The 72,089-nt window shown below is 33.1% G+C and overlaps 3 protein-coding genes across 3 annotated transcripts; 2 read left to right on the top strand and 1 right to left on the bottom strand.

The window, feature by feature from the left end:
- Positions 1-30,515: 30,515 nt before the first annotated feature.
- On the top strand, positions 30,516-32,683 carry LOC110037677 (gibberellin 2-beta-dioxygenase 2-like). The gene is made up of 3 exons (XM_020742376.1): positions 30,516-30,898; positions 31,704-32,085; positions 32,438-32,683. Exons 1-3 carry the CDS (start codon positions 30,516-30,518, stop codon positions 32,681-32,683), a joined length of 1,011 nt encoding a protein of 336 aa, XP_020598035.1.
- An 11,653-nt stretch (positions 32,684-44,336) lies between these two features.
- Positions 44,337-50,248, bottom strand: LOC110037681 (neutral/alkaline invertase 1, mitochondrial-like). The gene is made up of 6 exons (XM_020742384.1): positions 49,450-50,248; positions 48,178-48,343; positions 47,849-48,060; positions 47,200-47,693; positions 45,143-45,191; positions 44,337-45,032 (listed from the first exon to the last, which is right to left on the bottom strand). Exons 1-6 carry the CDS (start codon positions 50,056-50,058, stop codon positions 44,706-44,708), a joined length of 1,857 nt encoding a protein of 618 aa, XP_020598043.1. The 5' UTR covers positions 50,059-50,248; the 3' UTR covers positions 44,337-44,705.
- Positions 50,249-68,661: 18,413 nt separating this feature from the next.
- LOC110037676 (nuclear transcription factor Y subunit B-1-like) lies at positions 68,662-69,264 on the top strand. Its single transcript, XM_020742375.1, has one exon. The coding sequence runs from the start codon at positions 68,701-68,703 to the stop codon at positions 69,262-69,264; it is 564 nt and encodes a 187-aa protein (XP_020598034.1). The 5' UTR covers positions 68,662-68,700.
- Positions 69,265-72,089: the final 2,825 nt, after the last annotated feature.

Below are 72,089 nucleotides of genomic sequence, written 5' to 3'. Positions count from 1 at the left end.
TTTATTTAAATCAAATTAAAAGCATTAAATATTTGTCTTTTCCTCTGGAATAGCAATAAGAAAATTATGGTAAAAAAATAAATAAGATATATCTAAAAGATCTCTTTTAAAATAAGCAAGATGAAAATCCAAAGCATTAAATAGATTTTGAAAATAACTTATCGCACTATAAATGAAGTGGTCTTGCTCATAAAGCCAATCCCCACTACTCCTCTTAATTTATATAATAGTGTTGTTCTACCTTCTTTTATGAATACAAGCATGAAACAATTTAGAGTACGATCAACCTCCCGAAATTAACATTAGTTTTCTGCCTCAAAAAGTCAATTTCAGTTTAAATGACAACATTAAGCTTATTATTTTATTCAATTACATTAAATTCATTAATAGATCACCACTAAATCATTTTTTTCTTATGGCAAAGATGTTTTTAATCCTCGAGAACATTGATGGTAACGTTTTCAAAGACTTTCAATGTGGCTAGCAATATTCTTATGCATTTTTCAAAAAAGTAACCCAATGGAAAGTGGTAAAATTAATAAACCAGTTATTTGTGATAACCTCTTTAAGAGACTTGTGCTTAAACCAGACATTAAGAAAATAGAAAGGAAGCTTAGCTTGTTTTTTACAGAAACCAATTTTTGTCAAATGAAAAGTGTGATCAGAACCCAAGAAACATAAATCAGCAATTTCAGTGAAATTAAAAGTCTACATTCATTTATGATCAATTAACACTTGATCTAATCATTCAAAAGTCTTGCCTCTTTTCCAAATAAACAGTTACATGGTGGATTTTGTTTCAAATAGACCATTATCAATGTTGTTGTCTCTAAATTTTAGCATATTAGAAAAGGAGGGATGTCTCCCTTCTTTCTTCTCAAGAAGAGATAAAATAGCATTAATGTCTCCCTCAACCAACCACAAACTTCCACCATGTCATGAATCAATTTTAGGTTACGTGAAAGTTCCTCTCTAGAAGTAGCAGTAAAACCAGCATAGATAATAATAGTCTGCACCAAACAATTATGAAGTATATTTTCCAAATGCAAAAATTGAGGATTATCATAAAGCAACCTCACCTCCATACCCTTTTTTCATAGGGGTTTTTATGGTGACTGATAGAAACACTAACCAATTTGAACCAAACTACTTAATGCTCTTAATAGAGGGTAAAGAAGAAGATTGCTTCTATTTGTCACTCACTACAATTTCTATTCTAAGTGTTCCATCCCTACACACTACTTATGTTATTCCAAGGGAAGGGTAGTTCTTATATCATGATTTTCCCACTCTATTTAGCTTGGTAGAATTACCTTAACAGTAAATAAATAAGAATATCAATAATTTATTAAGACTAGTAAACACAACTTAAACTAAATTTAATTTCAGGCTAAAAATCATTATAGTAAGCTAGACCGATTCATAAGCTAAATTACTACATTCTATGTGTGATCGATAATCCAAACTCAATAATCTGATAAAACTGGTATGACACTTATATCTACGTGAAACCCTTAGTGGGTAAATTTAACCTGAACTGGGAAACGTATCATGATTTTGGCACCATTGTTAGGGATAAAGCTATAGTGCCACATTGCTGCACAAATCAAGTTCCAGAATTCATTGTGCCCGTTTAAGATTACTAGCAAGCACATCTATAGGCATACCTGGAGAGTATCAAAGATAAGTCTTACTAAAGTGGAGGCAGCCCACGATGGTTTGCAAAAAAGAAGGATGAGGACGCTCAAACTTTTCTTTCTACATGTTCGTCTCTATATCAAAGGCCGATGTCAGTCCACGAATCAATGTCAAAAGGTTCAATTTATAGGTTGTAAAGCTTGCAGCGGAGGCCTCTGTGATTGTTGGTTAAAGTGTTGCATCGACAATCGAGATTCCTCTAGCGGTTGGAGCTCCCACAGATGACCAGTGTAAACTGTCACGTCCATTCACTAGTAGAACTGGATTATTGGCATGGCTCGGGGGCGTTGTCACTCCAGCATTGGGTGTGAACATGTTAAGAAGTTTTTGGCCATGACTATGCTTGAATCGGGCATGACTACGCCAAGGAACTCCTAGGTGCGGCTCACCCGAACTTAACGTGACTACACCAAGGAACTTATGAATGTGATTATGCCCTGATTGGGCATGACCATGTTGATCTAATTGGTAGCGTTTAGTGTTTAATTTTGAGTTTTAATGAAGGGTTAAACAAAAGTGAGGTCAATAAGGTGATCAAACCCATCTTTTCAAAAATGGATTTGAAGATAATATTCACCAAGCACCTAGAATCGATAAGTGTGGTTCTAATCAAGAAATAAGTGATTAATTAGAGCGATGATGATGATAGTGTTGTAAGGATTGACATTCAGTTGTAGGTCTGCTTTGGTAAATGAGATGGGAGAATGTGAATACTTTTGTGGCACCATGTCGCCACACATATTTTACACACCCGTTTGAGACCCCTATAAGCTGGCTCGATGGGATCCCCTCCAAAGGTATCAAGAGCTATGTGTGTTATATGCCTTAAATGAGCTTTAAGCGGCTTCTTGGATAATTCTTGAACGAGAGACATCCTTATTGTTAGGTGGTTTCTTTGTGTGAAAAAAAAAAACATGGGTTCTATGTTATGAACCTCTAACATTTCATTCTTGAAATAAGTAGCAAAGGCACGCAAGATTATGTTCTATCCCTAACAAAACTACAGGAGAGCATATAGGTTTTTCTTGGATTTATGTGCACTAGAGAACTGTGTAATGAACATTCACTTGAAGTTTGTAAATGATGTGATCACTCTTTCTTATATTCCATTGGACCCCTTGAGAATTGAGTTTCTTAGTGTGGTGAAGAAGATTTGGCACTTTAGTGCATTGTTGATCTTGAACATACATACAACCTACTCAAAGGATACGAAGTGATCAGTTGGGTTCATCCAACCCTTGTAAGGTTGAAGTTTCAAAAACTTGAATCTTTCCAGTGGTTTGACATCAAAGATCTACCAAGTGACAATATTTTCTAGCTAGTGATGTTCATCAGTACACCTAACACGGCGTCTTTCGAATATTGCTAACCCAATCATGGTGCTAGGTTTTATCCTTATTTTTCCAGATAGAGGAGACTCTTCTGTCATTATGCGCTAGAAAATCTTGTCGAGGTTATTGATCTTACTCCTGGTTCACTGCACCTCTGATCATTTTTAGCATCTGATCCTCCATATACTAGATCTGATGGACCATATATTCCCCGATGCACTCCACTTTGTCATTAGTCTCTCTGTTACGAGGTCCTTCTCCTTGCAAGACCTATTTTTGGTGGCATGATTCATGCTCACCACACTTTTTAAGATGTTGAATCTAAGATTATTCATGAGTCACACCCAAGAAATAAAGTATAAAATAAGGGGAGTGAGAGAGAGTGAGAGAGAGTAATGAATGATGTTAAGTAGTGTCATCTTCCTAAAATGTTTCCCCTATTTATATAGATGATAGTATAATGATCATATTACATTTTTGCCTCTGTTTGAAAGGGCTTGTACTAGGGTATTTCTGATATTTTACAAGTGTGGGCATATTTTCTATTTGCCTTCTGACTCGGTTGGCCAATCTTAGTTGACTTCGAGTAGACGAGGTTATCGACCTCATTTTTTATGAGAGGACTTTCCTGTTGACTATCCTAGCAGACTTAGTAAATGGAGCCCTCTCACATAGAAATTTTAAACACTTCCTTACTCCTCTTGTGAAGTCCCACTTAGGTGGCCACAAGCCTCCGAATATCATTTAGGATGGTTAAGACCAACATGTGAAGACCTAAGAGCGAGTTCTAATAGGATCAGTGAAATCTTAAGGCAACCCTGGGTCACTTGGTCTTGGTCATAGCCTCACACACACACACAAACTTGAGTCCATCAAAACTAACACACAATCCTAAACCCCTAAAATCATTCATGCTTGGCCATTTTCCTGAACCCTTTTGGAAACTCATGTGGGTGGTCCCCAAACCCTTAAACTTTGGCTAAGGGTGGCTAGGACTAACATGTGAAGGATCCAAAATGGGCTTTGTCATTGGTCTCATGGCACCAAGAAGGGAACTTCATGACCAACATACCTAATAAGTTTCAATTCCACCAAAACATCCAACCTTGGCCTTCTATCCCAAAATTTTCAAAAAATTTCCAAAATGTCCCTAGAACCTTAAAATTTTTTAATATGCCCAATTTCTCAAATTATCACAAAAAATCATATTGAACCACTCCAAACCACTCCAAATTGGACAAAGTACCACAATTTCCCTAAAATTCCCAAATTACCCTTATACCACCCAAAATTACCAAAATGCCACTCTTGATCAAAAAAATTCTCAAAACCTCCAATTTCACTCCAAACATCCCAAAATCATTCTCAACCACCTAAAAAACCTAATTGCACCTGAATCCACAAAAATTGACCAAAATCCCTGAATTACCCTTAAATGCCCAAGGTCCCCAAATCACTCCCAATTCCCATCAAATTCACTTCAAACTCCCCCGATTTCAAATCCAGGTCAAAATTAGTCATGTCCAAGCCCAATTGAAAACAAATTCTAAGACAATTAGACCCAATTGCAAGTCCAAATCAAATACCATAAATTGAACACACCTCCAAATTCCATTAAATTAAGCTATGTAACCACTCCAAATTCAAAACATTTGATTCCCAAACACTTCATGACATTTCCATGGGCCAAATTGAACCATCAATTGGTCTAGATCCAAGCCCAAAGTTCATGGTCAAGCCTAAAACCAATTTTAAGCCCAAAACAAAGTTTTTCCATAACCTTTTGATTTAATTAAACTCTAATTACCCAAGCACAACCTATGCTTGTGATCTGCCACCTCAATCCTAGCCTAAACCCACCTTCGGGCCATGGACCAAGGGTCCCTTGAATCATGGAAAGCCCTCACCTAAAAATGGCTAAATCTCTTACTCATGCCATCAGCCATCAAACCCCAGGTCCAAACACAATTAAACCTTCCCCTGATCTCCTAGAGCCAGCTAGTTGCCTTCTCTGGCCTGGTCGGCCGCCCTAGTGACCAGAAAACCCAAAACCGAGAGCTTGCACTTTGTCTTAGACCCAAAATTGAGCTTATCCCTTGTGGCTCTCTCCTATTGGACAAATACGCCACTCAGCCCCCCACCTCAGCTTATTGGCACCGGCCAATGGTAACTTGTGGCCTTCCCCTGGGCCTCAATTATAAATATCCCCATCTATGGCCAAATTTTGAGATCATCCAAAACCTAGAGAAAAGTCTGCACAATTGCTTCCAGACCTTCTCAATGTCTTCCTAAGTGCAATTCCACCATCCTTAACCACCCATTCCCACTGAGAAAACTTATTCTCATCACTAAAATTCAGGATCTTTTTTACCATTTCAACAAACCCTTCCAAACTCCAAATTGATCAATCCATAAGCTTGTCCACAATTCAAAACGACTTCCTCAATCAAAACCCCCTTCCCTGAGCACCCTAACAAAGTCCTAGACTAAGCCTGGGAAACCCTCCAATTGAAATCATACTTAGACTGCTTATCAGCTCAAGGAAACACCTCAAGGAGTTTCATGGACTCATAGCAATCATCTCCAACCAACCCAATCAAGGCCTCACCTCTTAGGAAAATGTGTAACTCAAAATCTTTAAATTTTGTCACGGTTTCATCGATTGTGAAGTGAACTTGTATTTCATATGTATTTGATAGTATAGATGGTTTGTCTCACTTAGATGAAGGTGTAGGAACAAACCCCGAGTCATTTGACTGAGAATCAAGTGAGATATTTGGTCTAGAACATTGACGGTTCTCAGTTTAGGATGATCGGTGATGATGAACGAATGTAGTCAATTCCCACGTGTATCGAATGGACATATCAGATTGTGTCGGATGGATGAACTGCGGGCTGACGCGGTGGGCTGTGTGGAAAGCACAACGAATCAGCAGACGATGCATGGGACTTCGAGACACCGAGGTTGCGCTGGTGGCTGACTCGAATAAGTAGATAAATATGGTATTTTAGAATTAAATAAATGCAAAAACATTAAAAACACATATCTTGGTGTAAAAATTCATAAAAATGAAATAAAAATACTTCTGTGCTCAATAAACAGAGGAGAAAAATGTGGATTAAAACTTAAAAATATATTTTTAAAATTTTTAAATAAATGAAATACTCCATAGAGTAAATAAATAAAAAAAAAATTAAATAATTATTTAAATTAAATGAAAATTTGAGGGTTTGTTTTGGATGATCTTAACGATATTACCTAATTTTTCGAATGTCAGAGGACATCTCTATGGTCAAAAGCCATAATTTTTTTTGTTACGTTAGTTAGCTGCTTTAGTATTATTTTAATTTAAAAAATTATAAAAAAAATAAAAACCAGAAAAATGTAAAATCTTGTTTGGAAAGTTCACTATAGCCAGATGATCTTAAGAAAATTAAAAGTAATATTTGTAAAATTTTCAAGTCATTTTTCTTATTTAAAATTATTAAAATTCACTAAAAAATAGAAAAATATAAAGTAATTCAAAAAATTACTAAAATGGGTCAAGTTGTAGGTAATCTTCCTAGGAGGCCTCAGGCCTCTGTAAAAATTTGGAAGCCACAAAAGTTATTTCTAATGTAAATATATATTTTCTAAATAAATGTTTAATTTAGTTTAAAAAAACTATAAAAAATAAAAGAAAAACTAGAAAAATATAAAAATTAGGTTGGAGTGTTCCTCATGACCAGATGGACCTAAGAAAAATAAAATTGAGATTAAAATAAAAACTTCATTTTAAAGCTATTTTGTAAATTTAAAATGATTAAAAAATACCAAAAAAATGCCAAAAATGTGAAAATACTCCAAATTGCCCTAAATGTCTCCCCAACCATAGAAAATAATATAAAGGGATGTTTGTAAATTTCCAATGGTGTAAAAAGGTGCTTTAAATAATTAAATATATTTTTCTTTATTTGTGAATAAAAATAATTACAATGAATAATATAAAAATCACAAAAATACAATATTTACTTCTCTAAGTTCCTTGGAATCAGTAAGACTTATGAAAAATATAAAAAAAAAAGATTTTTCTAAAATAAAATATGTTTTCTATTTATTTATTCATTAAAATCAATCAAAAAATTGTAAAAATTAAAATATAATTCAAAATTTCACAAAAAAAAATAATTCCTAGTGGTTCTCTGATCTAAGTGAATCTCCAATAGTTTCCTACTTAAGGACAAAAAATTTATTTTACTTGGTTAAATTAATTATCTTTAAAAATCTCTAATTTTAGACTAAAATAATTATTTAAAAAATTAAATAAAAATTAAAAAAAATATAATTCTCTTCTATCAATCTAATAGACCCATGAGTGGGGTAACAACAAAGTTGCAAAGACATTTGAGTTAGACTTAAAGAATTATGAAGCTGAGACCCTTAAGGGCAAAGTGGTAATTAAGGGATCTTTAACCTTAATCAAAATTTAGGGTAAACCGAAAGGTAAAAAGGGTAATATTGAACATAAATAGTTTTCTAAAATGATGGTTAAAGGATAGAAACCAACTCATTCTATTTTCTACAGAAGAGTATAAATGTACTTTCTCAAATTGCTGTGTTTTGGAAGTTAATTATATTGGATGATCCTAAGGTGAAGGGCTTATGTTAACAAGATAATAACTCACTAATTGGAAGCCCTAAATCATTTTTCACAAGATGATACAATCTTTTAACAATAATTAAGTTCATTTCACTCAACCTTCTTCTAAAATTACAAGTCTACCCATGAAAACTTGAGAGCTTGATAGTGAACTGGACTCGATCTAACATCACTTAATGAGGTTTAGAAGAATACACAATCAATCATAAATATTTTTTTAACACTTCATGCTCAATTTTAATTGAAAGAGTGGAGATTTTTTAACAACTTAACCTGCCCTTAAGGGTGTTCACCCACATAGTTTCTAAGTGAAACATCAAATGATAAGTCTGTACACAAATTAAAATATTAAAAGTTCACTGAGCACAATTTCAAATAGTATAACTATAACTGGGAGAGATCAATTCAACAAAATAATAAGTCTGTACGAACTTGAGGTAACACAAAAGATTTTAAAAGATGTCATGGTCATTCCTCGAGCACTTTTACAGTCTTCTGATAAACCCTGGGACCCATTAATACACTAATTCCAATTAAATACCCTACGTTGTTTATCCTATATTAATAATGTAATGCTCAAGTTCTTAAGTCTTGGATAAGGTACTTAAATCCTTGTGAGCAACTGGGGATATTTTTGCCACATATGGGTCATCGGGCTTGTATAATTTAGAGGTCTAGGTGACAAGGTTGATGATGACATTTCTTATCTGTGCAAAAAGAGTGATACGAAGTGAGATTTGGAATAGTATCTCCTACCTCAAGGATCCTCAATAAGGAGAGACGGTAGAACTGATGATACTATTCACTAGCTTTTGGTGGAAGTTGCCCCCAACACTCTTATGTTTCCAATAAACCTAGAATGATTAGAGTAATTAGTCTATGGACTATATTGCTTTACAAAATATTTAACAAAGACTCTTTTTCTAACATCATTACTTTTTCTTGTTGATACACAAAAATAATATATTGTTTTAAGTACCCTTTTTATATCTATTTTTTGTGATATTGCACTTTAAAGAAAGGTATTTTTTATATGTTTGTTGCAGGTATACCTTTCTTAGGCATTTGGAGCAAAAATGGCAAAAGGAGCAAGATTTGGAGCAAAAATAGCCAATTTTTGGGTTTGGCGCATGATGCGCCAAAATCCAGAGCGTCGGCGCATGGTGCGCCAGATCGGCGCATGATGCGTCAAATGTCACTTTTTCAAATTAAGGAGGTTCAAGACAAATTTTTTGCAAATTTTCAAAGGGACACTTGTTCTAAACACCCCATGGAGTGATTCAAAGCATCTAGACACTTTGGAAGGTTCTAATTTGAATGGATTTGCCTCTTGGATCAAAGAGGCACATCTTTTGAATTCAAAAACCTGAATTTTGATTTTTGGAGGGAAATTGAAATTCTTTTCAGAGGAGGCAGCCCAAAATAAATTCAAGTTGGAGAAAAACTTCAAGAGGGGGGCAAAAAAAGATAGGTGGCGTGAGAACTAAGAGGGAGATATGGAGAAAGAAAGTCAAGGGCTTCGAGATTGTCTTCTAGGGTTGTAAGAGGTGAGGGAAGGTGAAAGATTTCTTCTTCATTACACTTCTAAGAGAGAATTAAGAGTGCTTGTATAGAGAGAAAAGCTTGGAGAGAACTTCTAGGGATTTTCTTGGGATGGATTGTGAGATAAGTTGTATTTTTCATTTCTTTTGTTAGTAAACTTGTTTCTATATATGAAGTCCGTGTTTTATCATATCCTTCTCATGAATTCTGAGTAGTCTTCTTTATCCTTCTCCCTACTTTGAAGAAATAATTTTTTGAAGAATTGATTTTGTTTTCTACGGTTTTAAATATCAGAAATTTGTGATGATTTGAACTTCGATCTTCATTTACTTTTTGATCTGGCTAATTGAATTGTTAAAATGTGCTGAGAAACATATGTTCTAAAAAGGGATATGACTTCTACAACAAAGGCAGAATCACATTTGATTTCATGGGAGAGTATGTCATCTATGGGATTGGTGCAAACAAATAGGAAAATATACTTTGTTGGATATATAATTGGAAAATTTTAAGGTGACAGATTAGAATCTTTAATTTGGTTCAGTTGATTGGAAACTAATGCGAGCATGTTAGCCCTCAGATGAGGGAGTAGTGGGAGCTCTGGAGTGACAGCCGGTATCCTCCTAGCCTAACCACGGAATTAAGGATCAAAATCTTGATTAGTCAATGTTCTTTATAGCGCTTGGAAGAGGGTAGAGAATATGATTGCTCCTGTTTGGCACAAACCAGTTTTTAAATATATTTTTCAAATATCAATTTCTTCACAAGTAATATTTTCATTATAAAGGGGAAGGGTGTTTTCTCATACTTGAAATTTTCGTCAACAAAAACTTTTGTTTTATTTCAGTAATTTTACTTTTGAAAGTTTAGTATTTAGTTTAACTTAACTTTTGTTTTCGTACATCTGCATATTTAGTAGCATTTCACTTGAGTAGTTTAAATTCAAACTTCATATTTTACTTTATTTTTATTTTTATTTTAATTAAAGAATAGAATATTAATTGCTAGCTTATATATATTTCCAGTTTCCCTGTAGGATCCATATCTAGGACTCCATTAAAGCCCTGTATTACTTGAACAATATGTATATTTGTGTTATATGTATAAGGGAATTGGGAGTTTAAAAGAGGTTTTAAAGATAAATTATTTTCAATAAAGTTACATTATGTTTGGGTTACATTTCATATTTATTAATAATTTAATCCCAAGTTTTCGCGCATCAAGTTTTTGGCCCTTTGCCGGGGAAGTGACGGAAAGTATTAGTTATTTTATTTTCTTTTAAAATAAAAAAAAGAGTATTTGTAGTTTAGTTTGAACATTTTCTTGTTTAAGTGTGTTGTTTATTTTTAATTACTTATTTTATTTTTTTTATGCATAGTATAAGATCCAAAAATTTAGTACCTTATGATTCTAAATTAGAAAGAACTGTTAGAAAAATTCAAAAATAACAAAAAGAGAAAAATCATTCCAGCAAAATGGCTTGCAACTTAAGTAATGCTGAAAATGAGAATGGACATCATCCGAGACCTTTAAGGGATTATTCTAATTCTACAGAAGATGAAATTCATTTAAGTATACAAAACCCTGTTGTAGCTGCCAATTCATTTGAGCTTAAACCTACTATTATCTAAATGGTACAAGACAATCAGTTTGGGGGAACACCAACTGAAGATTCCAATTTACACTTTGCTAGTTTTCTAGAATTGTGTGCTACATTTAAATATGATGGAGTGTCGAATGATGCTATCAGACTTAGACTTTTCCTTTTTCACTGAGGGATAAAACTAAGATGTGGTTAAACTCATTAGCACCTGGATCTATCAGAAATTGAGGAGATTTATCACAAAAAATTTTATCTGAATATTTGCCACCTTAAAAAATTGTTAAGCCTAGAAATGATGTTACATATTTTTTTTCAGTTTGAAGGGGAATCAATTTATGAAGCCTGGGAAAGATTTAAAGATCTCCTTAAGAAGTGTCCACACCATGCGTTGCCACTTCAAAGTTTTTATAATAGATTGGTTGGATCTCTTAGCTCGATAATTGAAGTTGTTACTGGTGGATCAATAATGTAAAAACCATTTGATGAAGCATATTCATTAATTAAAGAGATGACTACTAATAATTTTTAATGGCCCTCAAAAAGGGTAAATCCAAAAAGAGTAGCCAGTATTAATGATTCTGATACAATATCTATATTAGTTGCTCAAATAACCACTATATCAAAGAAGATAGATCATTATGGAATGAATTATTCTCAAACAATACTTGTGCTTAAGGAGAACTCATTTGAACAAATGATAGAATCTTAATCTTCTTATGAGACTTTAAATGCAATAAACAATCGTTCTAATAATCCTTATGCCAATTACTATAATCATGGTTGGAAGAATCATCCAAACTTTAGTTGGAGTAACAATAACTTGAATGCTGCAAATCTACAATGGGGAAACAATGTTATGAACCCAGTGGAAAGTGCGAACCAAGTGGGAAGCTCCAACAATCAAGGAAATCAAGCTTATAAACCTTATTACCCCCCAGGATTTAATAATTTGCAAAGTAAGGATAAAAAGTTATCAATGGAAGAATTGATATTACAAATGGGAAGTCAATTACAGAGTTAAGGAGCTGCAATAAAAAACATGGAAAATCAATTGGGATGCATTTCTATTGCACTTAGCAATAGACCTCTAGGAACATTGCCTGGTAATCTTGAAGTAAATCCTAAAGATCAGAACAAGGAGAAAATTAAAGCTATTCAACTGAGAACTGGAAAAGAATTAGAAGAAAGAGTTCAATGAGAAGTTGAAATAGAAAAAGATGAGGTGAAAAATGAAAATTCTGGTGAAGATTTTTATTGCAAATCAGAAAGTCCTATTAAACCAATGAAATCATTATAGAAAGACCTGTAGAAAGACCACCGCCTCCATTTCCTCAAAGATTGAAGTAGAAGTATAGAGATAATCAATTTTCAAAATTTTTGAAAAATTTGAAGAAATTGACGATAAACATTCCATTTGTTGAAGCTTTGGAACAAATGCCAAGCTATGTGAAGTTCATGGAAGATATACTTAACAAGAAAAGGAAGTTTGTAGATAATGAGACTGTTGCACTCAGTGAAGAGTGTAGCGCTATAATTCAGAAGAAGCTTCCTGAAAAACTTAAAGATCCTGGAAGTTTTACAATTCCTTGTGCTATTAGTGAATGATTTTATAGGAAAGCTTTATGTGATTTAGGAGCCAGTATTAATCTTATGCCGTTATCAATTTTCATAAGGTTGGGCTTAGGAAATATTTCACCTACAACTGTAACTCTTCAGTTAATTGATCGTTCGATTACCTATCCTAAAGGAGTTATAGAAGATGTTTTAGTAAAGGTTGATAAATTTATCTTTCATGTGGACTTTATTGTATTAGATATGGAGGAAGATAAAGAAATTCCTATTATTTTTAGAAGGTTAGGCTTAGAAGATATTTCACCTACAAGTGTAACTCTTCAATTAGCTGATCGTTCGATTACTCATCCTAAATGAATTATAGAAGATGTTTTATTAAAGGTTGATAAATTTATCTTTCATGTGGACTTTATTGTATTAGATATGGAGGAAGATAAAGAAATTCCTATTATTTTTAGAAGGTTAGGCTTAGAAGATATTTCACCTACAAGTGTAACTCTTCAATTAGCTGATCGTTCGATTACTCATCCTAAATGAATTATAGAAGATGTTTTATTAAAGGTTGATAAATTTATCTTTCATGTGAACTTTATTGTATTAGATATGGAGGAAGATAAAGAAATTCATATTATTTTAGGAAGACCATTCCAAGCCACTAAAAGAACTTTAATAGATGTGCAGAAAGGAGAATAACTATGAGAGTTAGTGATCAAGAGGTTACATTTAATATTGCAAAATTAATGAGATACACTGCAAAAGAACAAAAGATCAAATGCTTCAGAATGGATATTCATGAGTATTTAAGACATGAATATTTCAAAAAGACGTTTGAAAGTGAATTTGAAAAAGAATATATAGAATATTAAGATGAGGATAAAATCTAGGATGAGTCTATGGAAGTGAGTACGGAAGAACTGAAATATGTTCAAGAAAAATTTGAAATGTTATATCCTGCAGAAAATGACAACAATTTGATTTTATCTATTAAGAAACCCTCTGAACTAGAATTGAAAACACTTCCTACACATTTGAAGTATGCATTCTTTGGAGATTCATCTACACTACCAGTCATAGTATCCTCAGAACTAACTGATGCGTAAGAACAACAGTTGTTAGAAACTTTGAAAAGATATAAGAAAGCATTTGGATGGACATTAGCTGATATTAAAGGAATCAGTCCTTCAATCTGTATGCATAGAATTTTATTGGAAGATCAACATAAACCAAGAACTGATCCTCAAAGGAGATTGAATCCTATGATGAAAGAAGTGTTTAAGAAATATATTATAAAATGGTTAGATGTGGGAATAATATATCCTATTTTAGACAGTGCTTGGGAGAGTCTAATTCACTGTGTTTCGAAAAAAGGAGGTGTAACTGAGGTGTAACTGCAGTGACAAATGAGCATAATGAATTAATATCAACAAGACAAGTCACTGAATGGCGAATCTACATAGATTATAGAAAATTAAATTCTGCCACCCAGAAGGATCATTTTCCTTTACCCTTTTTGGACCAGATGTTGGATAGATTGGCTGGGCACAAATATTTTTATTTTATAGATGGATATACCAGTTATCACCAAATACCTATTGCCCCTAAGGATCAAGAGAAAACAATATTTACTAGTCCTTATGGAACTTTTTCTTTTCAGTGAATGTCATTTGAATTATGTAACACACCTGCAACATTTCAAAGATGTATGATGTCAATTTTCAGATATTTGAAGATGTCTATTTTTAGTGATTTGATTGGAAAAAGGGATTGAAATTTTATGGATGATTTTTTTTGTATTCGAAACTTCCTTTGAAATATGTTTAAATCAATCAGAGAAAGTATTGGAACGTTGCGAAAAGACTAATATCGATTTGAACTGAGAGTAATGTCAGTTTATGGTTGCAGGAGGAATTCTTCTTGGACATAAAATTTTAGAAAATGGCATGAAAGTAGATCCTGCAAAAATTCGGCTTATATTGAACTTACGTCCATCTACTACTGTAAGAAGAGTTAGGAGCTTTTTAGGATATGTTGGATTCTACATAAGATATATCAAAGATTTTTCAAAATTATTATGCCTTTATGCCAACTTCTAGAAAAAGATGCAAAGTTTGACTTTAACCAAGATTGCCTTAAAGCCTTTAAAACTTTAAAGGAAAAATTGATCACTGCTCCTATAATTGTTTCACCATATTAGAAGAAACCATTTGAATTAATTTGTGATGCTAGTGGTTATGCAATTGGAGCTGTTTTAGGGTAAAAATATGATAAGATTTTCAAGGTCATATATTATGCTAGTTAGACTCTTAATGATGCTCATATTAAATATACCACCACTAAAAGAGAGTTATTAGCCATTGTGTATGCTTTTAATAAGGTTAGATCATATTTTATTGGAATTGATTGTGTTGTGCATACTGAACATTCTGCTATTAATATTTGATGCAAAAAAAGGATGCAAAACCAAGATTACTTAGATGAATACTTCTGATGCAAGATTTTGATTTATAGTAGTCGATAGGAAAGGGACTGATAATCAAATAGTTGATCATCTATCGAGGTTAGAGCAGGAAGAATTACTTGATATGGAGAGAGAGATTAAAGATACTTTTCCTGATGAACAACTTTATGCTGTAAAAGTAAGGGAAATACCTTGGTATGTTGATATTGTGGATTATATTGTTAGTGGTATTTTACTATATGGACTAACAAAACAACAAGAAAAGAAATTCATTTATGATGCAAAATCTTATTTTTTGGGATGATCATCATTTGTACAAATAATGTAAAGATTTAGTTATAAGACGATGTGTGTCTTATAAAGAAATTCAGGAGATTATGCAAAAATGTCATTATTTTGAATTTAGAGGACATTTTAGGAATGATAGAAATACTCGAAAAATTATGCAAAAATGTCATTATTTTGAATTTAGAGGACATTTTAGGAATGATAGAAATACTCGAAAAATTTTACAATCTGGATTTTATTGGCTTAGATTACTGATGGAGCACCTCATTTTAGAAATGCAACAGTTGCAAGATTGGTGGAAAAATATAATACAATACATAAAATTGCAACTGCTTATCATCCCAGACTAGCGGTTTATAGAAAGTATCTAATCATGAAATTAAAAAATTTTGGAGAAGATTATTAAAAAATTTGGGTTAGATTTTGACTCTGATTATCTAATCACAAAATGGATTGGTCTATTAGATTAGAAACTACATTATGGGCATACAAGATAGCTTATAAGACACTTATAGGAATGTCCCCATATAGATTAATTTTTGGGAAGACTTGTCACTTGCCAGTTGAATTAGAACATAAAGCTTATTGGGCGATAAAAGAATTTAATTTCAATTTAAAAGAAACTGGTGAGAAAAGATTATTACAATTGAATGAGATTGAAGAAATTACAAGAAGATTATGAAGCCTTACGTAGGAGATTAGAAATGAAGCATATGATAATGCAAAAATCTACAAAGAGAAAATAAAAATATGACATGATCGAAAGATTATTAAAAAGAAGTTTGAACCTCGCCAAGAAGTTTTATTATATAATACAAGATTGAAATTCTTTCTTGGAAAATTGAATTATAGGTGGAAAGGGTCATTCAGAGTTATAAAAGTTTATCCCTATGAAGCAGTCAATATTGAAGATCCAAAAATTGGAAGAATATTTAAGTGAATGGGCACAGATTGAAACCTTATTTTGATGGTCGAAGACCAAATGCTAAAGAGACTATCATGTTAGATCATCCAGAATGAGACTGAAAATGTTGAGCTGACGACATTAAACCAAGTGTTTTGTGTGAGGCAACTCATATGTATCGTTGTTTACTTTAATTTTTTAGTTTTTGTTTAAAATCTAATCTGTATGTTTATGTTTATGTCGTTATGTAATCTGTGTATTTGAGAAAAATGTTTAGAAACATTTTTGTTTGTTTAATGTTGTGAAAATACTGAGAATTTATTTGATTAAAATCAAAAGGGCCAAAATTTTGGAACCGGCGCATGATGCGTTGTGGAGATCAAAATGGCAGTTATTTGTGGTTTTTGGCAGAGACACCTTCAAATAACTCCTAAAAACTGACTCTAAGACATGTTTTATGGGGAAAAAAAAGCGAAGAGTCACCACTTTTCAATTCTTATGGTTTCCCACTCTAGAAACTCCGCTAGATTTTGGAATTTTCAATCGAAGATATTTCATCAGTTTCAACGCACAGAAGTTGCATGATCGAGTTATAATGAAGAAGAGGCTTATCAAATAGAGGGGATTTGTGAATTGAGGACTGAACACATATAATACTCAATTCAAAGAATTTATTGCGCAGAAGCGTTAGGAAGTGCTTTGCTACACTATTGTCGTTGTAGTTGTCCTTGTGGTGAAAGAATTTTATGCAAATCTTCATGGGATCAACCAAGGAATGATCTACGTGTGAGGCAGGTTTGTGTAGTTCACTACTTCAAGAATCAACGAAATGTTTATGATCGAGAACGTTCCTGTCTGTCACTATACAAATTTTACCCCTACAAGAGACAACATGGACAAACTCTACCATTACCTTACGGATGAAGATGCTAATTGGGAAGCCCGAAATGATGGGAATGTGAGTTTTTCTGCATCATTGTTAAATCATACTTCAAAGGCATGACATTTCTTTATTTTCTTGAAGTTAGTGCCTGCTATGAAAATTAGTAAGGTCACTAAGGAGTGTTATCCTGAACTACTATATTCAAACTGGAAACCATGTTGATATTAGAACCATAATTGTAAAATCATTTTTGGGCTTGATTGTGAATAGATTTGCAACTGGATTGAGACATCCATCTACTATTTTCTAACTCTGAGGTCAATCGCAAGCACCTTATGAAAGTTGGGAGAAAGTACTACTGCCTTGGAAGTCGATGGATCCTGAAGTCTACTGCAGTTGCATTGGAATGGGAGATGAAAATTATATGAATTTACTAATGGAACAAGGTTCCCAAAATTCATCACCTATTAAGCCCTATTACAACTCGAGTTCACTTTCAAAGAGAATCAAGAAGATAGAGAAAGAGGTGGATAATCTTATGCATGCAATTGGGAATATTTTTGAAATGTTGGATCACCTAGATTGGAAACTCAAGGAACTATTTGAACATACAGGGCGTATTGAAGATGGTTTGGTATGTATGTTCAAGAAGCATGCATGGATTGTGGAGGAAAATTCAACTGATGAATTTCCATTTAGGCCCTTCTACAATTTGTATGTGCACTTTCAGCCTATGGGAAATATCTAGGAGGACGAGAGTGAAGAAGATGTTTAAAGTTGAGTTTAAGTATAGAATGTTTTGTCTAGTATTATTTTTTTTAGTTTGTTATGTTAGATTACCTTTACTTTCTATTGTTACACTGTCTATGTTTATTTCTTTGAAGTTTGATGTTTAGATTTCAGTGCTAGGATGTTGGTTTGCTTTAGAACACTGAATTTGTCATGTGCTGGCTTGAAAACTTGAAAAATGTTAGTTTGAAAATGTTAGTTTGTAATAACGCGGATTTCGTATATAAATATGAGTTTTGTGTTGTTTGTAAAAATTTGGTGTTAGTTTGATTTTTAATTATACTTAGAAAAAGGTTTATTTGAGTCACATAAAGGTTGACGTAAAGAGGTACGGAGCAGATTTCCACAGAAACTGAGATATGGCAAAAATATGCTCTAGTGCATGATTCACCAACTTACATAGCCTTGATGCATGATGCGCCAAAGGTCCGAACACGCCATATTGGCCAAAAAAACCCACAAAATTGCATGAAAACCTCCATTTTGTTCTGCTTGGTCGTCTTCCACCTCCAACCTTTAGTCTAGGGCATCACATTGCGAGCTAAGATGAAGGATTTGGAGGCCAAAAATCATAGATTTCATCTTCTCTTGGTAAAAGCTTCACTTTAACTTAGAAATTTTTTATTTTCACCATAGATTTTGAGAGATCCGAAACAAAGATCCAAAATTTGGGATTTTTTTGATGAAAATGCTTGAAAAAAACTCATGGTGAAAATTTTCTTACAAAATAATCTTGCTTAGGGAGTTAGATTTGTAATTTAGTAATTTATTTGATACTTATTTGGATTTTCGTAGAATCTCCGATGGCTCCCCGCACAAAAAGAGGAAGAACGTTGGGTGAATATGATACCCGAAATTTTGTTAATTTCAAGGCTCAACACTATTACAATACACAAATTGAGACCCGGAGATTGATTCAGGAAAGAGCATTTACGAACCCGAGAGGCGAGGTTGATAGGTTTATTCTTGCCAGAAATTGGAAGTAATTTTGCTATTTCACTGTTTTAGTGGTCGTCCTGATGGTTTGGGAGTTCTACACTAACCTTTGGTTCATTACGGAAGATCATATTTTGGTGAGAGGTGAGAGGTACGTATTTTGGTGAGAGGTACGCAAGTTGAGTTTACCTCTGAAATGATTAATGTGTTATATGGGCTGAGAAATGTCTTCCATATTGAATATGTCGCTTTTGTTATCACTGCTTCAACACTAGAAGAAGTCATGGCCTTTTGACTGATGGAAGAGGAAGATAAAGAATAACAAAATAGTTAACTTCCCTGCTTCTATGTTGACAATTCAGTCCAATGTATGACATCACTTCATCTCTGTCAAACTTTTACCTACAAATCATCTTGCTGATATTACAAAGGATTGATTTGTGTTGAACTATTGCATTCAGAATGTGAAGACAATAGACGTTGGTGCGCTTATAGTTCATCACGCTCGGAGTATTACTGGTAGTGCTAATGTTGGAGGCTTGGGATATCCTGCCCTGATTTTCACTTTATGTGAACAATTAGGAGTTGAATCCCATATAAATGAAGAGATATTACAGCCTCAAAATTCGATTAGGAGGCACATGATTGAAAGAGTAGAATCATTTTTTGAGCCTCGAAGTGGAAGAAGGGATAGGCCCTCTGCATCTGTTGTAGAGGCATCTACTTCTAGTTCTGCATCGTTGGAAGGTATTATGGACCAGCTCATGATTCAACAATATGATATAATGAATATACAGACTCAGTTGGGAGAGATAGAAGCAATAATGCATATAATAATGAATATCAGAATATCAGCAGAGGAGAGTTCAGCATGATATAAATTTTCAAAATGTTATGGTTAGACACTTCATGGGTGAACCTAATGTGAACTTTTCTTCTTGCCCCAGCTTTGTTCTCTATGCTCCCATTTGTTATGAAGATGAAGAGGCAAGAGTAGAAGAAGATGATGATGGTGAGGAAGGAGATGAGAACTGATAGTTTAGTTTAAGTTTGATTTGATAATATGTGTTGTTTGTATATTTGTTTGTACTGTGCTGCACTTTTATTTGAGACTTGTTGGATTTAAGATTTTTATATTGTGTTGTGGACCTGTAATTTGTAAATTTGTAATAAGTAATTTGTAATAATAATAGTAGACTTTTTACTTTTCAGTTTTAGTTTTAGTATTTTCAGTTTGAGCATGTTAAATGTTTAGTATTTTTCAATTTTAGTAATCTTATTTTAATTCCCAGCAATTTCTTTAGAATATATTATGTTTTATTTAATGCTTAAAAGCCTATATGTAGTTTACAATTAGTACCTGCAGTATACAGACCAATTTCAAGTTCAGAAATCTTTTACTACAGATTAGTTTTTATTTTTATGTATTTACTGTTTTCTTTCACAACTAAAATTTTGTACTAAAATATTTTTAAAAAAATCATTTAAAAATTTAAGTCTGGGGGAAAGAAAATTTCTTTTGAAATGGAGAAAAATAAATTTTATTTGTCCTTAAGTAACTATATTTTTTAAAAATAAATTTATATAACCTGGGATATTAAGATTTAACTTTAAATAACTATACTTGTGTTTTATAAATATTATAGTAAATTTAGGTAAAAAGTTTTTAATAATAGTTTTTAATAATAGGTAAATTTAGGTAAAAAGTTTTTAATAATAAAGGTCAATTTTGGTATGATAAGATAAGACAATGATAAGATAAGACAATGTTTTTCTATTTTATGTAAAGGAAAATTGTATTTTTGAAGTGTTAAGAATTTTAGAGTTTCATGTTAGAAGAAAGGAGTGAGGCTTTATTAAAATTATAAACTAATATGAATTTATACTTTAAGAAGAGGTTAGTGAAGTTCAAAACTATTAAAGTTTATCCAAATTTAGTAATCCTTACTTGAAAAAGGAAAAAAAAATAAAGGATTGAAAAGATCCTAAATGTAAAGAAAGGTTAAGAAAAAAAAAAGAAAGAAAGAAAAGAAAAATGTGTGAGGAGAAGCTTAAGGAGATGTCAAGCTTGAGGAGATGTATAAAAAATTGGCTTCGCTTGAATCAACTTAAGGAATGAGCTTTATTACACTTTATAAACTTGTATTGAAGTATTAGTAGCATTCCTAGTAAATTTTTCATGAAGTTCTTTTTTATATGAATGTTCTAAATGTCCTTAGCATGATAAATTGCAATTCTTCTTGAAATGAATAGAGATTCAGAAATCTTAAATTTAATTACTAGATATTCCTAGACTGGAGTTTGAACCTAAGTTATTAAAGGTTTTTTTTAATTTTTGTATTCTATTTATTGAACTAAAGTATAGAAGTGATAATTTAATCTCTATCCTAAAGTCTTATGCTCTTATCTAATAAAAGTGTCACTTGAAGACAAGTAACATTTAAGTTTTGGGGGATTTTGATACAAAAAAATAATATACTATTTTAAGTACCTTTTTTATGCCTATTTTTGTGATATTGCACTTTAAAAAAAGGTTTATTTGTGTTTTTGTTGCAGGTATACTATTTTTTAGGCATTTGGAGCAAAAATGGCAAAAAGAGCAAAATTTGGAGCAAAAAAAGCAATTTTTGGGTTTTGTTGCAGGATGCGCCAAAATCCAGAGCGTCGGCGCATGGTGCGCCAGATCGGCGCATGATGCGTCAGATGTCACTTTTTCAAATTAAGGAGGTTCAAGACAATTTTTAAGCAAATTTTCAAAGGGACACTTGTTCTAAACACCCCATGGAGTGATTTAATGCATCGAGACACTTTGGAAGGTTCTAATTTGAATGGATTTGCCTCTTGGATCAAAGAGGCACATCTTTTGAATTCAAAGGTTTGACTTTTGATTTTTGGAGGGAAATTGAAATTCTTTTCAGAGGAGGCAGCCCAAAATAAATTCAAGTTGGAGAAAGGAGAAGAACTTCAAGAGGGGGGCGAAAAAAAGATAGGTGGCAAGAGAACCAAGAGGGAGATATGGAGAAAGAAAGTCAAGGGCTTCGAGATTGTCTTCTAGGGTTGTAAGAGGTGAGGGAAGGTGAGAGATTTCTTCTTCATTACACTTCTAAGAGAGAATTAAGAGTGCTTGTATAGAGAGAAAGGCTTGGAGAGAACTGCTAGGGATTTGTTTGAGAAGGATTGTGAGATAAGTTGTATTTTTCATTTCTTTTGTTTGTAAACTTATTTTTATATATGAAGTTCATGTTTTATCAAATCCTTCTCATGAATTTTGAGTAGTCTTTTTTATCCTTATCCTTGCTTTGAAGAAATGGTTTTGTGAAAAATTAATTTTGTTTTCTACGGTTTTAAATGTCAAAAATTTAGGATGATTTGAACTTCGATCTTCATTTACTTTACGATCTGGCCAACTTAATTGTTAAAATGTTGAGAAACATATGTTCTAAAAAGGGGATATGATTTCTACGACAAAGGGAGAACCACATTTGATTTCATGGGAGATTATGTCATCCATGGGATTTGGTGCATACTTCGTTGGATGTAGAATTGAAAGATTTTAAAGTGACAGATTATATTCCCCAATTTAGTTTAGTTGATTGAAAACTAATATGAGCATGTTAGCCCTCAGATGAGAGAGTAGTGGGAGCTCTGGAGTGACAGCCGGTATCCTTCCAGCTTAACCACGAAATTAGGGACCAAACTTCAGATTAGTCAATGTTCTTTATAGCGCTTGGAAGAGGGTAGAGAATAGAATTGCTCCTATTTGGCATAAAATAGTATTTAAATATATTTTTCAATTGATTTCATTTTCTTCACAAGCCATATTTTCATTGTAAAAGGGAAGGGTGTTTTCTGATACTTGAACTTTACTTTTCGTCTGATACTTGAACTTTTCGTCAACAAAAACCTTTATTTTATTTCAGAAATTTTACTTTTGAAAGTTTAGCATCTAGTTTAACTTAATTATTGTAATCGTGCATCTGCATATTTAGTAGCATTTCACTTGAGTAGTTTAACTTTAAACTTTGTACTTTACTTTGTTTTTATTTTTATTTTAATTAAAGAATAGAATATTAATAGCTAGCTTATATATATTTTCAGCTTCCCTGTGGGATCAATATCTAGGACTCCATTAGAGCTCTGTATTACTTGAATGATACGTATACTTGCATTATATGTAGAGGGGACTTGGGAGTTTAAAAGAGGTTTTAAAGATAAATTATTTTCATTAAAGCTACATTATTGTTTGAGTTACATTGCATATTTATTATTAATTTAATCCCAAGTTTCCACGCATCACTTACTAAAATAGATCTACATGCATAACGAAAGTTAATGAATTTTGGTGAAAAGCTATAAAATTTCATGGGTTAATCACTTGGATCGAGGTTAAAGATTGTCATCCTCGAATTGTCTGGTTGGCGGCTTTCATCAAAGTTGGAATTATAAGGCACACAGTCTAGCTCTGAGCCCCCACCTTCTCCAATGTCTTACACTTAGTCCCGATCTTTCATATATGACTGTGGGGTTTGCTTTACTTACTCGCATTTTAATACAATTTGCTTTTTGATTTCTTCAAACTAGACTTTCTTGCTTTTCTCGGTTTACTTCCTCATAATTTAATTAAGTTTCTCATTATTAAGTTTCTCATAATTATATATATGATGCTAACCATGCAGTGGAAGCAGAGACACATGTACGTATTATAGTTTATTTACTGCAATCTTTACTGCTTTATTTTATTGTTTCTTTACTTTATCATGTATACTTTACTTGCAAAACAAAGACAACAAAAAATTACACATTCAAAAGTTTTAACTAACTTTTAGACCTTTTGACCGAGCTTAATCCACCCCTTTTAGATTTACGAGGATTTGTTGGATAAGGTAACCTATGGTTGCTAACAAGGGTCCTTAGTTTAAATGAGCTTAATAACTTGTTTAAACTAAGTGAACTAAAAAAGAAAATAGTGAGATCGGGATGATAGAACCATGGGATCGTAACTGAGATTGTTCAATTTAAATTAAAATAAAGTCCATTAGTATCCAAATAAACTGCAAATCTTGGAGTTGTCACTATGGCAAAGAACTTGGAGCAGACTTCGTGGGTAGTGTGGGAAGGTCTTCAATAACAAAATTTTCCTTAATTTAATAACAACAATCCATAAGACTTTGAGGCAGCTCGTTTAGCATGACGTAAATCTTTTATTTGTAGGCTTTTGCACAAAAATGTTGTGCAATTTAAGCCCTAACTCTTTCAGGACTCCGGGGTCTTCATTCTGTTTGACATAAATTTTTCTACCTTCCGCGCTATTTACATGATCAGATATCATGAAAATGAAAGAACTAAGTATTAAAAATGGAAAGATGAAACATCAAGTAATATCATCATCAAAACCAAAGCCAAACCATAGGATATTTTGGGAAGCCACCGAGGTCCTCCTCGAGATTTTTGACATCTCATATTTCTTTTTCCTTTGGATTCCAAAAATAATTGCTCCTATTTGATCCACTCCCATTTGGTTTTCTATGTCCTACCTCGAACACTAAACTTTGTATTCATGAAGACAAATACCTCTGATCATTATCCAGAGTTTTCTTAAGTGACTTCGGTCGCTTAAGATGTTATTTATAATAGGGGTTTGCCTCTATTGGAAACTAAAGAACTCAGGTAATATAAATCTTGTCTAATCCTTATATTAAACAGGGAAACTTGTCGACCAATATATAAAAATGTTCACAGACCAAACGGATGTCATAAACTCTTTTAGTTTATTTAATCGAGTCCGCTGACAAGTAACCTGCCTATTCCTCGGAATAGGTGCATTACTTATAGTGTTGTGCACAGTCATTTAAACTGTTAAAATGTATGGGATCTGTCCAGTCTCACATTTTTCAAAATTAAAATACAACTTTTAAAAAATAAAAAATTACATATATATACATTAAATTAAATATGAATTATTTTTCATATTTTTGAAAATTTCGGTTGACAGAGCTCAGCTCAGTTGACTGAGCTTGGTCGGTATGGTTCGGTTGATTGATCCAACCAGGTTGCTTTTCTTGGATCCCTGGTGAGGAGACTTTGGAGTCGTTATGGGATGGTCGGAGGTAATTTGTGGAATAAAATATTCCTTTGGCTGGGCTTTACGGGGAGGGGGGTTGGCCATCTCATTGAGTCGACTTTCCAGTAGTGGTTAACTTGGATGTTCTTTCGTCTCGTTTCCGTCAGATGGCTCCTGCTTGGATCATCCGGTCATCTTCTTGACTACCTCATGGCTTGGTCTGTTTTGGATAGTTGACTTGGCTCGTATGGCTTTGTTCATTCGGTTAAGTGGGCCTCACAATCTTCTAGTAGTGAACAGCTTTCGTTGTATTCCTCTTCTAGACCATCAGTTCTCTTTAAGATCAGTGCAAACACCTTTTTTATGTACAACTATGTTACTGTAGTTTAACCTTTTCAAATTATAATTAAAAAAATACTATTTATTTAACTTTTAATTCTTCTTTTAAATTAATATAAAGTATATTATAAATAGTGATCTAGTATTTATTTTCTTTATTTTTTGGGCAAGGTGACCGCTTGAATTTGGCACTTTGATATTTATTATATTTTTTTATATTTAGTATATTCTTATGATGGGGTAAAATAAAATGTAATACCTTTAAATAGCGTCATAGTCCTCTATCTAGAAGTTATATTTTTTTTCTCTTCCCATTTTGAGTTAAGAAAAAGGTCACCCTTTCTCTCTCTCAAGAACATTGTTGTAGGTGGAGAAGGCTAGGCTTATCAAAGGTGCATTTCAATGGATACAAGTAAGCTTTCAATTAAATATTTTTTCTTATGATTTGATATGAGATTAGGGTCTAATGAACTTATTTTTCATCTTTAAATGTTTCCAACAAGTCTTATCAAAACGATTATCATGTGAAAACATTGTGAATAGTTTTCTCTCAAATTTTTCATTTATTATTTGCAAACTTTGCATCAAGATAATTTATTTTTAAAATTTTGATTTTTACACACCATTTATCTTGTTGGTACAAAGAATTGACACCTTGTTATATCATTATAATATTTTGATAATAATTATGTAAATCTTCCTTATATTTAATTGGCTATTTATTTGCACAAATTAAATGCACTAAATTTGGTGAGTTTCACTTGTTTCTTTATTTCATTCAGTGTGTGACTAATTATGAATTCCTTATTTATCTATTTTAATAAGTTTTAACATAAATAGTCACCAAAATTTATAGCAACATAAATGTTATACAAATTTATCTGCCACATAGTGGTTAAGAGTTTAGTTTCTAACTATGAGGTTTGAGGTATGAATCGCATATAATATTGTTTGGGTTCAACATCCCGGGGAAAAAAAATGCAAAGAAAATAAAAAAGGTTATAATTGTATGGCTTGATTTAAAATAATTATATATGAAGGTTTGTATGCATGGCTAAAAGAAAAAAATATAAAACAAGTAATTGGATTTAATGCTAAGGGCATCACTTTTGCTTTTATTTTATTTTTATCTGTTCTTCTATTTTAAAAATATGTTTGATTGATTAAATTGTTTATTTATTTTTATTTTTTGTTTTTCAAATAAATAAATTTATTTTTTAAACACTAAAAATACTTGTGTCATATGAAATTCTTAATTTCATGATTTTACATATTTTAAAACTTGTATTGAATGTATTAATAAAAAATAAGTAAATATTAAGAAAATTGGTGTCGATAAGAGTTTAAAATTCGTAAAGTTAATCCATTTTGATATTTGTGGTCATTTATATATACATATTTTTTTTTTTTGGAAGAGCTAATAGCATTTGATTACTTTGATATAGATTATTATTGTTATGAATATTTATACTTGAAATATGATAAATCAAAATCATTGAATGTTTTTAAGATTTGTAAATCTAAGTTAAGAATGTACTTCATAAGAAAACAACTTTATCATTGTGATAGTCATTGTCAATAATATGGCAAAATTCAACAGAATAATCATGCATCGTTGCTCAATACACCATGTTAGAGACTCCAAGCCAAAAATGTTATAGCAATGTGGAGAAATTGGACTTTAATAGATATGGTTATAAATATGATATACTATTATTTATTATCAAAATCACTATAAGGAGAATGTAAAATACTAGCCAATAATTCACAAGGAGTTAATTATAAATTAGAAAGATGCTTTGTATTAGAAATTTTTTTATGATTGAGGATTTCCAATTATAGATAGACTATATAAGCTTGATGAAAGAAAATAGAACTCGAGAAGTGTTAACTTTTTTTTTTTTCCTTTTTTTCATTTTTTTATACACAAATAGATCAAAAGCTTGTATGTTATCTCAAAAAAGTCCTATTTACAATGGGCAATGCTAAATAAATTGATGATGTTGAATATGATGAGAGCGATAAACTTAAAAATTTTATCTTTGCATTAGAATATATTATTATTTTTAAGGCTATTATTGAAAATGGTCATATAATTTTATTTATATCTTTTAAATTGCAAATGAGAATAATAAAAATATTCATAGTTATCTCCTACTCATTTTGAGGAATCATCACAACCTCAACTTAAAATGCCATTCATGTTATTCACTAAAGTAAGTAAAACAGATATTCTAGGTAATTATATCAGATATATATATACATATATATCAATGAACATGAGTTTAATATTAGTCCAAAAAGAAAAATTAATATCACTTAATCATATTGAATGAAGTTTTAACTCCCATAAATAAATATAGGCTATGGAGAATGAGATGAAATTAATAGAAAAAAATGACGTTTAAAATCTTATCTAATTGCCCAAAATAATGAAACCAATTTGTTGTAAATGAATTTTTAAATAAGAAAAATTCAAAAGACAATATCGAATTATATTGAACATGTGTAGTCACTAACAATTTTGCTCAAAAGATATGTATTGAATAGAAAAAAACTTTCACCTAGTTTTTTGAAAGACTGATTGCACATTATGATTTATTATTATATCAAATAGTGCCTATTTTTCAATATTAAATTAAGGAAACTATATCTATGGTGCAACTAAAAAATTTTCAAGCTTTTAATTTAAATTAGTTTGTATGCAAGTTAAAGAAATTCATCTATAAATTAAAGCAAGTATCCTACCCATAATATTAAAAATTTTGATTAACTAATCATTTTCTTTGGTTTTAAGAAAATGATATTGATTGATTTGTTTATCATAGAGTCAATAAGAGTATATTTATTACTTTTTTTATTATATGTTGATTATATTATTTTGGCAAGTAGTAGTGCCCTTTTACATGAAACTAAAGAAATTCTTTCAAATAAACTTAAATAAAAATCATAGGAATGCCTTATTTGCATTGGATATATTAAATCACCAAGGTTTCACTTGTCCTATACTTACCTTGTCACAAATTACATATATACATTTCGATGATGCACTTAGTATATTTGGCATGAAAATTAAATTGTGCATTAAGGGTTACATACATTGCTAAGGGTGAAAATGTTAATATTTTTAATTATCTAAAGATGAAATTAAAAAGAAAGATATGAAAAAGATCTCTCATATATCTTAAATAAGGAGTTGTATGTATATAAGAGGTTATATGCATCCAAATAGTATTTACATTATCCAAATACTTGGTAGATATTTGAGAAAGCTATCAATCGATCATTGACAAGTGATAAAATGATTTTAGAGATATCTAAAGCGAATAACATATTTTATAATATTATTTTGTGTATTGTAAGAAGAATAAGTTTAGAGTTCTCAAGTACTATATATATACATATATATATATATATATATACCTTGCAAGATTTGGAGGTGCGAGAAAACTCTATATATATATATACATATTAAAGCAAATTTTCTACTTGTTGATTCATTTACAAAAGGTTTATGACGTGAGTGTTTGATGAGTATGTGGCTCATATGGTTGTGATTTATGATATAATAGCATAATATGAGTTTATTTATTATGTTCAATTATTATACATATATTTTTCTCGACAAAGTAAAGTATTATTATTATCTAATTTTTCTTTGAAATATTTTTTTATAATATTAATTACAATTTATCATAAAAATTAAAACTACATTGATAACTCTTGAATCATAATATAGCATTAGTTGAATATAGCATAAAATAATATTATTTTTTCTCGATACACATCTATATTTGATTTATATTCAATATCACATTGTTATTTTGATCTTGAAGGGTCTTATTATGAAAAAAACTATTATAAAGATCACTTTGTAGTCCGTGATGATAGCGAGAATTAAGCACCTAAGATAACGTACAATTACCAAATAACTTATGTGACTTAGTGAAATATTATTAAAAACTCTTCATTTTGATTTTTAATGACTTCTTTAACACATTCACAATTTTTCATCTCTAGCTAATATGACTTTTTCTTACTTAGATTTGAAGTTAATTAATTTTATGATCAAAATAGATCATTTATATGATTCTTGTGTAATAAAGTTAACCATTTTCAAATGAGATTTACTTGCTCATTTTGTCAATGTTAGGGAATATAAAAAATGAGAATATGAGAGATGAAGTTAAGGAGAGAGTTCTCATAATTCTTTTGATAAGTTTCTTGCTCCAACATTGAATAGGAAAATGAAGAATAATAAGAGAGATGGAGCTTTCAAGATAAATCATTCTTCAAATATAAGCCAATTCAGAAGCATGATATTATCCTTTCTGCATCATCAAAATCATTCAAAGTTCATAATATGTTCTTTTTCTTTTTGAAAAGGCTTTGAATGATAAAGGTAAATGTCCCTCTGTTTTTTTATTTGATTTTATTTATTTTTCTATACTTTTAGGGATAAGATGAGGGCATGAAACCAATTAAGTCAGTTGCTTAAAATAACAACAATCTCAAGAATACTATAATGTCATAATAAAATATATGTAGACTTAAAAATATAATTTATAAAATTAAAATGAAACCAATTAGGTTATATATCAAATTGCAAGAGAATAAAGAAGATATCTATAGTGAATTGTGGCAGAAAAGATGTTTGTATATTGCATGTGTGGTGCTACTATAAAGAGACAAGAGAACATACTATAACAAAGAGACAGCAAGAGTAAAATCTATCAAATATAGAAGTCAAAAATAACTTACTACAAAAGATAGCTCGGTAGGATGGATTGAAGGAGAGACTAAAGAATAAGAAACAGTTTTCTGAAAATAAAACTATCACTTCAAGTAGTAAAAAGCAAGAACATGAATTGAGGACTCATGAATCAGACACCAAAGCAAATATACATCTGCAGAACAATTTCTTTGTCTAGACGTGAGATTAAGCCAAACAGAGTGGACAATGAGATGATTTGGAGAGGCCAAACATACCAGCTGCTGCCTCATCATAGGGGGTAAGATTCTAATCAGACGCCACCACGAAGCACAGCCCCCCACCACGATTGACCTGCTCAAGGGCGCCTTCAGCTAAATATAAAAATAAAATATTAATGAAGGAAAATTCCAGCAGGGTTCTAAATTTATAAGGTTATTGACACATTATGTAAAGGATAATTGATTTTTGAAAAGAATGGAGAGAGCTGTGATGCCAGAAGAAATAGTCAAGCAGAGAATAACATGGTCAACAGCTAAAAAGAAGAGAGGTCTTGGCCATTTGTACTTGTCGAAATTCACACCAGCATTCTTATAACACACCTCATTGAATCATTAACTACCAAATAAATCTTGTGAATATACTCTCCTCCTCCCTCTCCTATAAATACCAGCATGTTCCTTCAACCTTCAAATTTCATCATCATCTCTAATTTCTATTCTTAACTTCTCTTTCCTCGTTAGAACTGAAGGGGGAAGCCATGGTGACGGCTAATATGATACAAGCGAACAAGCAGAGGATGGTGTCCTCTGACTTGCCAGTTATAGATCTCTCAGGGAAGAGGGAGACAGTGAGGAAACTGATGGTGAATGCATGTGAGGAATTTGGTTTCTTTAAGGTGATCAACCATGGTGTGCCTGGAGAAATTATTGACAATGTTGAGAAGGAAAGCAAGGAATTCTTCTCTTTAGCGGCTTCCGAGAAGCAGAAGGCTGGGCCTCCCAATCCTCTGGGATATGGAAGCAAGAAAATTGGGAGCAACGGTGACACAGGCGATCTTGAATTTCTTCTCTTCCATGCAGATCCAACATCCATCTATGAAATAGTCAGGAAGGTCAGCAGCAATGACTCCAACAAGTTTAGGTAAATTCACTGCAGCATTTTTCTACAATATTTAAGCGTGGATTACAGTCAATTAATTATGTTATGTTGGGGTGAGTGTTAGGTGGAATTACATAGCTTTTGTTTCTTTGGTTTGTCATTAGTAGCGGCCTAGCAGGGGCAGAACCAGGTTATGAATGCGCCAAATGTTCGTCCTGAAATTTGAGATTTTTTTTATAAAATTAAAAATTTATTCTCATACAATCACAAAATTTATTTTTATTCGGTGATTTTACCTACCCTAAAAAATAAAGTTGGTTTCACCCCTAATTAGCAACTTAAATAATGTATAATGCTTCTGAATTTATATTTCATGCACGTCGTATTGGTTCAACTATATGTTTGATCAATTTAAGAATCTTGGTGGAATAAAACATTGGTAAATTTATAGGAGCACTATAGGTAATTAGAACATTTCATTTGATTTAATGTGAACATATAACTCAACCGAGTAAGCTGCCAATATGTTCTCAAAACGTTTATGTGCACTGTTTTTTCATGCTAGGAATGTAACACTTTGATCCAATTTATTTAAATAAATTAAAAGAAACAACATATTCATCCTTTGAGGGACTAATGAGCTAATTTATAATTATCTTTCAGTACATCACTCAACAAATATGTCTTAACATTCTCATTTATTACACACCTACCTTGGCTATTAGTGTCATATTTATTGCTAGAAGAGTTTAATCATATAGCATAGCCAGTCTACAGCAATTAATTTCTTTGAAGTCTGCATGTAAACTTCTAACTTTTTATCTTTTCTTTTTCCTGCTTCTTACAGTTGTGTGCTAAGCGAGTATGTGAAAATGATAAGGGAGCTTGCATGTGACATACTGGAGTTACTAGGAGAAGGACTAGAGCTTGAGGATAAGAAGTTCTTCAGTAAGCTCCTAATGGACAGTGAGAATGACTCTCTCATAAGATTAAACCACTATCCTTCCTATGATAGCAGTGCTGACCAAGGGTTGACCATCATAAAGAATAAGGATGACAAAGGTTCAAGGGTTGGATTTGGCGAGCATTCTGATCCTCAGATTCTCACCATACTTAGATCGAACAATGTCGAAGGTTTGCAAATACAATCACCCTTAGATGGCAATTTATGGATCCCAGTTAAGTCGGATTCCTCAGCATTCTTCATCAATGTTGGTGATGCTCTGCAGGTTGGTAACATGATGAATGATATTTTGAATGAAATTCAGAAGTGTAGTCCCGTTGGCCATACATCCTTACATATGTTGACAGTATATATATATATGTAACCCCTAAGCTTACCTTTTTACATTGATACCAACAAAATGCTTCATACGGCAAAAATACCACCATTTTCACTTTTAAAAAGTGAAATACACCTTTCATATGTAGATAAGGTGTCATGTATGTAAAAATTGAAGTTTAGGTGTTACATATGCAAATACATAAGAATTGAGTGGTATCATACCACTGGTATGTGTGTAAATCCTCCATTTTTTTGGGTATAGAGGCTAATTTATAATTTATCTTCTTCTATTTCAGGCCATGACAAATGGAAGGTTTGTGAGTGTGAGGCACAGGGCTATGGTAACGGCACAAAAATCAAGACTGTCCACAATGTTTTTTGCTGCACCTTCACTCCAATCATGCATCTCGCCTCTGCCAGAGATGGTCACACATGAGAATCCTCCGAGATATAGGCCGTTCACTTGGGCAGAGTACAAAAAGACAATGTACTCGCTCAGGCTTGCTACTAACCGGCTTGAGCTTTTCAAATCTGATTGCTAGGACAACATGAATTTAACTACATGATTTAAGAAGGATACATAAAGAGAGCATACGGTGCTGTTTTCAGAATTCTGTTTTGCTAACCATGAGAAAACAGTTTTTAGCAGAATAATTACATAATGTAGTGCTGCTAATGAAAATTTACTTACAGAAAGTAGGCGTCGGAGTTCAATTTGTTTTTTATTGGAAAATCTTAAGGTGTCTTCTGTATTGTTACAGATGAAGGGAGTTTCCCTTATTCTTTACCTTCTTTCATCTTCTTAACGCTTGATTGTTATTTTTTATTCTTCAGCAAGAAAATAAATTACAGGAGTCCATAACTGTTTTCTTCTCTTTCCTGTCAATCTTTCTATTGTTTTTTATTGTGTTGAAATTTTGCTGCTCCAATCGTAGCAAAGAACTTCAAGTATATGGATCAATGCTTTGCACTGTTGGATATGTTACTTTGCGGCCCTCGGATTTCAATTTGTTGAAATATCAGGATCAAGGCTTTACACCATTAGATATAGTTCTTAATGATATTAAGATTGCAATCCGTTTGCTTTCCTATAAGATCCCTAGCCCCTAATTATTTTTACCACTTCTTTATTTCGATTTATTCCTATTTTCTAATGCCTCTTGGAAATGTAAATATACCTCTTCTCTTGTATAAAGTGCGAAATAAGATTCTTGAATTTTTTTTTTCCATTGTTTTATTTTCTACATAGTATCAGCGTAAAATTAGGGTATTCTTTCATTCTTTGTTCTTATTCTCTTAGACTAGAATTTTCGCTTTTAGTCTTTTCCCTCTTGTTCAATTCTCCTTCTATTCACTATGTGTAAGTCCTTTGTTTTCCCATTTAAAGGAGTCAAATATGATTAACAGTAAAAATCAAACCAAAAGAGAAATTGCATCTTATCGCTTGAACTAAAAAATGAACTTAAATGGACCCAAATCATGAAGAATTTTGTAAAAGGAAATGAAAGAGTCTAACACCTTGTGGATCGATCTCTGGAGTTTAAAGATCCAAAGTTCTTACTTTAAAAAAAAATTATTTCATCATCAAAACATAGTTGTAGAACACCATCCTGTCAGAGATCAGCGAGTCTTTTATGTTCCTCTCTACCGTAGAAAAGATTTGGGATATAGTTAAATAAAAACTCTAAAAAATGAAAGATGATGCACTCAACTATGAAATCAAGACAAAGCTTGCCACTACTAAATAAAATAAATTCTTGTCATTAAATGCTTTAATGTCCTAAAAAATATATTGGTTAAAGAGTTGGATTACTACCGTAATCTTCAGATGTCCTACAATAAAGATATGGTGATCCTTAAAAAATTCGTGGAGCAAGAGAAAATCTTTCTGGCAGGACTCAATAATGAATTTGATCAAATTTGAATCCAAATCTTAATCAAAGAAGACTCTTTTTTTGAATGAAGTATTATTTCTAGTGAAAGCTGAAGGAAGAAGGTCAGTAATGATCAATGGTTTCATGATAACTTCTAAATCCCAAGATAATCAACTTTCTTTCACAAAAAATTCTCCCAAAAAAGAAAAATATATTCTTCAAAGGCAATCTTTGGTGTTATTGCAAAAAGAAATAGCACATCAAAGATAAATGTTGGAAACTTCACAAAAGGTCTCATAGTTATAGATGAAGTAAAGGGCAAAAAAAAAAAAAAGACAAGTTTGCCTAATGGAACCAAAATGACTAAACTCCAAAGAAATCAACAAATTAAGAAAAATTTTCAATTCCTTAGAAAATCTAACTATCTTATTCTCTTTCTCATAATTATATGATTTCTAATCTACATGTTTCTAGTCTCTTTAACAATTTTTCTCAATTTGGATCTTTGATACAATGGTCACCAACTATATGAAAAATTTTGTTAACATTGTCCTAATAAAAAAAAGATAAAAATTCTAGATAGATATTTAGTAACTGTTACATGACATGGACACATTAATTTCTCTCAACTTAACATTCAGTAACATATTATCTATCCCACACCATACAATTGACTTATTTACTTATTTACCAAATAGCACAAATACTAGCTATCTTATTTACTGATTATTGTGTTCTTTAAGATATCACGATAGGGAAGATGATTTGGTAAGTTAGAGAAAATAATGGGTTACATTTTCTTGAGAACTGAGAACGGCTATCAACAATATCTCTCACGCCACCGATATGATTCCGACACAACATTATAGATTAGGACATATTTCTTTCATTAATCCTCAATGTATGTTTCAAATCATTTTCATAAATACAAACCTTAAATTAACCTTTAGCAGTGTATTTATTAGAATATTAAAATAATAACGACTATTCTTAGCAATTATTAATATGCATTTTTTTTATATATTGTTATTTATTTTCTTGTTCTATTTATTCTATTTTTATTTTTTTCATATTACCTTTTTTTTTTTCTTTCCTTATGAGTGCCCCTTGTAACAGGGTTTATATACCCATCTTTTTAGCAATAAGATATGCTACTCTACTCCAAAATTTTAACATGGTATCAGAGTCAAAATCTAACCTTATATCCCAGCCATGGCTGGCCTTCCCTGCAAGGTCTACCACAAGAACTGTTGGTCGTAGGACCTTCTAGCTGAATTGCAACCACCAACCCTCCTTGATGTCCCCTACGGCCGCCAGCCTCCTTGGCAACCGCCGCCTTCCTCCCTGTAGATGCAAAGCCTCCTGTCAGCTGTCCCTGCCAGTCTTTTCTTTTGTTTTCTTTGATGGCTGGTTTCTCTCCTTCAGCTGTCTAGATTGCTTATTTTTCTGTATCAGACAACTGGATACCTACAGCTAAAATCCGATAATGACTCAAAATCCCAACCAAATTACTTTGGCTCAGTCGGAAACAAGGCGGACTCCTCCAGCACTGAGTCATCCTCAGAAAGCATTCTTGATTCCATCGGAGGTTTGACTGCAATCTCTATTCAGACTCAAGTACCAGAAACCAACATGAACTTCTTGATCACAACTCATAAACTAAATGTTATTAACTTTCTCCAAAGGTCTCAAGTGGTAACCTTATTCATCAAAGGACGAAGAGAAATTTGGTCACCTTACAAGCATAACCCGTGAACCTCCAAAGACTGACCCAACATATGGAACCTAGGAAATGGAGAACTCCATGATCATGTTGTGGCTGATCAACTTTATGAAACCATTTATTGACATTCATATATGTTCCTCCCATCCGCTAGTGCCCTCTGGACGAGAGTCCGTGATATCTACTCAGATGTAAGAAACTACATCCAACTCTATGAAATGTCTAAGAAGCTTCAAGAGGCAAAACTGGGATAAAGGAATGTGACCCAGTACTACAATGACTTGGCTGCACTATGGATAAAATGCAACTTGTACTACGACTGCACATGGGACTCTCCGACCGACCTTTTTCTCTTCCATAAAATTTTAGAAAAGGAGTGTGTGTTCCAATTTTTGGCAGGCCTCAACAAAGACCTTGAAGAAATCCAATTCAGTATTCTTGGCAGGGTTCTTCTTCCTTCAACTCGTGTTGCTTTCATCAAGATCCTTCGCAAAGAAATTCAGAGACTTGTCATGCTCGGTACTTCTACCCCTTCGACCGAGTCGTCCGCCTTGGTCTCTAATAGTGCTCATAAAATCTAATCCCCAAACATCAAAGATCTCAACTTCTAATATAAAATTTTGAGGCATTTCATTCTTCTAAAAATATTACCTACTCTTTGACATTGATTACATGTTTTAATATATCTATAAACATCCCTAAAATAGTAGGCCATTAGAATCCATATTGTAAAATCTTTTGTGCAGTTTTATCAGTTCCAAAATGTGCTTCAAATTCTGAATCATGACATCTTTGAATAATTGGTTCAATTTCTTCATAAGATACACATCTTCTAATAACAAGATCCTTACATTGTTTGTATAAGTATGGGTCATCCCAAAAGTAAAATTTGGCATCATATATAAATTTCTTCTGTTGTTGCATTGTTAATTTAGGTGGTAAAATGTTACTCACAATATTAGCATACCACGGTAAATTCCTTTCCTTAATATTATAAAGTTGTTCATCAGAGAAAGTTTTTATTATTTTCTTTGCCCTAAAACAGCTCTAATCGCATAATCACTAGTATCACACATTAGTTCAAACGGTTTCTCACAATCAAGTGAAACTGTTATAGGAGCAGTGATTAATTTTTTTTTAATAATTCAAAAGCTTTAAACATTTTTCATTAAAATCAAATTTCATATCTTTTTCTAAAAGTTGGCACAAAGGCTTAGTGGTTTTTGAAAATTTTTTAATATATCGCCTATAAAAACCAAAATATCCTAGAAAACTTCTAACCCCTCTCACTATAGTAGAAGGTGATAATTTTTTGATAATTTGAATTTTTCCAAGGTCTACTTCCATATCTTGTTCATAAATTATATGCCCAAGTACAATTCCTCCTACAACCATAAATTAACATTTTTCCCAATTTAAGACTAAATTTGTTTTTTCGCATAACTCTAAAACTTTTTCTAAACTATTTAAACATGTGTAAAATGAAGTTTCAAATATAGAAAAACATCCATAAAAACTTCTATTCCATTATCAATCGAATTGCTAAAAATTGACATCATACATCTTTGAAACATTACAGGTGCACTATATAATCCAAAGGGCATTCTTTGAAAAGTGAAAGTTTCATATGGGCTAGTAAATGTGGTATTTTCTTAATCCTCAGGAGCAATAGGGATTTGGTGATAGCCGGTATATCCATCCAAAAAGCAATAATATTTGTGCCAAGCAATCTATCTAACATTTGATCTAAAAAAGGTAAAGGAAAGTGATCTTTCCTAATGGCGGTATTTAATTTTCTATAATCGATACAAACTTGTCAACCAGTGACTTGTCTTGTTGGTACTATCTCATTTCTTTCATTCGCGTCAATGGTCACTCCTTCTTTCTTAGGAACACAATGAATTGGACTTACCCAAGCACTGTCTGAAATCAGAAATATAATTCCAACATCTAACCATTTTAAAACATTTTAAAATTTCCTTCTTTAAATTTCCTTCTTTACTACTTCTTTCATTATTAGATTTAATCTCCTTTGTGGATCAGTTCTATGTTTATTTTGTTCATCTAATAAAATTCTATGCATACAATTCGAAGGACTAATTTCTTTAATATCAGCTAAAGTTCAACCAAAAGGTTTTCTGCATCTTTTTAATGTATCCAATAATTTTTGTTCTTGTAAATCATTTAAATTTGAGGATACAATAACTGGTAATTTAGATAATTCTCCTGAAAAAACACATACTTTAAATGGTTAGGAAGAATTTTCATTTAAAGTTCAAGATATTTTATAGTAGATGGAATTAGACTTTTATCATCATTTTTTGTAGTATCCAACATCTCAAATCTTTCCTAAACGTAATCCAGTTCTTCATTATCTATCTCATCAAGATCATCTTCCATTTCATGATCATCCTTACATTTCAAATCTTCATTCTCTATTTTCTCTTCAAACTTTTCCTTAAAATGATCATCTCTCAAATAATCACAAATTTCCATTCAAAAGCATACATCATCTTTTTCTATTAAGGGATATTTCAATGATTTTAAAATATTAAATGTTACCTCTTGATCATTAACTCTTATAGTTAATTCTCCTTTTTGAACATCTATCATAGCTCTTCCAGTTGGAAGGAACGGTCTTCCTAAAATAATAAGAATTTATTTATCTTCCTCCATATCTAACACAACGAAGTCCACAAGAAAGATAAATTTATCAACCTTTACTAAAACATCTTCTACAACTCCTTTAGGATAAGTAATAGAACAATCAGCTAATTGAAGAGTTACAGAAGTGGGGAAAATTTCTTCTATTCCCAAATTTTTAAAAGTTGATAGAGGCATGAGGTTAATACTAGCTCTTAAATCACATAAGGCTCTTTCGAAAAAAATTTCACCTATTGCACAAGGAATAGTGAAACTACCAGGATTTTTAAGTTTTTTAGGAAGCTTGTTCTAAATAATTGTGCTACACTCTTCGCTAAGTGCAACAGTCTTGTGATATGTAAACTTCCTTTTCTTATTAAGTATATCCTTCATAAACTTATCATAATCTGACATTTGTTTTAAGGCTTCAATGAAGGAAATATTTACTACTAATGTTTTAAAATTTCTAAAAATTTTGAAAATTGTTTACCTCTATCTTGTTGTTTCAATCTTTAAGGAAACAGAGGTGGTGGTTTTTCTACAGTAATTTTCATCGGTTTAAGCAGATACTCTAAATTTAGATACATATCATCATTTCCTTTTTCAATTTCTTTCTTCTCTTTTTTAACTTCAGTTTCTTTTTGTACTCTTGTTTCCAATTCTTTTTTGTTTCCTAATTGAATAGCCATAATTTATTCTTTACCTTGATCTTTTGGATTGATTTCAACATTGTTAGGGAGAGTTCCTAGAGGTCTATTACTAAGTGCAGTAGCAATCTGCCCCAATTGAGTTTCCCCATTTTTAATTGCAGCTCCCTGACTTTGTAATTGATTCCTTTCACTTTGTAATTGATTCTCTTGACTTTGTAATTGATTCCCCATGTTTTAAACCAATTCTTCCATAGGCAATTTCTTCTCTTTAAATTGTGGGTTACTATTAAAGCATGGAGGATAAGAAGGTCTATAGTTAGTGTTTCCCTGGTTGTTCAAATTTCTCAATGGGTTCACTGAATTGTTCCCCCGCTGCAGATTAGTAATAGCAGTGTTATTATTATTACAATTCAGGTTTGGGTGGATTTTCCAACCGATATTATAATAATTCGAGTAAGGATTGTTGGGTTTATTATTTATAGCATTCAAGATTTCATACGATGATTGAGAATCTACTATTTGTCCTAATGAATTTTCCTCTAACACCTGAGGCGTTTGAGAATAGTTCATTCTGCATTGATCTATTTTCTTTGAAAGAGCAACAATTTGAGAAACTATCATGGTAATTGCATCAGAATCATGAATACTGGCTACTTTTTTAGGATTCACCCATTGAAAGGGACATTGAAAATTATTAGTAGTCATCTCCTCTATTAAGAGTATGGGTTTTGACATTCATGATCCACCAGCAGCAGCATCAATAATCGATCTAAGAGATCCTACTAATCTGTTATAAAATGTTTGAATTATTAACCAATCAGGTAAAGAGTGATGTGAACATTTCCTAAGGAGATCTTTAAATCTTTCCCAAGCTTCACATATTGATTCCTCTTCAAACTAACAAAGAGATGTAATACCGTTTTTAAGCTTAGCAGTTTTTTATGGAGGGAAATAATTTGAAAAAAGTTTTTGTGATAGTTCTCCGCAAGTTCTGATAGATCCAGGTGCTAACGAATTTAACGCTAACGAATTTAACCACTGAATTTAACCACTTCTTAGCTTTATCCCTTAGTAAAAAAGGAAAAAGTCTAAGTCTAACGGCGTCTTTCGACATCCATCATATTTAAATGTAGCACACAATTCTAGAAAACTAGAAAGATGTAAATTAGGATCTTCATTTGGTGTCCCACCAAATTGATTATTTTGTACTATTTGGATAATAGTAGGATTAAGTTCAAATGAATTAGTAGCTACATCATGATTTTGATCAGTTAAGTGAATTTCATCTGATGTAGGGTTAGCATAATCTTTTAAGAGCCTAGATTGATGTTCATTTTCATTTCTTTGATTATTAAAATTGTTCACCATTTTGTTCGAATTTTTAAATTCTTTTTGTTGCTTCTGAATTTTTCTAATAGTACGTTCTAACTTTGAATAGTAAGGCACTAAAGCTTCAGATCCAATACTACGCATACAAAATCACACTAAACACTCTTGAAGTAAGTAAGCACACATAATTGCAAATTAAGAAATAAAGATTTTCAAATACTACTAATTTTATTGTTACTTTGTTTATACTTTCCCCGTGGAACGACGCTACAAACTTGATCGTGACTTTTTATATGCTCTGTTTTATTAAGTTGACACCACTACTTGAAGACTTTAATCTCCGACAACGGTACCAAAACTTGATGTGTACTTTCTGTTTTTTATTAATTTTATATCTTTTATTTAGTCACAATTATATAAACGCATGTATACATATCTCTCAAGCAATACATGGCTCTAGTGGAGTTCTCGGTATCAATCTCACAGGGAAAGTTACGAAACTTTAAAGCATAAAGCGTAGTACATAAATCTAATATTCAAATCACAATGTGCATACTGTAAATATTAAAGTTGTTAAAGTGTAAATATGGTTAAACATTTAAGTTTACTAAAGTTACTTTCTAAGCTTCTAAACAAAGTAATCTAACACAGAACTAAGTTCTGTATTGAATGTTTCAAATATGGAAAAGGTGTCCTCCCCCTTATCCTCCACAATGATACTATGGTGAGTGAAAGATAAAGATTAGTGAAGTCATTGTATTGTGTCAAATAGGAGCATACATATTATTTACCCTCTTCCGAGTGCTATAAATAACATTGGCTAATTCTAAACCCTAAACCCTTATTCGAGATGGCGTTTTTAGCAAGACAAGATTGTGCTTCACTCCGAAGAACTTTCGACTCCCATGCAAGTCTTACATCTTTGTGGGTTATAGCTACTACAATGTTAATCAGGAGTTTTCGACCTTTTCGGGAGAGCAGTCCTCGCCTTTGTGATGTTATCCGATCTTTATGACTTTGATTAGTGATTTAGAACTGTGGTCAATTATCTTGTTATGAAAGCTTTTTATGCCTGTATATACTTGCATGTATGAACTATCGATTGTGATACTTATCTTTTGTGGCAATGGAGATAGATTTAGGTACCATATCTTATGCATAGAAGATTTTTAGATCATCCCCGCTCCACGTCCTGGGGACTTCTTTGCCTAAATAGATGATCGTCTTGTATGCTATTGGCCGAGTTTGCTCTTTTATTATATGAGGTCCAGACCATAATGATTTAAAATTTCTTAGGGCTTGATCGCGAGCTGTCACATCTGCCCTTCTTAGGAACATGTCTCCTGATCTAAATCGACGTTCTCGGATTTTCTAGTTGTACTAATTTGATATTCTTCTTATGGCCTCTTTTTATCGTAGGAACGCCTGTTCACGAAGTTCATCTAAGATATCTAGAAAATCTTGTAAACCTTCGTTGTTTGCTGTTTTCAAATAATTTAGTTTAAATTCTTTAAAATTTGCAATAAGGACCTGCTGATTGAATATGTAGTATTCAATGGGGAGAATTGCTTCAACTCTACGAGAGAGGTGAAAGGCATTGAAGCAGTGATGGTCGTAAATGTTTTACAAACTGCACAGGATGGATGGGAACAATTCATATCACTTCTCTTTAAATCCTAGCTTGTTTTTTAGTAAAATTAGAATAATCTTGTTGGCAACTTTTACTTGATCATTGCTTTTGGGATGGTGAGCAGGAGGCTAATTACTTGGCTGTTGTAAAACACATTTATTTTTTTAACCACAAATCAATTATTATTGTGATTAATTATAACCATAGGTAATCCATGTTTGCAGATAATATCAGTCCATACGAAGTTTTGGATAATGTCTATCGTGATTCTAGCCAAAAGTTTAGCTTCAATCCATTTTGTGAAATAGTCAATCATGAATGGAATGTATTTTCGTTGTTCCTTTCCAGAAGGAAGGGATCCTAAGAGGTTCATCCCTCATACTGCGAAGAGCCAACGGCTGTTAATAGACTATAATTTATGTGAATGTTGAAACTGCATTGGAGCAAATTTCTGACACTGTTCGTATCTTTTGGAGAGCTCTTCGGCATGCTTTTAAAGGGTATGCCAGAAATATCCTTGTCGAAGGATTCGATTGGCCAGAGTTCTTCCACCGGAATGACTGCCAATTCCAGAATGAATATCTTGTAATGTATTATCTTTCTCATCCTCCCTGATGCATTTTAAGGAGGTGAAAGTGACAGACTTTCAGAATAGTTCCCCATTGATCATCAAGTAGTATGCAGCTTTTGATTCTGAATCTTTAAAAATTTTTGACTTATGTCGAAACTATGTATGTTCACAAATATTGCAGAAGTGGATCGATCCAGCTATCAACTGGTCGAATTTGTAGATTTGCAACTTCAACATCTTCAATGGCTTGCTGATGTAGAGTTTTGGGCATCGATCCAACAAAGATTTCAAAAGATGGTTGGTTACTTTGTAGATTGTGTGAGCTTGAAAATACAATCGTAACCTCGTTGCTGAAACAATGAGTGCTAATATGAGTTTCTCCATTATCATGTATCTCTATTCAGCTCCTTGAAGTATTTAAGTGACATAATATCTTGAGTTAGCACTAATTGCATCTTTTCTTACTCCCATTTAAACATATAATTCTTCAACAGGGACGAAGCAGTGCAACAAATGTAGCGAAGATAATAGATATTTGAGCTGCATTACGGCTAGCTCGCATGCTTCCGATCATGTAAACCAGTAGCAAATTTGAAAGTTTTTGAAGAACAGAGAATATTAATCTCCAAATTTCGAGATAAATCTACTAAGACCTACTATTTGCCCAATTAAGAATTGCATACCTTTGAGATTCCTTGGCGGCGTCATGTTTAATATGCTCTGTACTTTTTCTGGCTTGGACCTTATTCCTTCGGGAGTATGCAGATATCTGAGAAATCCCTTCAACGATGCTATTCTCAAGAGTGCATGTGAGTTTTTTTTGGAGATTTTTGTGCACTAGCAAATCGAGCCATTAACATTTACTTGAACACGCTGAAGGTTGTAATGACTCTTACAAATATGTGGTTGAACCAACATATGGCTGATTCATTCAATATCATGAAAAACAAATGACATTTCAATGCGTTGATATTCCGAGTAGACAGGCAGCTGATTTGAAGTTATGCATTTCATCATGTACAATTCTAGCGGCCAACTAGAAGGATAAGTGCAGAACAAAAAAATCAATCGCAACATAAAAGAAAAAAATAAATAGATAAATACAACTCAGTGAAAGAAGACTGGAATTGGTCTAGTCTGCTATATGTTTGAGAGGTATTCAGTTGCAAAAGCCCAAAAGAGACAACGTCGTTTCATTGAAAAAAAAAGACGAGATTGAACCCATAGCTGCTGTAGCGTCTTCACTTGAATAACTAGTTTCATCCTGGTATTAACTTACTCACAAGACAGGAGTATAAAATGATTTAAGTAATAGTACTGAATTTCTCAAAATTTTGGCGAAAAGGTCACAAGGACCAGCTGAAAACAACCCATTCATAGACTACCCCATAATTTGCCAAGCTATACCAAGTAAAGAAAATTATAAGATACCACAGGAACATCATGGATAATATTCGTCAATAACCAACCCAAAGAAATATAGGGCATGCTACAGATAGGATTCAGCACAATAATATGGAATTAAAAAATGAAAACCTTTCTTTACTTAGAATTCAATTCAATTAAGATATTGTACACAACTAGATTTCACTGTATTTTTATTTGATTGGAGAATATAAGAAAGGATTCTTGACTGAGGAGAACTAATAAAATTAAAAAAATATATATTTCTATTTATCTTCCAGATGAAACAGTACAAATAAGAATATTCAGAAAATATGAGAATATTCAGAAAATATGAGAATATTCATACGAGATTACATGAATTACTGATTTGATAACAGCTGTTACACTAGACATGAAGAAAAAGTTACCGTCCATAGTATGAGAGGACAGAATCAAGAATTTTGATGTATTACATGATTTCATTCCTACATATGTACTTCAAAAGTAAAATTTTACATCTCTTAAAAAGAAAGAATAAAATTTTTCCAATAAGAGCCTTCCACCTAAATGGATACCCCAAAATGGCAGCTCAACTAAAATAATGAGCATGCATCTTGTACCATGTGGATGAATGTATCAAACTTTTCTTCTATGCAGCAAAGCATTCCATTTTTTTAACCCTTCAGATTGATGCCTTCGCACTATTCTTTCTTATATACATGTATATGAATTGAAATATGATGAAATCTTAATTTCAGTTAAGTTAGAATCTGAGATTTTGCAGCAGGGCGGGAACACTTGGTTCTTGCATTCTTATTTAGGCTACAGGAACAGCCCTCGAGAAGTTCAAGGTCTTCTTCAAAGGTGAGGATGGAACACAATTCTGGCCTTTCCAAAAGCATTTTTGAGGTTAAGTAACCTGTGATCGTCCATGTTTGGTACAGCCTTGACTGTTTTCCAATGAACCTGCCAGTTCTGGTGTCATAGTACTCCGGCCATTTGTCCTTAGAAAGCCTCTTTTCGGCAACTGTAACGGCTTTTTGGGCTAACTCAGGCCTTCCCATCTTGATGCAAGCCAAGGTGAACTGAAGAAATGGTCAGCAGAAAATATGTCGAAGTGGTTTGTTTTTTTACCTAAGTGGTAGAAAGAGAACTGTCTAAAATAAAAATAAGGGAGAAAAAGCAGAACATATACCTGCCACAAAAGAGTAGGCCAAGATCCTCCATTATGGAACGACCAAGGACTGCAAAAAAATAAATAAATAAATAAATAAATTCAATCTTTAAAAGAGAACATATTAAGAAAACATATTCCAGCATCAGAGGTTCCTCTACACAACAAATACACCTCAAACTGAAATGGATCAAAAGAGTTACGTGCAAAACTTTATTTTTTAGTGGAGTTTTCATTTCAACTAAAGAAAATTGGCAGTGGCCTAAGAGTGTTATTGGGCAATGGCTTACTCTATTACGCGGAAAGAACTAGAGTGAGCCCTGAGCTTATTTCCAGAAACCAATTAGGCATCATTGGAGCTTTACTAGGAAGCTCTTTTGTATCCCAATTAAAAATCTAGAAATTATAGCTTATAGAATGAATGGTACCCTTGTTTTCCATTTCAATATTAGATGCATCTAAATTTTTCATGAGTTAGAGATTCTCTTTTAGGCTTTGTTTGGGATAGCTTTTTTACTTGTTTTTTAGTAGGAAACAACTGCTGACAAAAAATTGTGTTTGTTTGAATGTTGACTCTCACAATTTATTTTACTTACCTTTGAAATGTTGTTTTCGAGAAAATATATTTGAAACAAGTTGAAAATACAACTTTTAAAGCCAAGCAAAAAAAAAAGGGCTAAAGTTTGACGAATTCAGATTGTTAAAGCCAAAGCAAAAGAAAAAAAAAAGGCGAAGAGTCCCTCAAATGAAAACTTAATTAACATTATGAAAAACAAATATTTTTAGAAGTTGGCTACGTGTTTTTTTTTTTTTTTACATTTTTTTAAGAACATGTTTATTTGGTGTATTATTATACAATTTTTTAAAACAAATTATTAAAATAATTCAAAATAATTACTTTCTTAAAATATTCAAAATAATTTTAGATGTTTCCGAGTGTTCTTAAAAATATCTACTACCACTAAAAATATTTTATTCCAAATCAAAATATACACAATAAAATAAAAATAAAAAATAAAAGTGATCCCTAACAGCTCCATGATTTCCCATTTATAAAGCTATGTTCGACTGAAGCCATAGAACTGAGCAATGGAGTAAAAGGAAACAAAGAATATTGTTAGCATTCAAGGTATTTGACTCAACAATGTCATTATAACTGTTCCATCAAGTAATATGAAAGCTATCATGAGGTAAGATACATTATAAAATAAAAAAGCGTTAATTTCATGCTAAATTTTTTAAAAACAAGTTAATTTGTTTTTAAAAAAATATATAATAATGCATCAAATAAAGATGTTTTTAAAAATAAATGCAAAAAAAAAAATCATCGAACAGGCTGCAATCTTCTTAAAAATTTCTTTTTCATAAAGTTAAATAAGTTTTCATTTGAGACAAATTTAGCCTTCTTTTTCTTTTGCTTTAGCTTTAACAAGCTGCATTCATCAAACTTTAGCCTTTTTGTTTTTGGCTTTTTCCCCTTTTTTTTTTGGCTCAGCTTTAAAAGCTGCATTTTCAACTATTGTTTCAAACATGTTTTCTCGAAAACTGCTTTTAAAGATAAGTAAAAAAAAATTTTGAGAAAGCCAACATTTAAACTAACAAAATTTTTTGTCAACTATTGTTTCCTACTACAAAAGCAAGTAAAAAAGCTATCCTAAACAAAGCCTAAAAGAGTATCTGTAACTCATGAAAAATTTGGATGCATCTAATACTGAAATGGAAAACAAGGGTACAATTCATTCTAAAAGCTATGATTTCTAGATTTCTAATAGGGATACAAATGATAGAGTTGCAACAATTCAATTGGTAAAAAGCTGCTTGTGGGCAAACAACCTAAGAAAACTGCAACTTGCAACCAACATGAATTATGTGTAACAGAAGTTTGGGATACCAATCAAATCTACTAGAAAGAGATGCAATAACAATATTGAGTGAAACGCGGCAATACTATCTTAAGCCCAAATCTAAGGGATGAACATGTGGAAAATTTCTTAAATGATTAAGCAAAATTTCAAATAATTAACTCATTAATATATTCATAAAATAAAATAAGCTGATAGGTTAAACATACAACTTACGTATTCTTTGGATCGCTTCCAGTGATTATGCGCCAGTCATCAATCTCCAGTGCAGGGTAACATATCTTTAGAGGCATATTACCCACCAAGTCATCCCATTTATTCTCGATAAGAATGAGGATGCCCTCTGCTTGCCAAGCTGTTGTTAGAGATGAAGCAATAGCCCAGAGATTTCCAAGCAAAAAGAATCTGAAATCCATATGAGCAGGCTGCACATTTCCAATGAGATAGCCTCCTTTAACAGGAATCCAATTCATTAGCCATGAAGGAATCTGATCAGGATATATATTGAACTTGTTTGCAGCATCATACGAGTATTCTTCGGTCTTATAACGATAAACTTCATTAATCTTCTTCATGTCCATCCAATAATACTCTCTGATGTGAAAAGATAATGCACTGAGCCGATTATTGATGGCATGAATTAGGCCCTTGGATCCTTCATTGGGAGTGATCATTTCACGGGAGCACCGCAAAGCTGAATAGAACAAAGACTGAAGCAACAATGAAACAAGTTCATCAGGCCCCAAATCAAAAACTACAAGCGCTTCAATAAAATATCATCAAGGATCGCATTTCTAGATCAGAACCTAGGATTTATAGCATATGAAGTTTGCAAAGTAACAAAATTCAACTAAATTTCACTCACTTGGATTTCAAGAGGATGGCCATGGATACCCATCCTTCTGTCTATCATGCAAGAGCCATCAGTAACCAAAAGAGTTGGAAACATGTCAAAGCCATCTGCTAAACATAAATTTAAGATGAGTCTGATGCCTGTTTGCACATCTACCCGTTCCTGCAATGCATAGTCTCCAGAGATTTTTCCATAGGCTCTCAGCAAAATTATCCACCACAATCCTATGAAAAAAGCAGGAAAATTAATCCATTTCATCTTCAAGGAAATCAATTTACTTTTGATCATATGAAAAAAGAAAAAAAAACAAAATTAAGTTTCAGGCGGTCAAAGAGCTTTACCAGAATCAACTGGGGCTACACGTCCAATTGCCGACTCACCAAAATCAGGATCAAGTTCCTCCTCATATGCTTCTTTGTCATCACTCAAAGGATTGATTCGTACTTTAAAACTGGCGGGCATCAATCCTTGCCCAGGGCTGTAGCAGTCAACAGTCTTTTCCCAGCTCTAGGTGTTAAAAAATATAGAAAGAGGTTAGAAATTAAAGTTTGCCATACCTTCAAATCTTGTAAAGTCGAACAGAATCTAGAGATCATAAATGACATAAAAAAAACCTATCTTTAGGCTAAACTCTTGCTCAGTTTGCACTCAAATCTTATTATCACATTTCATTCAAAAATACTTGCAAATTCATCCGAGGAAGATGCTACAACTCAACTTTTAACAAGTACTAAAACAGTAAAAAAAACTGTAATAAGCTAAGCATTAGCAAATTCACAAGCAATCAAACATTGTTACACAAATACGGAACAATAACTTTTATGTTTATAGCAATTACATCAAAAGAATTTCATTGCAGACAAAGATAAGATAAAGCTTTTGGAACTTTTAGTGGATCCAGAAAATAAAAATGAGACATATAATAACCTAAATATACACAAGAAACAGCTAAAACTAACTCGCATCATAAATCCAGAAAACAACCTACAACTAAAATTCCTCCCATGCCGGAGCTGGACGGGAAAGCGTATGCTTAAGTACTTTACCATAAATCTGTGCTGACAACAATATGAAGGAAAGAATCCTAATTCAAAATTATGGATTTCAATGGGAGCATCCAATAAAAATTTTTAAATTTACAGTGAAGCAATTAATACATGACCCGTTTTCCATGAGCATGATATTATTGAAGGGATTTACATCTTCGTTGCCCTCCATGAAACAAGTTGAAGGGTATTTTAGGAAAAACAACATTGCAGATCTCTGTCCAACGAAAACAGCGGCAAACGCCAAAATACGAAGTCCAATTATAAATTTGCAGAACTTTTGATAATTTTTTAATCATAACAGATTTTTCCTTAATTTCCCAAAATACCCAATTCAATTTCGGGGGGGCTCATTTGGAATCGAAGGCGTTGCAATTCAACTTTCAAAAGGGAACATCATATTCATGCCTCAACAAACTAGCAATTACAACCAATCTATACCCATTAAAGTGGTAACAATTTTATACATCTAGCCGCAATAACAATCAATTTCTAACGATATAAAGAAATTTAATACAACACACTTCTTTAAAATGCAGATTAGATGCCCTATTCAGCACATTTTACCTGCAACTGCAACGTATATAGCAGAAAATTCCTGACAATCTCCATCTCCCCCTTAAGTAGAAAAGCCAGCGCTGAGGGCACGAAATCCCTAATAAAAACCTGATCGTAATTAAGCATTTGCCCTCCACTCCTTTGATCGTCAGCCGCCACAGTTCCCACCGGACTTCCGCAATAGCTCACCACTGACTTCCTCAACAACCTCCACGCCTCCTTCTCCTCCTCCGTTTCCTCCCTCCTCCCTACCACCTCCTCCTCCTTCTCCTTCCCCGTTTCCTCCCTCCCCCATACCCCCTCCTCTTTCTCCACCTCCGGCGCCGGCCCCGGCTCCACCCTCTCAATCACGATTGGCTTTCCCGCAAGCCCCTGCTCGTAGATCCGATCAAAAGCCTTCTCCCCGCCGTAGATCGGCTCCGCGGACGTCCCCATCGGCTTTGCTCCGGCCACCGACCTCACCGGCGCCGCTTGTCGCAGCCGTGACGCGGAGGCAGAGGAAATCTGGCGGATACGGCATATGGGGAAGACAGCGGCGGCGGTGGCCTTTCTTGAGTTGGGGAGGAAACGGAAGCAGGATCTCTTGGTCGCGATTCTCATGGAGCTAGTTGCATTCATGATAACAAGGGTGAAATTGTAACGAGAGGTTTTCAGTTGTAATGCTGATGAAGAATTTGAGGGCGTTTGCGTAGAAGAATGAATGCCACCCTCGCTTCAACTAGGAAATGGACGACGAAAGCAGAGGGAAAGTTATGGCCGAAAGCACTGTTGTACGAACAGGGAACTACCAACTCGCAAAAGCGCAGGAGCAGCCGGGTCAATTTTTACTATAGCCTCATAATTATGTAATGATTTTTAATAAAACATTAGATAATAATTGGAAGGTTAACAAAGATAACACTCGTCTTATGATATATAAATACATAAAAATTGAATGGCATGTATGTAGATGCCCTTAAGTCAAAATTTGTATTTTCATATATGTTTCTCTCTCCAATTCATGCTATCATAAAGATGTGTAGCCTCATAATTGATTGAAGAATAAGCAAAAAAAAATCTTCTAATTTATAAATTTGAATCATAGAGTATGATTTATCATTCATTTTATCATTATTTGTATGCATAAAAATGTTTTGCATGAATCTCGAGGCAATCTAGAGGTTCGTAAAGCCGATCGGTCAAAGAATTGTTAGCAGACCATAGCAAGCCGACTGAAGGGCTGGCGACCCAACCGAAGGCCAGTCCGAAGACCAGAGGGTTACCCAAGCCAATAAGAGATGATATTCACCCCAACGATTGAACAAAGTTCTAGTGCTCTCAGCAATCTCACTATTACCAACGTGAGACTCTATCAACAACTACCCCAAAAATCATCAAAGATTTTTAGGAATAAGCAAGGGACAAGCAAGTCGACGGGTCACCCTAAGACTAATCGGTTGTATATTTCAAAGTCAGTCGTCATCCAGGTAATATAGAGACCAACTAGAGCACCTTCTGACCAGAAGGTCCAGTTACATCAAAGGATACCAAAATCATTTACAAATATGAGAAGGCGCTACAAAATACGATAATGTCATGTAACGCCCCTTTTAAAGAACAAGCATATATGTTATTTTTGAACTTTTAGCTCTTTATCTTCTATAAATAGGGTGTTAATGGCGTGTATTGGAGTCTTTTGTCCTCCTAAGTTCAGCACTCATGAGCTTTTGGCTCTTATCCTTAGACTCATACTCAATAGAGAGAATCCTCTCTTCTTCTCTTTTGTAACCCCCAACTTTCAATGTATAAAATGGGTCACAGAGCCCAAGAATATGTCAATTCACCCCTGCAGGGGCAAGTCTATGTGTATTCTTTTATTTAGTTTGTCTACTTCTTCATCAAGGTTCCTACCTCTTCGATCCTTGAGCATGCTTCACAGGAAAAATATGGATTCAAAATCTTAAAAGGTACAATGATTATGGAGCATGCTACTAAAAAGTCGAGAAGCAACACTAATGATGAGAAATGCATTTTAAAGATACACTTAAATAAAGAGTATGCTAAGGAGTTCATGCAATAACAAATATGGAGCCAAAAATGTCATTTATGTCATCTTCCTAAAGGCTTTGGCTAAGAGGTGAGTATCATAGCATGGATTGCTTGCACCTGACAATCAAAATGTCCCCACCAACAACACTTGTGTATCGTTCAGTCAATTCCAAGTGGTTGATAGACTACTCAACGGAGAGTATTAAATTTTTGGATGTGATGCCAAATTTTTTTAATGTCTTTAAAACCAAGAAGCAATACCGACAGCGACCATGACAACGACCCTAAAGATGTCCATTCCACATAATATCCAAAAACACTCCCTCATAAAAAAATCTTGACCTCCAAGTATGAATCAGATAAAGCATTGGAGGTGATTTCATGCACAATAGTGACAAGCTCCATGAAGAATAAGGTGCAAATCACCCACGTAGAAATTCTTGACAATAAGCCTCGCAAAGAAAACGATAAGATCCACCTAAGTTCTAGTGAAAGGTGAGGTCCGACTGAGGCGACAATCCAACAAATTAAATAAGTTTTTAAAATCTAAAAGATGTGAGCTAGCTACAATATCATAAAATAAAGGTGATTGACAGTTTTGTTATAAACATTCGATTAGAACCTTTACAACAGAACCACCCATAATAACAAGCATTAAAATTCTTGTTCGTGGAAGATTTTTTTGTCTACCATAAAAATTTAGAAGAACTCTTTCTGATTTATTGAGCATGGAATTTAAAGAATAATATACCACTACGAGGAGAGGAAATACTACCTTAAAATGGATCTGATCATTCAGCTGATAAAAATCTTTGTGGATCTACGGAACCAAGGTTTTTCCCCTTACCTTATGGGTGTAAGATAACCGTTTATTTTATTTTAGGGTCTAGTTCCAGAGAAGGGAAAGCTCTCAAATTTAATTACATCTAAAAAGTCATGAGTTCTAAAGAAAATCCTCAATTTATATAATGACCTATGTTATTCAGATTGCAAAGTTTTAGTTTTAAAGTTAAAACTTCAGAGGTGAAGGAAAGATAAAGTTTAGAGTTTTGAAAGAATTAAGTGCAGAAGGATGAAACTTACAGTTCAATGATAGTGTGTCATGAAAAAGCTCATACAAATGATTTAGCCATCCAGGGAGGAATGTTTACCCAAGGGATTAAACTTTTGGTATTGGTGGAATTAAAAGGTATTAGACAAGATAGAAAAATTAGGTTTGAAGATATTGATTAGGATTATAAGTTCCGAAGTCTAGATTGGTATGATAGGCTAGACAGTTTGATCTTTTGTTTGAGTTTGAAGGGATTCCTAAGCTAAGAGATAGAGTTATGTAAGAATGATTTCTATATGGAAATGAAACCCACGCCTACAGTCTATAAGAAATCCCAATGGGTGCACTAATGTAAACATTGGGAATAATGCCCCTCTTTCAAGATACTCATGTTTTTCCATTATCTCAAGTACATTAATATAATCATAAATTTCAATATAATGTATAGAGAATAGTTGTAGATCACCTTTAAAAGTGCTCGATACCATCAAGACAATATTTGACACATTAGTAAAGAGATGATGGCACTATTTTTTGTTCATGAAGCTAAGATCTTCCAAGGAGTACATTGAAAAATATTTTTGAGTCGATGATATGAAACTTTTCTTTAGTTTGAAAGTACCTAATTTTGAGTACAAGTGTTATTGAAGCTAGGGCTCTTTTGACTTTCTCATTAACCCCTCGTAGTAACATCTTATCGAATGAAAGTGTGTATATCCATGTCAAGGTATAGAAGTGTTCTTAGATTCATTATGTTGACATATGCATCTGGATCAACAAGAACCCTAGATAGCTTGAATTTTCCAACATTTATAAAAGCATAAAGTGATCAGTTGTTCCTAACAGAAGGTTGTCGTCCATGAATATTAACCTAGGAGTCTCAACAAAATGATTTACTTTCCTATCTAGAGTAGATAGTGTCAACTAAGCCATGTTGATCTTAGGGCACTGTAAGGCTTTGACCAGTGATTCTCTCATCTCTTTGGATATGATAAGAGCATCATAGATATTAGTTGGCTTGAAACTTTCTTAGATGGGATAATATATTATAATTAAATTTAGGTGTGGCATTCATAGACTCATCCTAAGTATGAACAACTTGTGGTGGTACCACAGGTTGATTATGATCACTTATCCCGATAATATATGTGTGCTTCTTGTGTAATAACTTCAAGTTAAATTTCAGACAACGGCGCCAAGAACTTAACCACTGTCTGTGTGTGCTTATAGCCTTAATTCCCGACTTAGTGCTATTTAACAAATAATTCTTATTTTTCTCCACAATTTAATTTTACATACTAGGGATACTACGCAAGTGCAAGTATAGTTCAAGTAATGTAGAACTTTCTTTCAAAAACCCAGAGTATCAATCCCACAAGGAAAAGTGTTAATTCATAATGACATAAATAAAAGTTATAGTCTACAATAACTCGTTTAGCCTGAAATTGTTGAAAAGTTTGATTTTCCTACATTCACTATTTTACTCTGAAATTAAAGTTAACTATACTAAATAAAAAAACCTAATCTACGGAGAGTGGTTAAATTTTGGAAAGTTCTTATATAATCAAAATCTCTTCCCTCTCGCAATGAAGATAATGACATAAGTTGTAGAAGAATTCATAAAATTATGATATATAGAAAGGAGAATGTTAAAACCACCAATAAGTATAGCACCAACTACGACCTATATTGTCAGTTACTACTATTACTTCCCACTACTACCTTTGTGACTAGCTGATGGTACTACAGCTTCCAACTACGGTGTATGTGACCAGTTATGATGTATGTGGTCATCTATTACCTATGCGACTAATTACGACCTATGTGATCAACTACAACATATGTGGCTAACTACTACTATAACTACAAACCACAGCCTATGTGACCAATTGCAGCTTATGTGATTATGTATTGTTGTATCTACCAACTATGGCTTATATGACAAAGTAGGGCTGATGTAACTAACTACTTTATAGGCATCCAACTATGACTTATGTAGCTACCTGCTACTATCGCATCCAACTATAGCCTTTGTGACTGACTACAATATATGTAGCTAACTGTTACTACATTCGTGACCAACTAAGACCTATGTAGCTAACTACTGAAAAAAAAAGAAAAAATGATGGAAAACAAAGTAGATTTAGTTGTATTTTTTGTTAGTTCTAATCTATTTTTAAATATCTTTTCTTTTGATTCGAAGACTATATTTATAATTGATTTTTTTTAATTTAAGATTGGTTGTTGTGATGATTTCCAACTTTATATTAAAATTTAATCATTTTTTGAATATTTTTAATAATCACTACTTCGTGGATGGAATTTTAAATAATTATGCAAGTATGCTATGAGATCAGAGATTTTTCTATCCCTTTCTTCTATTAATTAGGTAGATATTCCTTACATTTTTTATTTTGGAATTTTTGGTCAACGATTCTTTTGCTCCATTTTGTTTTGTTAAATATTTTGCAGATTGGAGAATGATTATTAATTAAAGATTCTGATTTTATTCTATTTGTGGTGGGCTGATATTTTGGATTGCATGTTGCTCAATCTTATGAAATAGTTGCACTTCGAGTTCGAGGTTCACTTCTGCGCTACGGCCTTCTGATTGTGCGAATAGTGATCTTATTTCTCTGTTGGAGATCCCGAGGATCTTCTGGACTCTTCACTCGCAATTTGTGCTCCTTAGAACTATTGTTGTTTTGATTTTACTTTCTTCTTTTTGATGCTAGCTTTTGCTTCTTTTAATTTACTTATAGGTTTTGGTTTATTTTATAAAAGTTATGGCAAGTTTTATTAAAGAAAAAAAAAAGTATAACTCAACACATAAATATAGACATATAAAATAAATAATTACAATTCCAAAAAAAATAATAAAATAAAAAAACACCAAAAAAGAAAATATAGAAATTAAACACGTGCCCAAAGATGTCCAAATAAAAAGAAGCCCAAACAATAAATGAAAATATTTTTGTAAGAAAAAATCGAAAATGAAACAAAGAGAAAGAATAAGGTAACCAATAAGAGCGAACCTTATCATGAATTACGTGGATCATTTATCTCGATAATATCGCGTTTTTTTAACGTATCGTGCACTCCAAATTATCGACGATCCAATGATCTCTGCCGCTCATTGCTCGAGTCTAACGGTAGAGATTTACGAAAGATAAAATCGCGTTAAAATCGGATGTGGATTTTGAACACGTGGCGTTATCATTGTAGAGCCGTGGGCGGCGAACGCACGTGAATTTTGCATTTTCTCGCGTGCGTGCTTTGATTTGGACTTTTCCTAGTTCTACCTCTTCTTCTCCTGCCGGATAGCTTATTTGTTTCTTAACGAACAAGCCGAATATAAGCCGAACACGAACTGTTCACAAACGACGAGTTATAAATATTTAATATCTATATTAGCATATTACTAATATAGTATATTAATATATTATTTTTATTAATTTATTATATATTATAATTTATAAAATTAAATTTTTTAAAATATAATAAAATTTTTATATATAATTATTTTAAATTATTTTTATATTTCGAACAACAATGATTCGAACACGAACGAAAGCATCACTGTTCGTGTTTGGTTCGTTTAACTAACCGAACGAAAAAAAAATTGTTCACTTTTGTCTCGTTTGCTTATCAAACGAATCGAACACGAAGTATTCACGAACAACGAGCTTTTTTTTGATAGCCCTCGTGCTGAATACTTGCGTTATGGAAATAACCAAAAAAAGATATGTATTTATCGGATATATCTAAGAGTGAAGTTTAGATATGTATTTATCGGATATATTCCACAAAAAATCACAATTTATTTTATGAGATGGAATGATAATTTTATTTAAGACATGTAATTCTTTGGATTTCGTTTTGTTTTCTTGATTTTTTTTTTTTTGAGATTCTCTTTTTTTAATAAAATATTTTTTTTAGCCATTTAATCAAAATTAAAAGTCATTAGTCGATTTATAATAAAACTAGTTGGTTCATGTTGTGTGTTGATAGATCAATAATTTAATATTTTCATATTGCAGGAAGATCCAATACACACTTAGATAATAAAAAGATGGTAGGATAGACACCGTAATTTTTTAAATGAAAAAAAAACTCTAAAATGAAAAAAAATTACGGCGTCTAGCTTAATCAAACTAATGAACTATATATAAGTATTAGGACATAGGTCCATTAGTTTCCTTAGTTAGAGAAGATGGAAATATAATAATGATAATCACGTATGTATAATAGTTATCCAACTTTAATAATGTTATTTATACTCCAATAAATATAGTTCTTAGTAATAATACCGATAGTAGGTAGTAAAGACCGTAGTTGATTGCTACAGAGACAATATCATGTCATAAAGATTGGACTTGGTGGATCAATCGGACGAAGATGTCATAGTTGGAAGCTATAAAAGTAGTTGGTCGCATATGTCGTACTTGGTCACACAAGTCATGGTTGGTAGTTGTAGTAGTATTAGTTGGCCATAAACGTCGTAGTTGAAAGCGGCAGTAGCTCCATAAGTCATAGTTGGTCAAATAGGTCATGATTAGTAGTTATAATATTCGTTAGCCACGTCGTAGTTAGAAGTAGCAATAGCAGTTAGCTACATAGATTTGATTGAGCTGTTTAAATTTACTCGTACATGTCTAGTCTTCTTTTTTTTTTTCAGATTTTTAAAGTATTTTCTTTTCTTAGTTACTTTAGAATAGTTTTTGTAAATAAAAAATATTTAAATTGACTCGTCCATTCCCATCTCAGCACGTTGGCAAAAAGCAGAATTCGGAGAGGCCTCTCTTTCACTATTTTACACTTTTTCCTAACTTTTTTTTTTTGGAAATTTCACTATTTTACACTTTTTCCTAACTTTTTTTTTTTGGAATTTTTTTTTTTTTTTTTTTTTTTTTTTTTCTCCAAAGCGAGTTATTATTTTCTTACTTCTTATTAAGTCCGTCGCAAACAAATTTGTTTCTTAGTTATTTGAGTGCATTACATGCAACCGATCTCCAGACGACATTAAAAGAACGACGTTGGGGGTTGAAAATTGTGGTAACTCTTTTGAGATATTTGAAATAAAGTTTTGAATAAAAGTGCATAAATAAAAAGTTGCATGAAACACAAGATTTAACGGGAATAAATATGAGAACGGGAAAAAATCACATAGCCATGTCACTCTACCCCAAAATATCCACTGTAAGAAATTGAGAAGAATCATGCGAGACTTTGGAACACTCCATGATACTTCTCCAACAAATCTCTATCATTTAGCACGAATCTCAAGGCATGACACAGATCTCGAGACAATTTTTTTTATTACGAAATATTCAAACTTTGATAAAAATTCATCCAGCACTCTGATTTCAACAAACTTATAGTCAAATGAACCAACTCGACAACAATAACCTAATGTTTCCAAAGTTAGTCCAATCCGAGTCAAATCAGGCTCATATCAAGTCATTAAACTGCCCTTGAAAGTCTTACAAACATATGCAAGCCTATAGTCGAATCGAGCGTCTCAACAAGAAGAATAAAACGAGTCCAATGTTACTCAATTCCGACATCGTTAAGGTACTCAAATGTCTATCAAACGTCATCTGATTGAAGAAGCTCTCCGGACCGTCCGATTAAAATGATTTATAAGCTCGCATTCATTGCGCTCAGTACACTATAAATAGAGCCCCACCTCTCCCATGAGAAGGGGGGCTTAAGACTTGACAGAGATGTTAAAGCTTTGAGAAGGAGCTGAATTCCAGCACCACCGCTGTCGTCGTCGATCACCACCAACTGTCGTCAACAACCACTGACCGTCGTCGATCACCACCAACCATCGTCGATCTCCATCGACTATTGTCGATTACCTTTGATCACTACCGACCGCCTTTGATCACTATCGTCGCCGTCAACTGCCACCAACCGAAAGAAGCCAATCGACGTTGTAACTTGGACAACCTAGTAATTTTTTCCCGTATGTGGGACAAGGTGTCTCTGTAAGCATCAACCTATAGTGAATTCTTACAATTGGACCAGGCCCCGTGATTTTTTCCCTTTACACATTTTTTCATGTAAAAACTTCTGGTGTTACTACTGATTGTTTTCTTTTACGTGAGTGTGTGTCAAATTCTAGTGCAACGCTAAAACGATAATTCATTACTCTACCACCACAAGTTTTCTAGCGAACCTTTTTTGGGCACCGTCAATGGGAAACTTTCAATCCTACCACTAAAGAACTTCACAGTTTGCTACATGGCCACTGGACACAATATCCGTGATTACGGAACATCCCGCTCCAACACCCATCGTTCCAGGAAGCAGTCACGAAGCCAAGTGCTGCATGCTTCTTTTTCTTCTCGCTCTGGAAGAGGTTATCCCACCAACTAAGGCGTTTTGGGTCATTTTATGGAAGATTGAATGCACAAAATAGAGGAGTCTCAACAAGAGATTCTATAGCTCTTTATGGGGCTCAACATCCACTGCTCACACCATTGAATGAAATTTTTTTACCATTAACTCCACAACCTACGAGAAACATACTGCTCAGAAGAACTCATACCGGCCTCCCTCCCTAAGAAGGAAAACTTCGACTGCCAGGTAGTGATGCTGAAATCTTAGAAACCACAGGTTTTACTCATCCATCTCGTGCAGCTTACCTGACACTGCCACATTGTACTGTCATTCCAGAGGATGCCATTTGTAACAAACTACAAAGCCTCGTCCAAGAAGAGTTCCTTCTAGAGAAAAAAAGATTGCTTCCACACTCACCATAACATCCATGAATCATCTCCCTTAGTAGATGTGGTCCTCCAACACCCCATCGCAACAAGCTTCAAACTTCCTAACATCGACACATATGAAGAAGAGAGATTCGACCTCTACGAACATATTGATCATTGTCGAACCATCATGCATATTAAAAGTGCCTCTGGTGCGTTTTTGTGTCAAGTTTTTCCGGATACTCTTAAAGGAAAAACTCTAACCTGGTTACACTCTCTGTCAGGGGCAATGTATACATCTTTAATAAGCTTTCTACACTATTCACAAAGCAGTTCATCGCAAATCAACGGATCATCAATGATTCATCCCATCTTTGGGGAATTCATCAAAGTGAAGGAGAGTTGCTCGAGGACTACTTCCGCAGGTTTCTGCAGGAGCCGATCAGATTCTGGGAGTGGATTTGAAGTTATTAAGAGGAGTCTTCCTTGGGGCGGCTACACTCAAGACCCTTCTACTCATCATTGATGCTGGAGACAGTTCATTCTTATGTTATTTTGTCTACTTTGTTGAGTCTCAAATCACTATGGACGAGGCCATCAACACACAAAATGAGCAGTTCAAGAATGTTTGAGGAAAGCACAAGAGTAATGCTGGAAACAATAATCAATCTTTGCAATGAAGAGAGTCTGAACAACATAGGAATAATGACCTCCTTCCCCAACCCGCGAGCCAATGAAGTGAGCTTCGACCCAAGAAAGAGTATACAACACTCAACAAACCACGTGTTAATTTCTTGATGGCCATCAAAGATGGGCAAACTCTTAAGTGGCCTCGCCCCCTAAAACCCAACTTACGAAATCAAGAATAATACTGTCATTTTCATCGAAATCGTTGCCACAACACTGAGGCGTGTAAGCAGCTCAAGGAAGAGATTGAAAGGTTGATTCAACAGAGATATCTTGATCAATTTGTACAAAACAAAACAATTAGTACCGATAATTCTCCTATTTGGGGCAACATACACAAAGGTAGCAACATGGGGGTCACCCAATCGTAGGAAAAACTTATACAATTTGGTGGAGGTATGTTGCTAACTAATCAAGGCTTATCACTACACCTCTTATCATTGCACCTGGTGAACCAATGCAGAAGAAATTGTGCCTCGAGCTTATCACTTTTAATGATTCCAATTTGGAAGGAGTACGAGTCCCTCACCAAGATCATCTTGTCATTAATGCAAGAATTGGTGAAGCTAATTATAATGTAAAGAGGATCCTGATCGACAATGGGAGCTCTATTAATGTTGTACTCCATTTTCCTTAGTTTGGGACTGATAAGGGAAAGACTTCAACCTGCAACCGAACCATTACATGATTTTGATAGTCGATGACTAAGGATTGAGGTAACAATAAATCTCCCCGTTGTCATGAGAGATTTTCTTCAATAGACAACCCATCTTTGGCGTCGTGATTTCGATACTATAATAAATCTCCCCGTTGACAACTTCTTCCAATATTAAAGATCAATACTCTCCATAACTTCCATCCAACACTTAATTACTTATCATTTTATAAAGAAAGATAAAAAAAAACTACTCATAATTCATGGAGAAAACAAAACCACACTTTAATTTAAAAGTAGAAATCATTGTCAAACCAACAACAAGTCTCAATTAAAACCAAAAGTAGTCTAAAATAAAAGATAAATACTTATCCCAAGTCCTCCACCAAACTCTTGAAGTTCCTTTGAATCTCTTCTCTTTTACAACACTCTCAATATAAAATTAAAATAAAAAGGATAAATATGTGGTGCCTGAAAATCTCTCCAACTAACTCCCCAATTTTAGAACTTTCAAAAATTTCCCAGTACTTTTAGGACCCCTTTCAAAGTCTCAATCTTCCTTCTTTTATAATTCTCCAAAAAGTGACTTGGTATCTCTTCAAAATGTGTCTTGATTCGATGTATTTCCCCAAGAGATGCATCCTTTCGTAATAATTTTCATCCATGGTGGTTGTAACCACCTATTAAGCCAACAGGTGCCTCAAAAACTTCTTCAAAGTTTGTAAAAACCAAATTTACTCATATAATAACTGTCACTGGCGCTTAAGCGCACGGCCTCTGGAGCTTAGGAGCGGCCTTCTCTGTTTAACTGAAGCTTAAGCGTCGGATCTAGCGCTTAGGCGCCAAAACACTTTTGCACATTTTTCACCTATTTGCTCCAAATTTGATCCTTTTTCACTTCTTTAAGCATTTTTCACCTTTTTACCTATACCTGAAAGAAAAACACAAAAACACCTTCCATTAAAGCACAATATCTCAAAAATAAGTATAAAAATGTGTCTAAAAACACTATATATTTTAGGCGTATTAGGATTCACTGAATTTTTATAATTATTCCAACTAAAATTAGGGTGATTTTTCCATCTAGGGTTATAATAATTAGAATAGGGATTGTTATTTCGATTATTTACAGCATTTAAAGTTTCATAAGATGATTGAGCATAAATTATCTGTCCTAGTGAATTTTTCTCTAATATTGGGGGTATTTGAGAATAGTTCACTCCAATTTAATCAATATTTTTTGAAATAGCAGCAATTTGAGATGCCAAAATAGACATTGCATCAGAGTCATGAATATCAGCTACTCTCTTAGGATTTACCCTTTCAGAGGGCCATTGAAAATTGTTAGTAGTCATTTCTTCAATTAAAGAATATGCTTCATCAAAATGTTTTGACATTAGTGATCTACCTGCAACAACATCTATAATAGATTTAACTGATTCTACTAATCCATTGTAAAATATTTGAATTATTCACCAATCTAGTAAAGCATGGTGTGGACATTTTATAAGAAGATCTTTAAATCTTTCCCAAACTTCATATATTGATTCCTCTTCATACTAACAAAAAGATGTAATATTGTTTCTAAGTTTAGCGATTTTCGAGGGCAGAAAATACTTAGCCAAGAATTTTTGTGATAGTTCTCCCCAAGTTCTGATAGATCCAGGTGTTAATGAATTTAACCAAGCTTTACCTTTATCCCTTAATGAAAAAGAAAAAAGTCTAAGCCTAACAGCATCATTAGACACACTATCATATTTAAAAGTAGCACAAATTTCAAGTAAACTAACAAGATGTAAGTTAGGATCTTCAATAGGTGTTTTTCCAAACTGATTATTTTGTATCATTTAGATAATAGCAGGTTTAAGCTCAAATGAATTAGCAGCAACATCCGTATTTTGAATAGTCAAGTGAAGTTCATCTGTTGTCGGATTGACATAATCTTTTAAAGGTCTTTGTCGATTTTTGTTAATTTGATTATCTAAGTTATTCGTCATTTTGTTTAAATTTTTAATTTCTTTTTGTTGTCTTTGAATTTTTCTAATAGTACGTTCTAATTCTGAATTGTAAGGTACTAAATCTTCAGATCCAATATTTCGCATAAACAAATATAATAAGCAAAGAAAATTTTCTTAAAAATTTTCTTATATATATATATATATATATGTATGTATATATATAATATTATATTTTGTATACTTTTATCTCTAAATTTCTTAATTTACCAAATCTATTTAATTTATTGTTACCTTCCCCGGCAACTGTGCCAAAAACTTGATCCCGATGTGAAATGTAATATAGTTGTGTAAAATATATAAAATTGACTCCGCTATGTAACGGTGCCAAAAGCTTGATGCAATCTTTTATAAATAAGAAATTTAAACAATTAATGTTGGGATTCTACGTAAGTATACGTATCGTTATCAAGTAATAAAGAATTTTCTATTTAAGCCTCAAATATTGATCCCACGGGGAATGTTTATATTTGAAATGATAAATTAACTATGAAATTCATAGAAATCAAACAAAATTATTGTCACTAATTTCAAATGAGTAAGATGTTAACAAAACTAAATTATTTAACTTCTAACAAAAATGAAATGTAAAGTTTAAACACTAACTACTAAAATATTAAACTATGTTTATGTGATGAAGATTTCTTATGTGAAAAAACATCTTGAAAAAACATCTTTCCATGTGAGAAAACATCTTTCTTACTACAATGAGTTTTTGGTGAAATGAGATGAAATAAATGGTTTTAATATGTATTGTGTCAAATATGATCAATTTTAATTCTCTACCCTGATATAGTGTTATAGAAAATCATTAGTTAATCTGAGGTTGAATCCCTAAATCTGTGGTTAGGCTAAGAGGATACTGGTTCCCACTCCAGAGCTCCCACTTCCCTTCACCTGAAGGCTAACTCTTGTTTTAGTTCTTAAACACTAAGACTGAATTGGGGATCTTAATCTATCACCCTAAATCTCCAATTCTACACCCAATAATATATATTTCCTTATTTATTTGCACTTAATTTCATGAACGAAATCCTCCTTCATGAACGAAATCACGAAATCCTCCTTCATGGAATCAAATGTGATTCTCACTCTGTTGTAGAACTCATACTCCATTTCCCGGATCATATGTTTCACAACAAATTTTAACAATTCAATTGGCCAGATTGAAAAGTGAATTAAGGTCAGAGTTAAAAAATCATCACAATTTGTTTTATATTTTAACATTGACACATCCATATTATCTCTTCATTTCACTATATCTCAGAGTAGGGAGAAAGATAAAGGAAATTACTCAAACTTGATGAGAAAAATACAACAAAATACAAATTTCATATATAAAAGAAAGTTCATACAATAATAATAAACAAACAACACTTATCTGAAACTCAACTCTTTCTCAAAGCAAATCCCCTTTCTCAAAGCAAATCCCTTGTAACCTTTCTTAGGAAATGTAGGAAGAAGAAATCTCTTACTTTTCTCCTTCTCCAACACTCTTAAAGAAAGATTCACACTTAATCTCAATATAAAAACTCTAAATTCTTAAATAAAAATCATTAATAGACTCCAAAATGATGGTGGAATGAGGATGGAAAAGTGTATGGTAAGTAAGAGAATGAATGGTGGAGAATGGCGAAAAGGAGCGCATTTCTGATCAATTTCGGCCCCAAATACAGCCTAGAGTCAGTTCTCCAATAGGTGCATCCAAAAACTCTTTAAAAAGCATCCAAATTCGTCGAATCTTCTAGAATGGCATTTGAACCGACACTAGCGGTCTATAAATTAAATGTCTCTTCTCTGTCAAATGGCACTGTCGGCGCTGAACAAATTTTTAACTTCTCTATTTTTGCTCTAAATTTTATTTTTTTTTGCTTTTTTTTTTCTCCAAGTCCTAAAATTCAATAACCTGCAAGAAAACATTAAAAATATCTTCCATTAAAGTGCAAAATCACCAAAAATGAGTATAAAATTTGGATCTAAAAATGCATAAATTTTTGGTGCATCAGTCTTCCACTCCTTTTGAGAAACTATTTCATAAGTTTTTACTGACAAATTTTTTCTTTCCCTCGAGAAATTTTGGCATGCCTGCAGATCTTTATGCATTTGAAGAGAACGTACAAACCTTCTCTTTCTTTAACTGGTCTGCTGCTATCTGTGATTATATGATTTATCAAATGAACTTTGTTGCAATCAAAATAAAGTAAAATCAATCACTTGGTTGCACAAGTGGTTTTGTATTTATTTTATCTATAAGTTCATATTTTCCATTGTTAAAAATTTATTTCTTTTATCTAATTGTTTTTGTTTTTTTTTTTTTTTGCCTTCTGACAAAATGATTTTTGATATGTGTTATCAGTAGCTTTGGTTCTTCAAGCACACTACTCTCTTTACTCCTGCTGCACCTGAGGCCAGACCACGAATGCTGAGGTGGCAAAAAATTCATGGGTAGACAACAACATAGATTCATGAAGCTTTTATGATGCTCGATCATGTGAAAGTAAGTAAATTTATTTGCTATAAGATTTTATTTGGGTAAGTTTCTATGTTGATTTAGTAAATATAGGTAAAACATTGTGGTTTTTAATGTAGGTTAACGATACATTCATCGACTTGAAGGGATATGAGCTCAACTTGTTGTCTGATCCTGAACATAGACCACCCAGCCCTGTTATAACTCTTCCTCGTACTGGTAGTCGTGAAACTCCAGTCGGACTGTCATCACCAAAATCCCATGGTGTTGGTCCAATTGTTTCAAGTGAGTTAACCCCAGAAGCAACACATGCAATGAGAGGTAATGAACTTAAGCAATATTCGAGCTACTTAAATCTCAACAACATATAAGTTTAAGTTTACAGGAACTATATTTGTCATGAATAAACAAATGGCTAATGTTGAAGATTCATTGTTCACCCTCATAACCATGGTTAAGAGATTAGAAGAGTCCAAAGCTGATAAAGAACATACAAGTCGCCGAAAAAGTAAGTCCAAAAATGAGAAAAGAAAAAGGAGCAGACTTAATGACAATTTACCAGTTCACAACGAAGAGCCAGTTGAAGGTCTTGTTGATCGGGATGACACATTAGAAGAAGACCCCACTGCAGTGTTACTCAGAATCTTCTTGGCTCTCTTTCCTATATGGTAAGTATCTCAGTTTTCTCCCATAAGTAGCTTATTCTATCTTAATTGCAAGTTTTAATAGTTTTTTGTTTTTTTTTTTGGTGGGTTCATATTGTGTCGTCCATTGTAGATACTGAACCTCAAGAGGGCCAAGATCAAATAAATGCTGCTCAAGAAAATCTTCAATGGCTCAAGCTATCGCTTGATCCTGATCCGTGAAAATTGTCATTAGAAACTTGTCACCCATTATTTGGATAAATGTTTTGAATAACCAACTGAAGAAATCAATGGTCTATGGTCTCATTCGACTCGACAAAAAACCCACTCCAAAGAGGACATTTTGCCAATGGTGGTTCACCCCCATGAACTGAGCGCAGCATAAATTATACTTATTTAATCGATAGTTTGTATCAAAAATTATTACGTCCCCAAAACAATCATAATCAAGTCTGGATAATTCGTCGCTCCAGAAAAAGTTTATAGTCTTCCACACTCATCAGTTTCAAAATCTCAAACAAACATGATATCCTCAACTTGCCTCTCCATGAACAACTGCATTAGAGCATTGGTATCTCATTGCTCTATTCTTTTCCTTCTTTCTCTTTGAATAAAATTGTGTGCATCTCTTTTCGTGCATTCTAGGTTCTCCACCCCCAACCTCCTTAGCCATAAAGCTATATGCATCTGTTGCTCTGATCCCTGCTCCTGTCATTGATCTCAGCAAATCTGCATTTAACTCACTTATCTTTCTGCTAGAACGCAAAAGATGCTTATCACCACTTCCGGCAAGAGGGTGGTTATGACTTTCAATGAATTTTTTTATAGTCTAATTTTCTTCAACATCGATGACACATCTAAACATGGCCTAACATCCAATCCTCGTGTCAACTTTTCTGAACTTCACATAACACCTAAATAGCACGACAATAACACGAGAATATTATAACAATATTACAAAGATAACATTAATAGAATAATATAATCCCTAAACCCTAAAACATAACAATAACACCACCCTAAACTAGAAAAAACTATAAACATCACATAAAACTTCAATAACACGATAATAACACAAAAATAATACAAAAATAATACAACAATAACACCACTAAGTCAAATTAATCTCTAAAATTTAAACGATAACACTACACCTTAAGCCATAACAATAACACCATTATAACACTATAAAAACTAAACTATAACACCACCTAACACCTATAAAATACAACAATAATACGACAATAATACAACGCAAAACCATAAATAAAACAAACAAAAAAAAACACATCTCTGACACTATAATAATCCTCAAACATAAACTAAAATAACAAACATAAACACCAGCACACTAAGTATAAAATAAAACAACTACCAAAAACCAGCTAGAACCAACATAAAAAAGCAATGTAATAGTAAAATAAACCCTAAACTAAAGCAAACTCACCTCTGATTTAAGATTCTCGACATTATTTAATGATTTCATGATTAATATTTCTTCGTCTCCGGAGGAAGCAAACACACCAGCTCAACAGAATCGCTTGTTTTAGACTGGCGGTGGCATAAAGTGAGACATAAGGACTTTTGGCGGGATTCTATATGGACAAAAAATCAATTTTTCTCGTCTTGGGCAGGGTTGGGTTTCGAACGATTTGGGTCGCCTGCTTTAATTTCATTATTTTACTTCGTGTTGTGGTGGGTCCCAAAATTTCACGTGGCGAGCTTTCATTCGACTCCACTTGCAGCTCTGTCTGCGGTGTCCAAATGAAATAAGTTCTCGTGTACTTCATAAGCTTCAATGGCCTCAACGGTCTCGGCTTCTGCTTTATGATTAATGAAATTTTCAAATTTTATAAGCGTTGTTGTCTTCAAGGTAGAAGACGACTTCAACTAAGGGCTAATTTGGGGTAGCAATTAAGTGCGACAGTGTTTGTGAAAACGCCACATAATCGTTTGGCTTGCGTGTTTTTGAAAACGTTGTTTGTCGCGTTTGAGTTTTTTACACTAAATGCAGGTCGCAGGTCGAATCCCGCGGTCGACTCTCGGGCTGCATTTCAGGATAAACTGTTTATCCTGAACCGAACAAGCTGCCCCAAACAAACCCTAAGTTTATTGAGTCCCCTCCATTAATTGATGGCTCGATGTATTTGGCTTTAAAAAATAGATTTTGTTCATTTCACTTAACTTAATCACCAGCTTGGCACTTTTAATTCCACTTTACTATCGCAAAAATAAAATATTTATTGGTAAAAAAGATGCAATGCATACCCAAAATAACTTTATTATATGAACTAAGGAAAAATTATCAATTTCCTTGTAGGCTCCAAATCAACGGAGATCTTTTCTTTTCTTGTTTTTTTTTTTCGCCCCAAATATTTTTTCCTTAACATCACCTCCTAAAATGCAGCTGCATGAATCCCACAATCGCATAAATATATAAACGACAAAGAAGTCCAAGGGTCGTTACTGATGGCCATTAACGCTAACATGAGCTAAATATATGTAAAAAAAAAATCACATAATCACATTACCACATGAGTTATTACAAATAAAACTTATATATTATTATATATAATATATTATTATATAAATAATATATGTAATATACTATTATATAAATAATAATATAACTTTTTTTTTTCGAGTTAAAACGAGTAGAACATGAACAGCTCACAAGGGCTTATTTATAATTCGAGCTTTCAAAGTTTATTTGTGTTCGGCTCATTTCCAACTCATTTCCTTGAACAACAAGCTGAACACGAGCTATTCACGAAAGCCCTACCCGCAAACTACCGATGGGCACCGGGAAAGAAATACAAAACTCTTCATGTCTGATATAATTAAACGTCATTTCCCTTCCCAACGCCTAGAAAGCCCTTCCCCTTCCCTTCCCAACGCCCGCCAATTTATTTAACCTTCTAGAAACCCAATTCCCTCCTCCATATCGACGCCACCAACCCCAGCCACACAACCCGCCCAACCTGCCAAATCCCCATGAAGCCTTGCGCCAGCAAAACTTCCGGCAGCACCCAATTGGCGGTGCGCGAGCAAGACCGCTTCATGCCGATCGCGAACGTGATACGGATCATGCGCAAGGTGCTCCCAACGCACGCCAAGATCTCGGACGACGCCAAAGAAACCATTCAGGAGTGCGTCTCGGAGTACATAAGCTTCATCACCAGCGAGGCCAATGAGAGATGTCAGCGCGAGCAGCGCAAGACCATCACCGCCGAAGACGTGCTGTGGGCCATGAGCAAGCTCGGTTTTGACGACTACATTGATCCGCTCAGTGTTTATCTCCACCGATACCGTGAGCTGGAGGGCGACCATCGCGGCTCCATCCGAGGTGAGCCGCTCCAGCTCAAGCGCGCGGCGGTTGTGTCGTATCATCTTCCGTCGACGTCAGGGCCCCACCATTTTCAGCATCAGCCTGGAACCTACGGTGCTGTGCCCTGCGAGGGACTGGGAGGGGCTTATTTGGGAGCCTATGGTGATCCGGAGACGGCTTCTTTGCTAGAGCCGGGGAACAACTTGGACACATACGCGCATTACAAGTAGACGTGCGGTTGCATGCATTTTTATCCCGGGTTTGGTTAGTTGATTGTGGGTGTTAATGGACTTTCGCATGTTTAGCTTCGTTGAATGAAATAATATGTGCATGTTTGTCTCTTCAAGTACATTAAGTATAAATTTAACTATTTCTAATATTGCACAAATCACATTTTTTTATGTATAATTAAATAGATAACACCAATATTTATGCTCAAATTTTTATTTTTATATCCAAAATATTATTATAGTTATATTTTTTTGAAGTTAAATACATATCATTTCATGCATTGGTAGTTTATATCATTTCATATTATCTAAAAAAATTATAAAATTTATTAAATTATATATATAATAATTATAAATTATATTTTAGGATCAATAATAGTTCAAGAGTACTAATTATTACTTCTATGTTTATTTTAATAATATCTATTTATTAATTAATGTATTTTTTTATTAATACACCATTGTCCATTAAATTCAATCCATCAAACTTTTTAGAATATGTATTAATCAATTGTCCAATTGATACTAATTATATAATATCATATAAGCTTAATTTAATTGGTGTTATTATTTCCTAAGAATTTATTATTTTCCCTTTCTTTGCATGAAATGTTCCTTATCCCAATATTAATTTTTTTTTAATGATTTATTTATCTTTTGTGAATTCACATGTTAAGTAAATAAAATTTCTTCTTATTTCTTTATTTCAATGAAATATTTTATTAGTAATTGTTTATGTTAGTTTAGTGCAAGAAGAGTGCTTACAACTTGAATAAAGTGTAACATGGTTAAACACTAATGCATATTTTACTCATTTATTTATTTATTTATATTTGTAAATTATTTTTTAATAACTTTACAAGAAAAGATTGGCACTCCTTCAAATTTTTTGCCCTTTTATGGACTCATTGAAAAATTAATTCGTTTAATATAAACAAGTACAATTCAAATATAATTATATATTATAAAATTTAGACAAGCCTATTATCAACATATATGTGAAATGCTCGGCTCTAACTTAGTTTGAACATTAACAATTTATAATATAATATAGTAAAGTCCAATCCATGACATACTCAACTCGACTCGACTCAATTATAACCCTAATAATCAATAGGGAAATTTTACTAGTGAGAAAAAGTGAAAATGGTAGTGATCAAATAAAATTAAGCTAGATTGTGATTAAATTTTTTATCACTAGGCTATGGATATTTAAATCTTTATATAGCCATAATTATAGATAAAGCTCATAAAAAGATATAAATTTATTATATTCTTCAATTGGTTGTTATTTAAAATTTACTTATTTTCTCGTTAGTGGGCCTCGAGGAATTGAAGATATTAGTGGGCCTCGACTTCCTCATAATATCTTTAATTTCATTTTGAGTTCGAGGAATTGAATTTGAATTGATTAAATTAGCTTTGGGATTGTGTGGGTCCTTATTTGGTCACTTGGTCAAACTATGTTGACTAAGGGCTTAATAGCCTCTTTTTAAGTTGGATTTGATCCCTGGTGATTTCTAAGTTGGTACCCATTATGATTCAAAAGTTTTGAATTTGGAGATAGTTGACTTTATGGGCCCCACAAGACTGGCCTCCCAAAGTTCAAACAAGAATCTAGACATGATCCTAAAGCCACTAGTAGTTATCGGGCATTCGTATTGATTTATGGTTGACTAAGTTTAGGAATCCAATGGGGCACCTATGTACTGAACCTATTTGAGTTTTGATAAAATTTGGATCCCTTTGGCCCCTAATATAAACTTCTTATTGAACTATTTAAAATATTAGATAGTTGCAGCTCAATCGAAGCTCATATAAAGCTTAAAATAATGAGTAGGATTGGTCACTCACTAATGCCAAGGAAACAGTATAGGAGATACTAAAACGTCATTCTATATCTATAATAGAGGGTTAGAGTTTTTTGAATTTCCCTTACCAAAAATGAGGTCAATATGCACGCATATCATGCACTCATTTGCACTCTCAACCTTGAATCAAATCAAGAGTCAAATAATAAAATTTGAAATGTATAAATTATTGTATCAGTTAAATTATCATATACCATTTTCAGACTGGTTGCTCTAAAGGATCGAGTTATAGGTTAAAAAAATCTCATAAAATAAAATAATAATGGCCTTATGCTAACGCATTTATATGTAACTATATATTCTTATGGTTTTGAGACTTGGATTAGTAGCTACCTTTTCTTTTGTATACAAAAAATACATTGACACAAATTTCAAAAAAATCAAATAGCTCAAAAGGAAGGGACAACCAATTAAATAACTGTTCTTCCATAACTACCAGTGTGAAAAGATGTCAGACGACCGACAAATACCTCGAACGGCTGTCAGAAAGATCTTTGATTCTAAAGACAGGCACCTATCTTCGAATGTAAAAAAAAAACTCAAAAAGAGATCGACTTTCTATGAACCATTTGTTAAATAACTCGACCATGGTTCTGGGATTGATGAAGCAAACGTAGGCCAAACGATTGGCAAGCTTTTCATTAGTTTGTCATACTTTTGTAATTTACTAGAAGGTCCCAAAAAATTAATGATGAGGAAGCAGATCTGTATATTTATGGGATCATAACCATATAATTATAAATGGGCAGTCCTCATAATATAAAGGTTACACACTCCTTACTGTTCATATCTATTTTTTCTTCCTCTTCCTTGTACGATCTATTCCTTGTGTGTGTTTCCTGAATACCCTCAGATTCAACATCCTTTTAAGTGCGATGAGTGTGAAACCATGACGTCAACAATAATAGTAGTACAACAACAACGACAGGAGAGGGGGAAATCAGCCAAAGAAAC

The sequence above is a fragment of the Phalaenopsis equestris genome, unplaced genomic scaffold (assembly GCF_001263595.1).
Source record: "Phalaenopsis equestris unplaced genomic scaffold, ASM126359v1 Scaffold223304, whole genome shotgun sequence".
Lineage (NCBI taxonomy): Eukaryota > Viridiplantae > Streptophyta > Magnoliopsida > Asparagales > Orchidaceae > Phalaenopsis > Phalaenopsis equestris.
The sequence above is the reverse complement of the archived record's forward strand: the minus strand, read 5'-3'. Positions and strand labels throughout refer to the sequence as shown.

Bases quoted from the DNA above. Each gene is read 5' to 3' on its own strand.
- LOC110037681 (XM_020742384.1), bottom strand. From the start codon at position 50,058: ATGAATGCAACTAGCTCCATGAGAATCGCGACCAAGAGATCCTGCTTC. The intron at 48,061-48,177 runs GTAAAGCTCTTT...CTTTTTTCATAG, and splicing joins TGTAGCCCCAGTTGATTCTG to GATTGTGGTGGATAATTTTG. The intron at 45,033-45,142 runs GTATATGTTCTG...CCATTTCTTCAG, and splicing joins GGCCTACTCTTTTGTGGCAG to TTCACCTTGGCTTGCATCAA.
- LOC110037677 (XM_020742376.1), top strand. From the start codon at position 30,516: ATGGTGACGGCTAATATGATACAAGCGAACAAGCAGAGGATGGTGTCC. The intron at 30,899-31,703 runs GTAAATTCACTG...TGCTTCTTACAG, and splicing joins AATGACTCCAACAAGTTTAG to TTGTGTGCTAAGCGAGTATG. The intron at 32,086-32,437 runs GTTGGTAACATG...CTTCTATTTCAG, and splicing joins ATGTTGGTGATGCTCTGCAG to GCCATGACAAATGGAAGGTT.
- LOC110037676 (XM_020742375.1), top strand. From the start codon at position 68,701: ATGAAGCCTTGCGCCAGCAAAACTTCCGGCAGCACCCAATTGGCGGTG.